Below are 72,089 nucleotides of genomic sequence, written 5' to 3' on the forward strand. Positions count from 1 at the left end.
AGCACAATACGATTATGTGTCTCAAATTTAGTATTGCTAAATGTATCAGGGGAAGCTATGGCGAAGGCTTTGTGGGACAAGTTAGGGACTTTGTACCAATCTACGTCTTTGGTGAATAAATTGTTCCTGCAGAAAAAGTTGTATAACCTGAGGATGAAAGATGGAGACTCGATGACAGAGCATCTGAACGCATTTAATACTGTGGTAAGTCAGTTAGCGTCTGTTGATATTAAAATTTTAGATGAAGATAAGTGCATCAGTTTGTTGTGTTCTCTACCAGATTCGTGGGATAGTCTGGTTATTGCAATAGGTAGCAATGCAACTGCTTTGCAGTTTGATGAAATAGTCTCAGCCTTGCTGACAGAGGAGATGAGACGGAAAAATATGGAGAGCTAGAATGGTGATGCCTTGTCTGTATGAGGACAATCCCATAATAGAAACAAAAATAAGTCATCGAGTGGGAGATCTAAATCTCCAGGAAAACCTATAAAGGTGGTGTGCTGGAAATGTGGAAAGGAAGGGCACTTCAAAAGGGACTGTAAACCTAAATCTCTTGATAAAGGAAAGGGATCTGATGATGCTCCTTCTGCAGAGGCGAAAACCACCTTAGATGAAGGTGGGGATGTGTACTTGGCTTCTTCAATTACACATGTAGATCATGAGGCATGGTTGATTGACTAGGTGCATCCTTCCACTCCACTCCCCATAGAGAGTGGTTCTGCGAGTATGAGAAATACGATGGTGGTGATGTCTTCTTAGGAGATGATAGGAAGGCTAGAATCATTGGTCGTGGAAAAGTAAAGTTGAAGTTGCAAGGTGGAAGGGTTAGAACACTTTCGGGTGTTCTGCATATTCCTCATTGGCCAGAAATCTGATTTCTATAAGCAAGTTGGATGATGCAGGTGTAAAAACAGTGTTCGAGAAGGATACCTGCAGATGGTTCGGGGAGCACTGGTATTGATGCGGGGAGCTCGGACTGGAACTTTGTACAAGCTGCAAGGTCGCACTGTTGTTGATGGGTGCAATAGTTCTATGGTTCCTGAAAGTGGAGCTGAAAATCTAGTGGTCTTAGAGAGAAGACCATGCTGTGGTATCAGAGGCTTGGACATATTGGAGAGAAGGGCCTTCAAATACTTCATGGTAAAGGTATGGTAGAAGGTATGAGTAATAGCTATCTGGATTTTGATTTCTGTGAGAATTATGTATATTGGAAGTAGAATCGGGTGAGTTTCCCCTCTCGTGCTAAGAGGGCGAAACAGATATTAGAGCTTGTGCACAGTGATGTGTTTGGACCTGTGAAGGTTCCATCACTGGGTAAGTCTGTGTACTATGTATCATTTATAGATGAATTCTCAAGGAATACATGGATATATTTCCTTAAGAAGAAATCTAAAGTCTTTGACAGGTTTAAAGAATTTAAGGCTCTCGTGGGAAATCAGACAGAGAAGAAGATAAAGGTGCAGAGGATAGATAATGATGGAGAGTTTTGCAGTAAGGAATTTGAAGAATTTTGTAAGAAGTGTGGTATAGCACGGTAGAAGACTACTCCATATACACCTCAGCAAAATGGAGTTGCAGAAAGAATGAACAAGACGTTGATGGAAAGGGCAAGAAGCATGCTCAGTGGTGCCAGGTTAGGACAGGAATTCTGGGCAGAGGCGGTGGATACTGCATGTTACTTAGTCAACATGTCACCTTCATCACCGTTGGAGGATAAGACTCCACAAGAAGTATGGACTGGTAAGAAACACTCTCTTTCACATCTGAGGGTATTTGGATGTGATGCATATGTACATGTTCCAAAGCAGAAATGAACCAAGTTGGATAGTAAATCTGAAAAGTGCATCTTTATTGGGTATAAGGATGGTTTAAAGGGTTATAAGCTTTGGAACCCAGTCACACGGAAGGTTGTGTACAACCGAGATGTGGTGTTCAAAGAGGTAAAATATGTTATTAAACATGAAATCCAACCAAAGGAACCTAAGAAGATAGAGTTTGAACTAAAGGATGAAGAACAGACTCTGCAGCAGAGGAGGAATCAGAAGATGAAGAGTCACAAACTCCAGCTATGAGAAGATCAGTTCGAGAAAGAAGGCAGCTAGAGAGGTATAGTCCATCTGCTTTCTGTTCAAATTTTTCTTTGTCTGTTACTGATGATGATCCTAGAACTGTGAAGGAAGTAGTAGATTCAAAGGATGGAAAACTCTCGAAAGAGGCCATGGTTGATGAAATGGAATCTTTGCACAAAAATGAGGCTTGGGATTTGGTGGAGTTGCTGGCTGGAAGGAAACCCATTGGCAGCAAATGGGTGTTCAAAAGGAAGACAAATGCAGAAGGGTAGGTGGAGAAATACAAAGCTCGGTTGGCAGCAAAAGTTTATTCCCAGGTGTCGGGAATTGATTTTGGTGATATTTTTTCTCTTGTTGCCAAGGTAACTTCTATTAGGTTACTTTTATCTGTTTCTGCTGCTTTTGATTTTGAGGTAGAACAGATGGATGTGAAGACAACATTTCTTCACGGGGATTTGGAAGAGGAAATCTACATGAAGCAACCTGAAGGCTTTGCGGTGAAGGGTAAGAAAGAACTGGTATGCAAGTTAAAGAAGTCTTTGTATGGGTTAAAACAGTTACCAAGGATGTGGTATCAGAAATTTGATACATTTATACGGGGACTTGGCTTCACCAAAAGCAATGCAGATCACTGTGTGTATTTTAAATTAATTGGTGACTGCGCTATTTATCTGGTCTTGTATGTGGATGATATGTTGCTGGTTGGAAATGACAAATAAATTATCCAAGATTTGAAGACCCAATTGTCCTCCAAATTCGACATGAAAGATATTGGTGTTGCAAACTATATTTTGGGCATGGAAATTAAAAGAGATCGGGCAAAAAGGAAGCTCTGGTTAAACCAGAGGAAGTATGTCGAGACAATACTGCAGAGGTTTAATATGCAGGATAGTAAACCGATGAAGGTTCCTATTCCTGTAGGTGTGAGTTATCTGTTGAATAGTGTCCCAAGACACAAGAAGAGGAAGAGGACATGTCCTGTGTTCCATATGCGAGTGCAGTCGGTAGCCTGATGTATGCAATGGTTTGTACTAGACCAGACATTGCACATGCAGTGGGAGTATTCAACAGGTTTATGTCAAAACCAGGGAAGGAGCACTAAATAGCAGTGAAGCGGGTTTTCAGGTATTTGCGTGGCACTAGTGATTATGGTTTGTGCTACGAAGGAAGAGCAGGATTGAACAGAGTGTTGGATATCCGTGGCTTTGTTGATGCAGACTGGGCTGGAGATCTGGATCAGAGAAGATCTACAAGTGGATATGTGTTTAACCTATTTGGAGGTGTAGTCAGTTGGATGAGTAAGAAACAATCTGTAGTGGCACTATCAACTACAGAGGCAGAATACATGGCAGCCACTGATGCAAGAAAGGAAGCAGTTTGGTTGCAGAGATTGTGTTCAAGTATGGGGTTAGTACATGGAGCTATAAGAATAGACTGTGACAGCCAAAGTGCAATTTTCTTGGCAAAGAACCTTGCTTATCATTCAAAGACAAAGCACATTGATGTTCAGTATCACTTTGTGAGGGATATGATAGAAGACTAAAAGGTGTTGCTGGTAGAGGTGGACACTTTGAAGAATCCTGCAGATGCATTGAAAAATATGTGAGCTCTGAGAAGTTCTCTTGGTGTAGAGAAACAATGGGCATTCTAGGGCTGGAAAAATGACTAAGCTTTCCTGTGGCCCCCTGTGGAAAGAAAACAACAAGTGGGAGATTGTTGGGTTGTGTTATATTAGGTTGGGCAAACCTACCTATGGTTTTCGGTCCATGGTTTTGGACGCGATGGTTTTCGGTCCATTGTATTGGATGCTTAGGCATGTATAAACATGTATTGTAACATTGAAAGGAATATAATGAAAAATCAAGCTTGTAGTCCCGGTTTTGGGATCCAGGGGAAATATTTGTGTATATGTGTTATTCTCTCGCATTATTTATTTTCTGTGTTTTAGAATTCGTATGCAGGTAATTTCTGTACAGGGTTAAAACCTACAATTAGATAATGGTTAAGGCCCCTTTTATTAAAACTTGGTGGAATGATTTATCAAACTACCCACAGATGAACCCTTAATAAATCCTTGCATCATCACAACTCGCTTGCAGTCAGGGTTTACCCACTATTATAATATGTTGCGATGCAACACAACTTACTCGCTTCGCTGTGACTTAATCCTGTCCCTTGATTTGTTAGATCCAACTGTTATTGTGTATCGATACTTTACTTCCTCGTTCCTCTTTTCGCTTGGATTGTATGCCATTTCTTCAGTTTGACTGTGGTTTCAGATTACTCTAAGGTTTCTCACCCTTTGTTGTTCTGCTGCGCAATTCCTCTTGAGCTTAAGTATGTGTGTTCTTTCATCACTCTCGCTCCAGAGCTTTCACTTTGATCCTTCGAATGGTTTCAAAGGTTGATTACAATCCTATGTATTATTATTCTCCTTTATGTATTTGCATGGACTCTTCCTTCACACATATGTTATACAGAATACTCTGATTCATACATAATTCATCATTCGATACTCAAACCACACACTTATACGATTTCGGAATTAATATCTGTATATATAAATAAACATTTACGTAGTCTCACTATCTTTGGCATAATCTTCTAATGTTAGTGGCCTCTGTTTACAATCTTCCCATAGGCTTATAGACACCCTCTAACTGGCTAACCTATCCAACTTGTCTCTGTATATGCCTTTTTGGCTTGCATTTATACAAAAGGATTCTAAAACCAATTCTTGGTTTAGATCCATAAGCTTCTCAACAAAATCCTAAAATCTCTTCCTGATCCCTAAGGATCCTCTCCAATCCACAAAATCATGAACTAACTCCTAATCTGAGTTTTACAATCAATTCTCAAATCCCTCAGTTCTCTCAATTATCCTAAATCTCTCATATTCTCCTATATTTGAGAACATTTACAAATATGTCTCACAATATTAAGTTAAATCCTATTCTAGCTTCTCTCAATAAAATCACTCAAAACTCTTAATACGTACATTAATTCAATACATAGGAAACCAACTTCCTTGAAATACAAGAACCCCTATGTTTACTAAAATACAATGATATTTCTTGAGCTAAATGCTCCTGCATCAAACTCCCATCTAAGAAAATTTATGACCACCTAGTCATAAGTCTGGATAATTGATTCCTCCTCGATCCCAGACTTTATTTTGTAGTCTATCTTTGCTTGTCAACTGTTCTATTGCTGCTATTGTCTACTGATGTTCTCAAGGTCTCCATACCTTATGCTATAATTCTCCACTTTCCATGATTTCATAGTATACTAGTTTCTTCCTTTTGTTGTCACTCCTTTCCTTTCTTGTTGTTATCTTCTTCTAAGACACTTTCATCATTAACCTTTTTATCAACTCAATTTCCCTATCCAGTATATCCTTTGTCTACTAATTGTCTTCAACTCTTGATTTATGAAATATCATTCTTGATGCCACCCTTACATCATTACCCTCTTCTTCATTATTGTCTTGCACCTTTTCAGTTTTTGCCATATTGTCCTTTAGCACAAATTTCTACTTCTGTTCTCTATACGTGTCAACTTCTTCTTTTTTTTCATTTATGACAACTTCTTTGTCATCCTTAATCAACAATTTATCTTGAACATTTATCCTCTGTTCTTCCAATTTCCTCCTTTGAATGTCTAACTCTCTATATAATTCAATGATTTTATTTAGAGTAAACTTTGGAAATTTTACACTATCTACCATTTCTTCATTTTCTATTGACCCATCATCACATGGTCCTTCTTCCTCTGCGAAATATTTCTTAACATACTTCAGTAGATGTTCTTCCTCTTCTTCTTTCATTTGGTTGTCCACCTATGCCAAATACATTCTAGTTTCTGCAACAAAATCTACACTCATAAGAGAATCGTCAAAAATAAAAAATATAAGGCCTCTGTACCTCTTCTTCTTCTTTTGACAACTTTTCAGTATGTTGCTCTATTATCTCCTTTAACTCCTCTGTCAGCACATCAGTATGCTGATTCAAACTCAAACAACTCTTGAGACTGTCAACAAGTCTCGTTCCAACACCATCTGTTTTAATGATGCCTCTATGTGCTTATCCACTATAGCAAATTATTTCTTTCCCAATCTCCTGGTGATATTCTGCTTCAAAATTTTCATTTTTTGGAAGGTATTCCTTCATTTTTTTGACAACTTTAAAAGATTGCCTATTTTCTTCCAAACCTACAACCATACACAAATTATCAGTTTAAAATCACAAGACCTTATGGTCTCATTTTATGCTTCAATCATCAAGTCTTCTATCTGCTCTGAATCATTCATATGATCCAACTCGTCTGGCTCTTCATCACTTTCAAAAAGTAATGGTCCACGTTCTAGTTCACATATCAAAACTTCAACGTCTTCTTCAACATCTCCCTTTTGTTGTAGCCCAACTCCTTAGAATTTATCTGTTTCCAATTTTCCATCTAAAATATATTCAAGTTCCCTCAACTCCTTTATTAACTGTGTATTCACCTACTGATTCCTCCTCTTGTAGACTCTGGCACTTCACTTTGTTTCTCGTGACATAACCACATTTCTGTCCCGTTTCATTTCCCTACAACATTTCCATTAATACTTGAAGCTAATCTGCTATCTCGACCATTTCTTTATCATATTATTCATCACTCATTCTCATGTCATTTGCCTTGGAATCATTCTCCTTTTGTCCTCTGCTATGATTCTTTCAGAACCTTTGTTGTGACTGTCACTAGTCATCATCCTCTCCATCTCTATGAGTTCCTCACTCACTTCATTATGAGTTGCACTAAAGCCTCTACAATAGCAAGTCCTTCCTGTTGTCACTTACCTCATCAAGCTCTCCTCTGTACTCAGCCTTTAGGCAAGCACTTGGTTCTCTCTCTTTGGAACCTCCTTTGAGAAATTCTTTTTGCTCCTCCTAGCCTTCAACTCATCTATAGTTTATAAGAACACAACTGTCCTCTTTATCCAATCTCTACTGGAATTCCTCAAGGTTCTACCACATTCTACTTTCACTTTGAAATTTTACCAGCTTCTTTTATCTCTTAGCAATTCTACCCACATCCAATGTGGAATTTCCTTTGGGAGTAGCAACAATACTCTTGCATCAATACAAAGAACACAACTTTCCAATCTTTAGATCAAATTAAAATAAAACCATTTCATCTCACCTTCAAGATCTTTGTCTGATATTGTCTCCCCATTCACATGCACTTTGAATGGACTATCCTTTTCATTAGCCTTTAGTTGTATCTTCAAACTATGTTACTTCAAGAACTTGCAAACATCCCTCTTATGGTATAACTACTGTAATCTTGCTCTAGAATTTCACTTATTCAATATCTGCTAATCATTAGATAGATTTGCATACCTTTTCTTGTCTTCAGGATCCCACCATTCCTGTAAAGCTGTTTCAGTAGATCTTCATGCTTCCACTATGAAAACTTCAACATTCAACTACTGTTAATCAGATTTAGAATCTGGTTCTTTCTTTCAATCTTTCAGCTTTATCTTGGAAAATATTAACTATCGACAACAATTTCTCCTTCGTTGAGTATTCTTCCACTTAGAAATCCTTACCAATTTCCTTCATTACAGCTTCTTAAGGCTTGATCTTCTTTCGCTGAGATACTTCATTAACTGCAACTATCAATCTTCAATCTATTTCTTTATCCAACAAAACTCAAATCACAGATAAATGAAACAATACCTGCATCATTTCACAAGTAGTCTCCATCCACTCTTCACATTCGAGTAAATCTCCAGTCTTCAAAACATCGTTGTGGATTCTTTATGTTTCTACAATCTCTTCTTAATTCTTACTCATCTGCCTCTAAGAACTTAATTGTTCTCCAATTTCAATTCCGAACTTTTCACAATTCCAACTATACGAATTCATTGGCTATAAATCACTTGCTCTACTTTTCTCAAAATCTGAACATTCTATCAAAATGCAGAAATTACAAGATTAGTATTCCTCTTACCAATCTCGGAGCATTACCCTGGTCGAAATCACCAACTATCAGCAATACTTTGTCCCTTCATTTGCACGCAGAACCTTCTTCTGCTCTAATACCACTTGGACACAGGAAACCCTTCTATTACCCACTTTATGCATATTGATGTGCATAAACCATTTTTCCCCACAAATTAATATGACCTACATGTTCAAATCCTCATTAGATAATGGTTAAGGCCCCTTTTATTAAAACTTGGTAATGATTTATCAAACTAACCGCAAATCAACCCTTAATCAATCCTTTCATCACAGGAGTTAATGACTCTTATAATCCGTTTATTAAGCTTTAATATTCGCACTCTTTATACATCCGCAATCATTAAGCTTTCATTAAACCTTCATTAATCTTAATGCCCGCACATATAACTAAACCCCATAAACCTTTATTAACTTTGGGTCATACATAGGCTTCACCCCCAAATCAACTATCGATGATTTAATACTATTATAAACCTTTTATAATAGAATTCTCAGAAATCATGCATAGACTTACCTTTTTCTGCTTCTTCCTCAGACTCTGCACATTACCCGATGCTTCTTTATCGCAATCACAATCACAATTCTATGCAGGTCACATTAACACGTGACTTCCTCCATCGCATCTGATATTTGATTACACATCAGATTCCAAAATACAATAAATTGTGTCCATTACCTTCTCAGGTCTTCTCTCATCACATGTTGCAAAGCATCTCAGTCCACTTACATCACACTTCACAATGTCACACATCGCAATTGCTTAGGGCTCAGTACATTACCATGGAATATTTTTGATGCGATCAAATCTCTGATTGCATCTGAAATCACAATCACCCATTGCATTTTTCATATTACAAGACTTGTCGTCCAAGGTTAAATCCTCCCTTTGGAATATTGCGATGCGAGATTCAACAGTCATCCTCCACCATTGATTTGAATGCCTGATCCAACAGTTAACAATAAGATCACATTTCTTAATCACAACTCACTTGCGGCCAAGGTTTACCCAGTGCTATAATATGTTGTGATGCGACACAACTTACTCCCTTCACTGCGACTTAATCCTGTTCATTGATCTGTTAGATCCAACGGTTACTGTGTATCAATAATTTACTTCCTCATTCCTCTTTTCACTTGGATTGTATGCTTTATTCAATTCGAGTGTGGTTTTAGATTAATCTAAGGTTTCTCGCCCTTTGTTGTTCTATTGTGCAATTCCTCCTGAGCTTAAGTATGCATGTTATTTCATCACTGTCCCTCTAGAGCTTTCAATTTGACCCTTTGAATGGTTTCAAAGGTCCATTACGATCCTTTGTATTATTCTTATCCTCTATGTATTCTCCTGTACTTTTCCTGCACACATATGTTATACAAAATACTCTAATTCATACATAATTCACCATTCGATACTAAAACCACACACTTATACAATTTCAGAATTAATCACTGTATATATAAACAAACATTTGCACAGTCTCACTATCTTTGGCTTGATCTTCTAATGTCAGTGGCCTCTATTTACATTTTTCCCGTAGGCTTACAGTCACCCTCTAACTAGCTAACCTATCCAACCTCTCTCTGTCTATGCTTTTTTGGCTTGCAATTATACAAAAGGATTCTAAAACCAATTCCTGGTTTAGATCCATAAGCTTCTCAACAAAATCCTAAAATATCTTCCTCATCGCTAAGGATCCTCTCCAATCCAGAAAATCATGAACTAACTCCTAATCTATGTTTTACAATCAATTCTCAAATCCCTCAGTTCTATCAACTATCCTAAATCTCTCATATTCTCCTATATTCGAGAATATTTACAAATATGTCTCATAGTATTCAATTAAATCCTATTCTATCTTCTCTCATTAAAATCACTCAAAACTCTTAATAATTACATTAATTCAATACTTAGGAAACCAACTTCCTTGAAACACAAGATCCCCTATGTTTACTAAAATACAATGATATTTCTTGAGCTGAACGCTTCTGCACCAAACTCCCCATGTAAGAAAATTTACAACCACCGGTTCATAAGTCTGGATAATTGATTCCTCCTGGATCCCAAACTTTATTTTTTAGTGTACCTTTGCTTCTCAATTGTTCTATTGCTGCTGTTGTCTTCTGTTGTTCTCGAGGTCTCTATACCTTATGTTGTAATGCTTCACTTGCCATGCTTTCATAGTCTACTATTGTCTTCCTTTTGTTGTCACTCCTTTCCTTTCTTAATGTTATCTTCTTCCGAGACACTTTCATCATTAACCTTTTTATCAACTAAATTTCCTTGTCTAGTATATCTTTTCTTTGTTGATTATCTTCAACTCTTTACTTTGAACTCTCATTCTTGATGCCGCCCTTACATCCTTACCCTCTTTTTCACTATTTTCTTGCACCTTTTCAGTTGCTGCCGTATTGTCTTTTAGCACAATTTTCTTCTTCTATTTTCTGTACCTATCAACTTCTTCTTGTCTTTCATTTATGACAACTTCTTTGTCATCCTTCATCAACAATTTATCCTTTGTTCTTCCAACTTCCTCCTTTGAAAGTCTAACTCTCTATATAATTCAATGATTTTATTTGGTGTAAACTTTGGAAATTTTACACAATCTCCCATTTCTTCATTTGTTATTGGCCCATCATCACATGGTCCTTCTTCCTCTGCTAAATCTTTCTTAACATCCTTCAGTAGATGTTCTTCCTCTTCTACTTTCATTTGGTTGTCCACCTGTGCCAAATATGTTCTAGTTTCTGCAACAAAATCTACACTCATAAGAGAACCGTCAAAATAAAAAATATAAGACCTCTGTACCTCTTCTTCTTCTTCTAGCAACCTTTCAGTATGTTGCTCTATTCTCTCCTTTAACTCCTCTGTCAGAACATCAGTAGGTGGATTCAAACTCAAAGAACTCTTGAGAGTGTCAAAAAGTCTTGTTCCAACAACATCTACTTTAATGATGCCTCAATGCACTTGTTCACTATAGCGAATTGTTTCTTTTCCAATCTCCTTTTCATATTCTGCTTCAAAACTTTCATTTTCTGAAAGGTATTCCTTCAGGTTTTTGATAACTTTAAAAGACTGCCTATTTTCTTCCAAACCTGTAACCATACACAAATTATCAGTTTAAAATCACAAGACCTTACGGTCTCATTTTATGCTTTAGTCATCAAGTCTTCTATTTGCTCTAAATAATTCATATGATCCAAATCCTTTGGCTCTTCATCACTTTCAAAAATTAATGGTCCACATTCTGGTTCACATATAAAAACTTCAACATCTTCTTGAGCATCTTCCTTTTCCTGTAGCTCAACTCCTTCAAATTTCTCTGTTTCCAATTTGGCATCTAAAATATGTTCAAGTTCCCTCAACTCCTTTATTAACTGCATATTCACCTGTTGATTCCTCTTCTCTTGTAGCCTCTACCACTTCACCTTCTTTCTCATGACATAACCATATTTCTGGTCCGTTTCATTTCCCTGCAACATTTCCATTAATACTTCAATCTGAACTGCTATCTCAGCCATTTCTTTATCATATTCTTCATCACTCATTCTCATGCCATTTACCTTGGCATCCTTCTCCTTTTGTCCTCTGCTATGATCTCCTTTAGAACCTCTGTTATGATTGTCACTAGTCATCATCCTCTCCATCTCTATGAGTTCCTCACTCACTCATTATGAGTTGCGCTAAAGCCTCTACAATAGCAAGTCCTGCATGTTGCCACTTACCTCACCAAGCTCTCCTCTATACTTGGTCCTTTGGCAAGCGCTTGGTTCTCTTTCTCTGGAACCTCCTTTGAGCACTTCTCTTTGCTCCTTCTAGGCTTCAACTCATATGCACTTTCTAAGAACACAATTGTCCTTTTTATCCAATATCTATTGGAATTCCTCATGGTTCTGCCACATTCTGATTTCACTTAGAACTCTTACCAGCTTCTTTTATATCTTACCAATTCTACCCACATCCTCTGTGGAATTGCCTTCGGGAGTTGTAACAATACTTTTTCATCAATACAAAGATCACAACCTTCCAATCTTTAAATAAAATTAAAATAAAACCATTTCATGTCACCTTCAAGATCTCTGTCTGATATTGTCTCCCCATTCACCTGCACTTCGAATGTACTATTCATTTCATTAGCCTTCAGTTGTATCTTCAAACTATGTTACTTCAAAACCTTGAAAACATCCCTCTTATAGTTTAACTACAATAATCCTGCTCTAAAATTTCACCATTCTTGCAAATATGTTTTAGCAGATCTTCATGCTTCCACTGCGCAAACTTTCAACATTCAAGTACTCTCAATCAGATTTAGAATTTGGTTCTTTCTTTCAATCTTTCGGCTTTATCTTTGCAAAGTTTAACTATCGACAACAATTTCTCCTTTACTGAGTTTTCTTCCACTCAGAAATCCTTACCAATTTCCTTCATTACTACTTCTTAAGGCTTGATCTTCTTTTTCTGAGATACTTCATTAGCTGCAACTATTAATCTTCAATCTATTTCTTTGTCTAGCAAAACTCAAATCAGTGTTAAATAAAACAATACCTGTATCATTTCACAAGCAGTCTCCATCCACTCTTCACATTCGAGCGAATCTCCATTTTTCAAAACATCATTGTGGATACTTTATGTTTCTGCAATCTCTTATTAATTCTTACTCACCTGCCTCTAAGAACTTAATTGTTCTTCTCCAATTTCAATTTCAAACATTTCACAGTTCCAACTATACGGATTCATTGGTTATAAATCACTTGCTCTACTTTTATGAAAATATTAACATTCTTTCAAAATGCAGAAATTACAAGATTAGTATTCCTCTTACCAATATCCCAGCATTACCCTGGTCGAAATCATCAACTGTCAACAATACTCTATCCCTTCGTTTGCATGCAAAATCTTTTTCTGCTCTGGTACCACTTTGACATAGGAAACCTTTCTATTACCCACAATATGCATATTGAAATGAAGTGATTTATTAAAACTTGGTTGAATGATTTATTAAACTAACCACAGATTAACCCTTAATCAATCCTTTCATCATCGGGACTTAATGACTCTTATAATCCCTTTATTAATATTTAATATCGTCACTCTTTATACATCCACTATCATTAAGCTTTCATTAATCTTAATGCCCAGACATATAACTAAACCCCATAAACCTTTATTAGCTTTGGGTCATACATAGGCTTAACCCCCAAATCAGCTATCGGTGCTTTAATACTATTATAAACCTTTTATAATAGAATCCTCAGAAATCATGTGTAGACTTACCTTTTTCTGCTTATTCCTCAGACTCTACACATTACCCGATGCTCCCTTATCACAATCGCAATCGCAATTCTCTGCCGGTCACACTAACACATGACTTCCTCCATCACATCTGATATGTAATAACACATATGATTCCAAACTACAATGAACTGTGTCCATTACCTTCTTGAGTCCACTCTCATTGCATGTCGCAAAGATTCTTAGTCCGCTTACATCGCATTTTGCAATGTCAGACATCGCAATTGCTTAGGGCTCGGTACATTACCATGGAATATTTGTGATACGATCAAATTTCTGATCACATTGGAAGTCACAATCGCCCATTGCATTTTGCATGTTGTAAGACTTGTGGTCCAAGGTTAAATCCTTCCTTCGGAATATTGCAATGCGAGATTCAATAGTTTTCCTCCACTGTTGATCTGAACGCCCGATCCAACGGTAAACAATAAGCACGCATTTCACAATCACAACTTGCTTGCGGCCGGGGTTCGCCCATTGCTATAACATGTTGCAATGCGACACAAATTACTCCCTTCGCTGCGAATTAATCCTGTCCATTGATCTGTTAGATCCAATAGTTACTGTGTATCAATACTTTACTTCCTCATTCCTCTTTTCACTTGGATTGTATGCCATTTCTTCAGTTCGACTGTGGTTTCAAATTACTCTAAGGTCTCTCGCCCTTTGTTGTTCTGCTATGGAATTCCTCCTGATCTTAAGTATGCATGTTCTTTCATCGTTGTCGCTCCAGAGCTTTCAATTTGATCCTTCAAATGGTTTCAAAGGTCCATTATGATCCTCCCTATTATTTTTCCCCTCTTTGTATTCGCCTGGACTCTACGTGCACACATTTTTTATACAAAATACTCTAATTCATACATAATTCATCATTCGATACACAAACCACACACTTATACAATTTCAGAATTAATCTCTATATATATAAACAAACATTTACACAGTCTCACTATCTTTGGCCTCATCTTCTAATGTCTATGGCCTATGTTTACAATCTGCTCATAGGCTTATGGTCACCCTTTAACTGGCTAACCTATCCAACCTCTCTCTATTTATGTCTTTTTGGCTTGCACTTATACAAAAGGATTCTAAAACGCGTTCCTGGTTTAGATCCATAAGCTTCTCAACGAAATCCTAAAATCTCTTCCTCATCCCTAAGAATCCTCTCCAATCCACAAAATCATGAACTAACTCCTAATATGAGTTTTACAATCAATTCTCAAATCCCTCAGTTCTCTCAACTATCCTAAATCTCTCATATTCTCCTATATTCGAGAATATTTACAAATATGTCTCACAATATTCAATTAAACCCTATTCTAGCCTCTCTCATTAAAATCACTCAAAACTCTTAATAATTACATTAATTCAATACTTAGGAAACCAACTTCCTTGAAACACAAGATCCCTTATGTTTATTAAAATACAATGATATTTCTTGAGCTGAATGCTCCTGCATCATTTTCTTTGTTAAAAAAATGTCTTTCTCATATTATGTAGAATAAGGATTTGTAAACAACCCATCCCTTATTTCCTTTCTTCGTAGGGTTTTTCCATTGGGCACAGTCATTCTAGCATTCATGGATATGTTTGGTGGTTAACTTTCTATTGGGTAGTTTTTGTTTGGTTTTATTCTTTAATTTACCCTTGTCATTTATGGGTGTTCAGTTTTTCTCACAAACAACCAAAAAAATATCTTCATGTTGTGCAGGTATAGGTGGGAGCATGCCTCGATTATGTAAACTAGGTAAAATCTTGTTTTGTTTCTATAACACATTTACCATGTTTGTCTAATTTTCATCTTACAGGAGTCTTACTCGATCTCCTCTGTAATGAAGGTATTTTAAATATTCCTATGCTATCTCATTCGCATCCAAATCAAAAGGCACGGTCATCACTGGTGCTCCTTTATTGTGAATTCTGGGTCGGTTACATCTTCCTTCATGGGGTTTGAGTCAATTCACTACTCCATTGAGACTTTTTGATAATCGGGTTAAATGTGACTTGCTCGCACCACATGCCTCTTAGGTCAATTTAACTGTTACTTTCCCTACTTTGAAGGGGTTTTACTTTTTGCACACCTTCTTTCATTGGTTGCTAATTCGAGTCCAATGGGACAAAACTGTTGTGTTTTAGTTTCATGTTGAAGGCGTTGCTTACCTAGGTGCAGACCCTTGCGATATATTTATTGTATTGAGTTACATACCTCACACAATGTGATTATTTCTACATGCTTTTCACATCATATAGAGCATGGTTTTACTCCTTCTCTCTTTCATTATTATATCTTAATTATTATAAATATGAATAAATGTCATATTCTCCATCGTTGAAGTCCAACTGCCAATTTTTGTATTTGTCTGTATAAGTTTGAAAAGTATTTTAAGAAATACACAATTGGACAATTATTTTATCGTTACTGTATCGTGTGATCAAGGTCATTGCCATGCGGTAATATTTATTATTAGTCCCTGCCATCCGGCATCCGGCAGGGACTATTGTAATCGTTCAATGCCGACTTAACATTACTTGGGTGCTTTTCCGTCAGTTTATTAATCGGTTATACTAAAGTCGTGTGAGGCATCCCCAAAGTCTGGATTCGACCTTAGCGTTTGTGATCTTATTTGGCCTCTTCCCGAGGCGGAAGAGGCCCGAACATAGGTTAAATTGGTAATTGTGGCCATTTTCGTTATTCCTGACCGTCAACTGTTAGTGTTAATGCTAGCATTAATTCACTATTTGGTAAACGGCTTTGGTTATTTCCTAAAGTATTTCGTTATTTCCTAAAGTATATGCTATAGTTATTAACAGGTGTTGTCGTGTTGTTGCAGGGTATTGATAGCTGCATCGCTGTCTCTCGGCTGGCATTGACGGGTGGGTAATGAGGTTCTATAAGGGTTTTCTCTCAGAGCCTCGACTGAGTTTGTTTGAGCTGCCGACACTGATTTGAAACCGCCTGAAGCTTAATCCTTTCGGTTACAAACCCTACGAGATCTGGAGCGCTTGGGCTCAGTTTGGCGAGGAAGTTTCTCCTTCCAAATGGTTCCGCTACGATTCCCCGTGACTCAGGTGTTATTGATTGCGCTGGTCTGCTTTTGCTGGCCCGGCATGTTCAACGCTCTCTCTGGAATGGGGGGGGGGGGGGGGGGCGACCAGGAAAACGACCAGGCCGCGAACGACGCCAACACTGCCCTGTACACGACGTTCGCAGTGTTCGGCATTTTGGGTGGTGGGATTTACAACCTCCTCGGCCCTCACGCGACCCTCTTCGTTGGCTGCTGCACTTATGTCCTCTATGTCGGTTCCTTTCTCTACGACAATCATCATCAGACCGAGACGTTTGCTGTTATTGCAGGTGGCGTTCTGGGCGTGGGAGGCGGATTGCTATGGCCTGAAAGCTAGAATGCAAGCCTGTAAAAGGCCACTAGCCAGCAATCCAAAGCCATCGATCCCAGCTAGCTATTATAGCAAGAGCGGTACCAGCAAGCCAGCCCGCCGAAAGAGCTTTGCCCGGCCCTATACCCACCCAGGGATATAAGTCAAGCCATCAGTAAGCGCCTTAATAGATTCTCTGGGGTCCTAGAGGACAAGAAGGGCAGATACATTTCTCTGTTCTGGAGTATATTCAATCTGGGAGGAGTCATAGGCGGTTTCGTTCCCTTTATATTGAATTATCACAGCACGGCCGAGTCCGTGAGCGACGGGACCTATATAGCCTTCATGTGCTTCATGGCCACTGGGGCTTTTCTGAGTTTGGCCTTGCTTCCACCCAAAAAAGTGGTCAGGAGCGATGGAAGCAGGGCTACTCTGATTAAGTATTCCAATGTAAGCACCGAGGCCATGGAAATTCTCAAGCTATTCTTCAACTGGAAAATGCTACTGCTCGTCCCTGCTTCATGGGCCTGCAACTTCTTTTACACTTATCAATTCAATAACGTCAATGGAAAACTCTTTACGGTGAGGACCAGAGGGTTCAACAATGTGTTTTACTGGGGCGCACAGACGTTCGGATCTGTGGCAATTGGGTATGTTCTTGATTCCAGCTTCCAGAGTAGGAAGAAAAAAGGGTTTCTGGGCTTGGCCATCGTTGTAGTGCTCAGGACTGCAGTATGGGGACTTCTTCTCACAAAACCATTCGCAGGTTTCGACAGACCACAGGAGGACGTGGGGATTCATTCGCTGTTCAAAGAATAGTAGAGAAAGCTCAGTTCCGCAGGGATGAGTTCGTGAAGGACCTGGCTGACACGCGGGCACCGGCGGGCGCACAGTGAAATCCCGCGGCCACAATACCACACACAGCCACCATAGTATTCCACGTGACTCGATCAGGGTTATAGCCACTAGACTTCATTTTATCAAACACTAACATCATCTTTTGGAATTTTGCCTTTTTTCCGTACATTGCAATGATAGCATTGAAAGTGCACAGATTAGGGATGACAACCTGCATTCTTCATCTGTGTGAAGAACTCCAAGGCTTTCTCCTCTCTTCCTTCTTTCCCAAATGCAGATATCAGGATTGTGTATGTAAAAACATCAGGCTCCACTCCTTTATTTACCATTGTATCCATCAAAGCAGCAGCTTCATTACAGAATCCAGCAGTACAGTAAGCTGAAATCAATTCGTTATAGGTGACAGTATCAGGTTGGCACTCTTTGCTGCTCTCCATTTCTGTCAAAATTTTGAGAGCTTCTCCATGCAACCCTGCTTTTCCATAGACATTAAGAAGAGCATTGTATGTGATTCTACCCGGGGGACATCCCTCTGCCTTCATCTCTTTGAAAATATTGGATGCTTCTTCACACAGCTCTCCTCTGCCACAGGCAGCTATAATGGTATTGTAGGTGCATTCATCAGGCTTAATTCCCCGAGTTTTCATCTGCTCAAAAAGTGATACAACTTTGTTCCAAGAATTACCCATCTTGCCGTATACATCAAGCATTACATTGTAGGTGACAACATTTGGTTCACATCCACCTTCCTCCATTCTCTTGAACAGAGAGATCGCTTCTCTGTACATAAGATTCCGGGAATAAGTAGAAATTAAAGAGGTATAGGTATAGGCATTCATCGGATAACCTTCTAGGGGAAGATTATGAAACAAGTCAGTTGCTTTAGAGCATTGAGCCTCTATGCCTAAAATCCTGATCATGACTGCAATTGTTTGTGCATTTGGCTTGTGATCCTCGTGGTTTCTTATCCATTCAAATACATCTAGGGCCTTCTTCCATTCTCTAAATTCACATAGTCCCTTTAAGATTGCCAGAAGATCCCCTTCTTGTATTAGGGCCGAATCTAGAATTTCACCCAAACTCCCATCTTGTTGAAGAATTGAGTGTAAAAGAAACTCACCAGTTTCTGAGAGCTCTTTCCTCCATGACTCGCTTCCGAATGTGCCATTTCTGGAGTCGACAACGGCCTTACCTGAAGAAGCGATTCAAGGATCAGATTTGCAAGGTCTTCTCTTCAACTGCTGGTGTCATCTCAGCAGCTTTCACATTACTTTGTTCTAAAGCCGTAACTTCAGCTGAATTTCATTTAACATAGCATGCAAAGATGAGAGCTCATTTTCCTTATCAGAAATCTTACAATGAGCATCAGCTGACTCGAATGCATGCTAATTGTTTTTGTGCAATATAGAGTTCTTGTTCCTTTTCTGAACAAGTTGACAATGCCTGATCTGCTACAGCCATAAGTTGCTGCTTTTCTGATTCTACCCTGGCCTTGGTAACCTCAATTGCTTGCTAGGATACGATCATTTCATGGACCTTTTGATCTTTCTCTTTCAGCTCAAGATCTGCTTTCTGTAATTTGTCCCACTGATGCTTTCTGGAAACGGACCACTGCTCTTTTCTCTGCCGCTGATGCAGTAGCTTAGCAAAATAAGTCATTTTCTTTTGTCTTAAATGCCAGGATAAGAAAGAGAAACAATATACTTGTAACAATTTGATGGAGTAACCCCCCCTTTGATTACCAGTGTTTTATAACAATTTGATGGAGTAACCCCCCCTTTGATTACCAGTAGACAAAACATTCAAAGTTTCATTTATTGGCAGTTCTTCAAGCAGTGTGTTCTAATTTGGTGCCCAAACTGCAAGACATATCAACTTCTCCTCTTAAGATCATGTTATTCTCCTCCAACTGAAATATGTTTCTGTTGGATTCATGTAGTTTTACATTAAGAGAATCAATCTCTGTGTGTAGTGCTTTCAGCTTTCCTAATAGTGCCTCTACTTGGCAAGTATGCAAAACCAATGCAGCACTACCTTTTTCAGTCATAATGGACATAATTTCTTCAAGCCATGAATTTGGTGCTTTTAGGCATGTGGGTTCGAACCCAGTTCGTAGATATGTGATCAGTGCAACTGGCTGTTACTGGTTATGGCCTGTTGGTTTCTTGCAAATTCATGTGCATCTGCTCTTGCATTGACACAAATTGCTCTTCCTTTTTCTGAAAAGCTTTTTTGGTTCTTTGAACTACCCTATATCGGATTAATGAAGCACTTAGGCAAGGAACTCCAACTGCAGTAGTTTAAGTTCTTTTTCTCTATGATTTACCTGATCTTGCAAATGCTTAATCTCAGTAATAAGGGATTCAATTTTATGCCTTCCCTGCTTCTCAGCCTTCCTCAGTTCCTCTTTTTCATCTATTGTTCTTTCCATCTCCATCTCAGCTTCCTTTAAGCTTGCTAGAGCAGCTTCCATTTCTTTTCTTACAGATAAAATAGTTTCATCTTTCTCAAAGAGATTTTCTTTGAGATTTTGAGACTCCAATTTCATTCTCTCCAGTTCTGACTTGATATCTCCATTTTGATCTTCCTTCAAAGTAGACCGTGGAACAGCTTCTGAAACTTGTGTAACTTGCTGATTTTGAAGAATTTCCACCTCTTTCTCCTTTTCAACAAGGGCAGTATGCAGAAGCTCAACCTTAGAAGAGAGACTCTCCCTTTCACTTCTCCAGTGTTCTTCAGAACATTCAAAATCATTAAGTAACAAAGACAGAGCATCCACTTTGTCCTCTGTTGATTGTAGCTTCAGCTGAATTTCATTTAACATAGCATGCAAAGATGAGAGCTCATTTTCCTTATCAGAAATCTTACAATGAGCATCAGCTGACTCGAATGCATGCTAATTGTTTTTGTGCAATATAGAGTTCTTGTTCCTTTTCTGAACAAGTTGACAATGCCTGATCTGCTACAGCCATAAGTCGCTGCTTTTCTGATTCTACCCTGGCCTTGGTAACCTCAATTGCTTGCTAGGATACGATCATTTCATGGACCTTTTGATCTTTTTCTTTCATGGACCTTTTGATCTTTTTCTTTCAGTTCAAGATCTGCTTTCTGTAATTTGTCCCAAGCACATTTCAATAATGTCTCACTCTCTTTAGAGGCTTGCCGAGTACACGAAGAACTATGTGCAGGGACTAGCTGCTTCGCAGCCCACCTTGTTTTCTATATAGTTTGTTTTATTTCATATATAGGCATCCAAGAATAATAAAAAAACATCTTGCTATACTCTATAGGAGGAGAAAAAGGAATTTTTTTTCTTTATCCGCAATAGTTGTATTAAGATTTTGTTCTCCGTATTGTATATGTTTGACATGGATGGAATGTTTTCCCAATCTGATATTCTATCTATTTATATATGTTTGGATGAGAATTAAATATATAGTCAGAAGATTTATCTACATCATACATTACAATTACTGTATAAATGTTTATTGTTTTTTTATATCGTTCATGCTAGAATCTCATTACGGAAAGGTAATTACTATCATTGTATGCCAAATTATGATTTTAACTACTAGTATACCTTGTTAGATTAAATAAATATTTTAGTAAGTTATTTTTATTTGTATAACTTACCCCTGCATCTCCTCTCTTCTGTAATTTTTAACTCTTAACCCTCAGTGCGAGCAGTTATATTCTTGCAGTGAGAAAGTTTCCGCAATCTGGACATTCACTCCATAAAATTTAAAAAATATATTGATTTCTATATCGTCTTCCCCAAATTGATTCTTGTGGTATTACTACTATTTAATATTTTGTCTCTTCACAATCTAACTCTCTTTGGCTATCACACTTAGTCAACTGTCTTATAATTTTATTTATTTTTTACAATAAATAAAAGTACTAATAACAGATCCATGCATCATGTGACTAAACCAGGTTCCATCCCCACATTATTCCCAATACAAAATACATACATATTAAAAATATATACCATTCCCAAACCGATCTAACTTTAGAATTAAAGTCATAGAATACAGTAAAATTCTCAGAACTTAACATCACAGAATATAATAGAATTCTTAGAATTAGAACTATAGATTACAGTAAAATTCAAATTTGAGATACACATATATTTATAACCAAAATTATTTTAGAGTATAACATATTCTTACAATTTTTCACACTGAGGAAATAAATCAACAGATAATATGACGGTATCATTAATGAGACCGCACTTGGAAACTTCACATCTTGCAACCCAAACTAGAACTGTAATCCTCCAGTTCACCCTTGAGCTGAGATTCCCTTGCCAGGGAATCAACAACCTCTATTGATCCCTTCAATAGGTATTTCCTTCTTTCATGATTAATTTCCTTCATCAACGTCGTACTTTTGTGGTCCTTTTTATCCAATTTCCTAGGCTTTTCCATAAAAGCCTGCCTTTCTCTCCCATGACGCTTTATGCTTATCCAAGATTAGCATATTTCCCCAGCTAAGTGATTTAATGGATTTTTCTCTCCTATCCATTAAAACTTATCTAGAATCTTATCTAGAATCCTTATCATGAAATAATTATCCTAATCTCATTTACCAATGAGATTTTTTATTTTTTTCTTTGGAAAGAATCTCATATTCAAGTGTTTCATTCCCAAGTACTTCAATTCCCTTTATTTATTTATTAATAAAATTATTTATTTATTTACATAAACCTTTCAATATACTTCATGGATTTACTGCCATTCCTACTAACATCATTCAGTTTGAACAAAGAAAACAAATTACAAAAATGAAGGAGTATTACATTCTTCCCCCCTTTTAATTCACATTGTCCTCAATTTTTATTCCCTAGTTACTTCCCTCAGGAACAATGTTGGATAATTATTCTCCATTTCATATTCCCACTCCCATGTAGCCTCTTTGGGAGTAAAAATCTTCCATTGTACTTCAACCCGAACAATGATTCGATTTTGGAGCCAAATCTCTTTTCAATCTAGGATAATAGAGAGGTTATGCCATAAAGTCTCCTTTGGGTTCCACCTGTAACATTTTCCAATCAAGTATGTGAGAGTTATCATGTACATATTTCTTAAGTAACAATACATGAAAACATTATGAGCTATAAAATTACTCGGTAATGCTAATTGATAAACTATTGGTCCAATTCTATCTAGAATTTTGAATGGCCCATAAAATATTGGTGCTAACTTTGGACATGTTCCCATTCTTAAGGTATGTTTCCTTGGTTTTCCCCTCAAATAAACATGATCCCCAATTTTGAATTTCCTGAGTGTTCCCTTTTTTTCCGCATATATTCTATGTCGTTCCTGTGAATTTTTAATATTTTGTTGAATTCTCTGTACTATCAGAGAAATTCCATCTTTTCTAAATATAACAATGGGATGCCTCCTATATTTCATTCCTACACCCGTCACTTCAGTACCAAGTGTGTCCACTTCACTTTATTTTTTCCAATGGATCAACTCTAAAGTCCGCATACCCTTACATTTATTTCATGCTCCTTTTCTAGCACGTTTCCATACATGCTAGACATGTGCTTCCTACATTTCACCTGCACCCAAAAAGCTATCCATATGCATCCAAACAGGGCCATTAAACTTCATATAGCATCACATCAATAGCATAGATCATTTTCGTACATTAATTCATGGTTATACTAGTGACATGGCCATTATTGAATGCAACATTTCAAATATGGAATTTCCACTTTTCCTTTCATATTGCTTTCAAAGAGAAAATAATAATTAATGGACTACTTCCATCATTTTATCTTATGCTTTTATTTTGATACCATTGTATCAAATATACATCTGTCATGCATACCTAAGTGTAGGATAACCTACTATCTTAGCCACTTCCATGGTTATATCTTTCTAGTTTCAGTTTAAGGTGGACCTAGTCAAGTCCATTCTTATGGTTCTGCCATTATTTCCATATCCTTTAATAAACTGAAAAAAGTATGAGGACATAAATAAGGAATTCACAATACCAACATACATGAATAAGGGATATTTTGATACATTTAAACTTCAGAGTTTAAGCATTGAGTGTACTTTCACATATCTTTAATACTCATTTTTACTTTACCTCCCTCCCTTGACTTGTATAATTTGGATTGCACCATTTAGCAATTTTCATTTTAAGTTCTATTAGGCTTCTCCAATAATTCTTATTAGGATTTCTAGTTTTCATGGTGATATCATTAAAATCCACCAATTTATAGTCATTTTAGTTCAATAGGCATCTAATTTATGAAGTTTCTGACGAAACCAAAATACTAATCTCTAATCCTACAAGGTTTTTATATTGAATATTAATTACCACTCAAAGATTTCTTCACTCTTTTCATGGTCTATTCAATTTCACTGGAGAAACATCATTTTTTCAGTCTTGGTTTCATCTTTGGTTTGTTTTACCTTATTTATTCATATGTAAGGCTAATGGTTTATTCATCATTTCAACACTCTCTTTCAATGCCATTGTGTTTTTATAGCTTCCTTGGGCTCTTCAAATATCAGTATGACAACTGTTCTCAACTTGATAGTCTATAATTGGTTTATATACTTTCTTATTTTTGTGATTACTTTATCCATTTACCACAATTTTCAGTAATATTCTATCTTGTCTTGCTTATATACCACTTATATAGTAGATACTTGACATTTGTCTTTTCTCATGTTGAATCTTTCTTCATCTGATGTTAAATATGTTTAAACAGAGGAAGAACTTTTATAGGTTACCAATCCATGTCAAAGTCTTCTTACAATTTTGTGTGTACCCTATCCTATAGGATTGAATTTGAAACTTAATGTTTTATGTAGAGAAGTAGGTTACTATATATTTTCCTCTTCATTTCTTTTCCTAACTCATAAGACTAGAGTATCTTATATTGTAGGCAGGGAATAACATTTGAGTAGCATCAATGATGTGGAATTTTGTTGATTTCCACTATTATTTTCCCAACTCCTATTCACACACAACTTAAGTAGTTTGTTTGTGTAGTTCACCATTCCACAATTATTACAATCCGCCCATATAGACCAAATTATGTTTACTACAACTTTTTTCGTATGGGTTACTCCTACCATTTATTTCAGAGTGGCAATAAGGATGATTCTTAGAGACAACATTCCATTAACTTTGATTAGTAGGCTTATAATAAATCATCGTCAAACCTGAAGTTATGCACAAAAAAAAGTGCCACTCATTCTTTCCATTAGCTTTATAGAGTACTAAGTGTCTCATTCCTAAGGAAGCAAGGATCACTTTGTGAACAATCAGTTGAAGCATAAATGTGGTTGCATTGGTAATTGAAAATCTAGACTTTGCCATTGAGTTAAAGCATAAACCTAGAGAAAAATGGAGTAGAACCTTTCATGGTGTTGCACAATAAGGGAACATGATCTTTACCTCTTCATGCATATCCTTCCACACAACATTCTACCAAGTTGAATGATAAAGAGTCAATCAGAACAAATTGAGATCAACCAAAGGAACTTGGTCAGACATAACTAGACTGGATACACAACAAGTGCAGGATTTGCACTCCTTCAACTTTGTTGTTGTCGATCTTTCATAAACTAGTAGAATCATGGATTGTTGAATAATAACTATGGGTTGTTCCTATGCTCTTTGATGCATCTTTTCCAACCAATAGAAGATTTTCCCTGACATCTATAGGTTGGTCCTAGAATACTTCTCTAGCTCCGGAAGAATGACCTAATACATAGAGCAACTGAGAAACTTATTCTTCAACAACGATAACTTTTGAATGTCCAAAAAAATCTAGAAACAATTATATATCTTTGGCTACTACTATAATATACGTAGATCCAACAATTTATTCGTCGTCTTAAGCACTATGATATTCTCATACAAAATCTTGTAGATGAGGCTACAATAGCATAAAATAAATCATATGAAATCATACTTAGTTTTACAATAGATCCCATTAGGTAAAATGGTTGAACCTAGGGTTTTGATATCATCTTTAATATACCTAGATTTCATACAATAAACTTTTTTATTTTTTTATTTTTTTTGTGATAATGTAGATTGCAGTCCATATATTTAAACATTAGCGACTTGAATGTCTTCATAAATCCTTATACCTTGTCTTATCTAAGTCTTTGTTGTAACCCTGGAACATACTCATATTGGTCCAAGACATGGTGTGATTTGGTTTTTTTCCAAAACTAATAAAATTGTTGCTCTTATTCATAATAAATGATTATGTCTCCCTCATCTTTAATTGAGAGCATTTGAACTTCCTTAATTAACCTAAAATGTTAAATTTCTTTTCTCAAGTTATGGTTGACATGTCTTTAGGCAATAAATACACCTTTTTGTATATATAATAGGTATATATATACCAGACCAGGCGGTTAATTTCCAATTCGTGGTATTAAATACATCCATCCTCATGTTTGTATTTCTCTCACTATATATGAATGGATTTCAGGTCTATATCGTCACATTTTATTATTCCCTTACTCTCTTATAATGAACAGTATGTTAGTCATAACTCCTCGAGCTAGTTTAAGGATACATGCCTTTTGTCGGTTTTATTCCATGATAATGTCATAACGTATGTGCCTTTATATTTGTCCCTAGAAAGTTATCATTGTTACATGGTCTTAGCCAAGTATTCCCTTTCACTCTGTATTTAAGAGATCTACCTTATTTTCCAAGTTTAGTATAAACATTGAATGTATATGAGGGGGATACCCTCTTATCCATATAAGACTAATAATATTATCTCATTTGGTATAGCTATAAGGAGTGCACCTACTAGACGTTATACCATACCTTATGATTTGCTTCTTCATATATTTAACTATCAAATTTCTATGTATTGAGGTTAAGCAACATTCATAATTTCGTCGTTAACTCCCATACTGACTGTACCACTTATCTTTGGGAGGTTAACCAACTAATAGACTTTCACCACACCTGCCTCTGTCACATGGACACCATGTGACCGTTGTAGTAGCATCTGGACGATTGAGGTGAAGTGGTGAAAATAAAAGGTCACAATTCACCTACGAACCCTAAACCCTTTTGAAACCCTAACTGCTTAGTTTATGAGCCATTTTCATTGTTGTTCTCTCTGTCTGATGGCATCGCTCCACCCCTCTCTGTCCCTACTCAGAATTTGGCCTTTTGTGAATGCACTAAGATCATGAACCATAGCAAAACTCCACATTCCTCCATCATGGGTCATTCTCAGCGTTCTTATAGGTGGTTTGTTTGTCTTTCCGATGGGTTTCATCCTTTTTATTCTATAGTATTTATGTGGCTGGTTCCCACCTCTTAGCTCAAATTTTTAATATTTTCTCCTTGGTTGACGCCAATACGCTTGGCGACTTCATCTGGTGTGAAGCCCAACTTTGGGAGACTGTTCCATCACGGTTATTTTTCATTTATTCAGAGGTGGTATTTCATGGTTTCTTTCTGGTTAATTTTTTTTTTCCCAATCTCAATTTATTCTTGCTCAATCAACTGGGTTTTTTCTACGTTCGTGTTCTCTTCTTCCTTTTACAGAAAACATAGGAGAATAATCCCCCCAACTTCGTGGCACTCAGACACTGGAAGAATGTGTAAGTATAGCTCCTATAATCCTCTAGTTTGTTTGCTTATATTTTTCCTTAGGGTATGGTAAAGAATTACATTGTAATGGTGGTTGGGTTACAATTTAGAAATTAGGAATTTCTAATAGAAGTGTTTTTCTAAGTGATTACGTTTGCCTTTACTATGATGGATCCTCATGATTGTCTCTATTCTGGTGCACGAACGATAATAGGACTGAGGCTGGCCTCATTTAACAATTCTAAGTCTAGGAAAGGAAAGTAATTATTTTGGGTGTGCTCTGGTGGTTTTCTTTGTTAAAACAAATGCCTTTCTGGTATTATGTAGAATAAAGGTTTGTAACCAACCCCTCCCCTGTTAAATTTGTTTCTTTGTAGGGTTTTTCCATTGCGTGCAATTGTTCTGGAATTCATGGATACCTCTGGTGGTTAGCCCTTCCCCACGATAGTTTTCACTTGGTTATTATTCTTTAATTTACCATTGTCATTTATGGGTGTTAAGGTTTTCTCACCAGCAACTAACATATTTCTTCCTATTATGCAGGTATGGGTGGGAGCATACCTTGACTCCGTAAACTAGGTGAAATCTTGTTTTATTTATATAATGCATTTATCATGTTAGTCTAATTTTCATCCTATAGGAGTCTTACTCGGTCTCCTCTGTAATGCAGGTATTTTAACTCCTCTGTAATGCAGGTATTTTAAATATTCCTATGCTAGCTCATTCACGTCCAAACCAAAAAGCGCAGTCGTCACTGACCCTCGGCTATTCTGAATTCCAAGTCAGTTACCTATTCCTTCCTAGAGTTTGAGTCAGTTCACTGCTCCACTGAGACTTATCGATAATCAGTATTAATGTGACTTGCTCACACTGCACACCTCATAGGTCGATTTAACTATTACTTTGCCTACTTTGAAGGGTTTTGTTTTCTTTTTCTGTATGCCTCCTTTCATTTAAGGTTGCTAATTCAAGTCCAATGGGATGAAACTATTGTGTTTTAATTTCATTTTGAGGGCCCTGGTTACCTGGGCAAAAACCATTGCTATATATTTGTGATATTGAATTACAAACCTCACATAATGTAATTATTTCTGCATGCTTTTCACATCATATAGTGCATGGTTTTACTCATCTATTTTATTATTATATCTTTATTATGTTAAATATGAATAAATGTCATATTCTCCATCACTCAAGTCCAACTGCCAATTTCTTTATATGTCCATATAAGTTTCAAAAGTATTTTAAGAAATACAAAATTGGACAATTATTTTAGCGTTATTTTATGGTGTGATTAAGGTCAATGCCATGTGGTAATCTTTATTATTTTTTATATAGCTTGTTTTATTTCATTTATAGGCATCCAAGCATAATAAACAACAAAATGTCTCACTATACTCCATAGGAGGAGAAAAATACATTGTTGTCCTTTATCTGCAATAGTTGGATTAAGATTTCCTTCTCCATATCATGGATGTTTGACATGGATGTAGTGTTTTCCCAATCTGATTTTCTATCTATTTATATATCTTGGGATCAGACTTAAAGATATAGTCAAAATATTTATCTATATCATAAAGTTCAATTGCTATATTCATGTTTATTTTTTTGTTTATATTGTTAATGCTAGAATCTCATTGTAGAAAGGTGTTTTGAATTTAAATCCCCTCTACAGACAAAGGTGATCTCTCTATCCCAATGAGTGGGTCTAGCAAAAAACTAACATACAATTTGTTAGCTTATGGTTAACAAATGCAGAGATAGAGTGACCTACGTCGCTCTGATTCTAATTTATGAATCCTTTGGAGTTGAATTTGAATCCTTTGCTTCTTACTTGTTCTTCATGTTCGAGTACCTACAAGAAAGATCAAAGAGAAATACAAGGTTGAATAGCATATATGGAATACATAAAACATACACTACTTAATAGATCAAGGAGTATTAAGATAAAATCATAAACATTTACACAATTGTGGAAAGTGAACATGAGATGTATATATTAATAAGATAAAAAGGGAATCATACAACATATGCCTTGATGTTGGAGACCTCCTTCTGGTGGATGTCCAAGTCCAAGCAAAGACTCTTCAAGAACTCCTTCTCCAAGTTAGAATGGGTAGCATGTAAGCATAATCTCAACATAGGGATGAAGTAATCAATGACCAACCATTTGGGGATGGAAGGGAGTGAATTTTTAGGAAAGGATAGGGATTTAGGGATCGACAAAGGAGGGAGGGAGGTCCATATCTCAAGGGGAAATGATATGATGATAATATCAAAAGGTCCAAATGGGATAGCTCGACCATATCAGCAACAACCAATATCCATATCATTGTTCTTGAAGTTTCTACTGTACGAAGCTTCTCCTCCAGTTTGGGAAAACTTGCTAGAAGACATTCAGTGCGGGTTTTCATATCAAACCTGTGCTAGCACCGCTAGGGTATAATTGTGCAACCTTCCATCAGTATGGGTAGACAGTGCAGCAAAATGCACTGATGCTAAAATTTAGATTTTTAGTTAACCTTCTTCAAAATGGATTCGGGGTAGTTTTGCTTTGATTCTTGAGGGAGGTTTTGGTTTGTAAATCATGATGGATATGTTGCATAGTTGTCAATGTTTTTGGACTTCGGGATATGGAATAGGAAATGAAAAATATGTGTGACAAAGTACTGTGTAAGAGATGCACCCTAAAGCATGAATGTAGAACAGGGAGTGATGGTTGAGATGCTTTACAAGTCAGTGTAAGGATGAGAACAACATCATCGGGAGACCTGCAAATTAGGAATATATATATATACATATATACGTATATATATATATATATATATATATATATATATATATATATATATATATATATATATATATATATATATGTACATATCTGACTTCTCTAATGATCATGCCTAATAATACATGAATAGGCATCTAATAATACATGAATCTGTGGTATGGACACAACCATCCAAATAGACGAGATCATGTGTAAGGATCCTCAGTATGGTCACAACCATTTGAATAGAAAGGATCATGAATATGGATGCATTGTATGGTCAGAGCCATTCGTCTAGAGGAAACATGTGTACAATCATGAATAACTCATAACTCCATGCAACCTTGCTCTTTTCAGACAAAATCCAGGGTCTTGCGCTCCATATCAACTCGATCAATGTACGAATTCTAACATGTGAATAGATGTGTCGAAGTTGAACATGATAGAAAGCCACCTGACCGGTCAATGATGTAAATCGTTAATAGGAACAAGAGAAACCACCAATAATGGGAATGGATCTCAAGGTACAATCAGCACAATCCACAAATTTCAATAATGAATATGAAGTCAAACACCCATGGAATCATGCGATTGAAGTTCGATGATGTGAACCTGTCATCGAATGCGATGAACTTGCCATTGGGCCATGCAAGCTCTAAGGTATTGGAAGGGAGTTTCGAGATCATCTTCTGGGATAATGGGCTGAAGTCGACAGGAAGTGATCCATCAAAGGAGGGCCACAATGAATCCCATATCATCGACACAAAACAAAAGAATTTAGTAGAGTAGACAGGTGTGATCCAGGACTGTGGAAGAAAATCAGAAAATGTATAATTCGTAAAGAACTGTAGATAGGACTTCTCTTGAACATATTGACAACACGACTCTAGAGTATGGAAACATTTTACTAAACATAAGATTAGAGTTCATGATGATCAAATGGTATAATCAGATGAGAGGAAAAATGGATTCTCCAAACCCAGGAAGGCAAGTGACTAAGTGAGGATGTCCCAGACCTGATACGAGAAACATATGAGTGTCATGTTCAAGAGCGACATGTTGTCTTTACGAAATACAAGAGATGATCACGTTCACTTTTTCCCGCACCATTTTTGGCGATTACCCCATATATCATTTATCACAAGCTTGAAGGGAATAACATATGCTTTCCATATAAGTTGATCCTTCCAATGAATCCATCCTAGTAATTTTTACAAGTCATGGGAAGGAGAAACTTTCTCTCATCATGTTGACAAATCCTACGTCGTTTAAGTTTTACGGGTCTGATGAAGGTGAAAATCGACATCTTTTTCATGTTTATAGAGTTTGAAAAAGAAGCGAAAGAAGAGGACTCCAAAGGTCCCCTTTCATAAATAGTATCTTGAACCCAAAAAGGTAGAAAAAAATATCCAAGAGAACCTCTTAGCCATGTTCAACTAAGGTATTCCTTTTTCGTACAATAGTTTATCTCAATCCAAAAAAGGGTTAAACTTATACTAAGTAGATGTCATTTAATTTACTTTAATGAGTTTGAAGTGACAAGTAATTGACAATCTTTTCATTTTTCGAGTGTCAGAAAAAATCTTAAAGATGACTCCATGGGGTTTATTTTTCGTTTATTTTTGACGAGTCTGAAAAGTGATAAAATAAAACTCATTGACCTAGTCAAGATAAATCACTGTCACCAAGAATATATGAACTGTCGCTACATAAGGAAACACACATTACTGATTTCGAGGAAAAATACTAAAAAAATGAGTGAAATATGCCTTAATTTGGTAAAAATATTATTTAAAAATTATAAATAGGGGAAAGAGTAAATAATTTTTACCATTTTACCAATTTGCAATTTTGCGAGCATTTTTACCTCATTTTACCTCGATTTTTAGGCAAGGAGCGTGATCAATCCTTGACACCATTTGTCAAGCCACTTGTTTCAAGTAAGAGATATCTCCCTTCCATTCATTTTGATACTCATTTCATGAATTTCATCCATATATTAGGCTGAAAGGAAGACTTGCAAAACATTTATATCGTGTGTGACCAGTGCAGGTTTTACCTATCGAACTCGCACTGCGCACCTTGTGGTCAATGATACCTTCACGCTTATAGCGCGAGAAAATTCATAAAAAGTCATGCGAGTGCCGAGGTAATTTTTTTGTGTGAAATCCTCCATGTTAAATAGTTTATCTTGGATTTTGTCTCCATGGAAACTCATCAAATGTTGTTTTGTTGATTTTCAACACAATAATCAGTCCAAAATGATTGTTCAATGGAAAGAAAGGGGACATGAAGTTGAATACCATCAAGCTTCTCAGGATCATGATTATGTTGATGCCCTACAAGCATGTGGCTACTCAAGTTATTCAGGATTCCTGGGATCATATTACAACCTGAGTTATTGCAACATCTGATTAGCTGGTGGGATGTGGATCACCAACTATTCATGATTGGGGATCAAGAAATTGAAATAGAGGTTGTCGACATTTATTTGATTATCAGATTGTCTACAAAGGGACACTGGGTTAAGTTGTCTAGTTCACACACTAGAAGAAAGAGCACGAATATGCTCATTATGAGTAATTGTCCAGGGACCAAAAAGACCCAAAGTGGGAAAATCAACATAAAGACCATTACAAATTTCTCACTACGAACAATCCTGCATACTATGGCCTGAGTAGCTGGGGCTCAAGTGTTGCATGAGTCAACAAAGTCTCATTTCCAGTATGCAATCGAGTGTCTGAATCCCACAATATTCAATTAGAGTGAGGGTTTTTTGGTTTGCACGAAGCACCAACCTACCAAGTGCAAGTTAGGGAATCTGAAAAAATTGGTTTCAAATCCATTTTGGTGTCATTCATCTTAGAACATGTGCCATTGTTTTTCTATCAGCGGTTAGAAGTGGATGCATTAATGCCCAAAGATCCAAAATTACTCGGATGGGATGAGATGATGCCTCAACATGGAGGCGACTAATAGATGTCATTCCCTTCTACATTTTTTTTATGGTTGTGTCAAAAACTAATCATGGTTGACGGTTGGGCATATGCAGGCATGAATTTATGAGGAGATATAGATCTCCCACTTCCTCCATAGGCCACATGATCTGAATTGGATCCATAGAAAGACTGTAAAGAACCATGACTGAATCAGGTCAAAAAAATCTCCAAGGAAATCGAAAACAGTATCAGAAACACCCTGAACCAGTGACCATGATAACTGACGTGGAACAATGAGGACCTCAGTCAAAGCACGCTGACCGAGACCCATGGGGACCGTGGAGGAGGCAAAAGTAGCCCTGGATCGGGAAATGGAGATGGATTTTGATGCGTTGGGCGAATAGGGAAAAAATGGAGGAAACTCGAGCACTTGGTTGTGTTGGGAACCGGAGGACCACGGGTGGAAAAGGTAAAAGCGCTAAATTACAGAGGCCGGACCCGCGCTCTAGAATCCGGCGGTATTGATCGGGGCACCTTTGAATGGTAAGAGGTTTTGGATGAGAGCGGAGCGATTCCATACACCGATCGACGTGTGGTAGGCGGAGGTGAGAGAAAATCATTGTTGATCGCATGCTATTGGTTGAGCAAGTCAACTGCGCGAAACATGCTTATGGCATCGGATTTGGAGGGCCTAGATCAGACAGCTGAGACTGCACCCGATGGAAGGAAGCGGAATCGACAGTGAATTAAGCCGCATCCTAAAGGGATTTGGAATCTGTTTGACTGCCATGGTGGAGGAAGAACACATCGACAATGTAACTGAAGAAACGAACCAATGAAGCATGCTCGCACCACTTAGAGGAGGACAAGTGGCCACTCCCTGAGCGTTCATGATGACGCTAAATGCAGGGAACTCCAAGCGCAGCTGCAGAAGGTGAATCGACACAGGCAGAAGAGGAACCAAATAGGCATAGGGATCGAATGGCTAAAGACATGAAAATATACAGTTGAATCAGTCAGAGTTGGATTTGGAATTAGAATTGAGAAGAGTCCAAGTGACCAAGAGAGACAGTGAACAATGAACCCTGAGAGGAGGACTGAACATAGAAAACAGTAAAGCCAAGAAAAAATATCAGAGGGCCAAGCTAATCACAGGCAGCGTCAAGCACTAGAGAGCTTGAAGATTCAAGCCTTCCCATAGAGGAATATGTCCAGACTAAACATCACATTTGTCTCTTTTCACTGTATACCAAGGGTCACAGAGCTGGTTGGAAGAAGAAGAGTTTGTGTACTCCAAGTGGCTTGGGGAACCCAAGAACCACCCTTCCAAGCAAAATCTGCTTCAGGAGAACTCATATTGAGTCCTTGTATGTAATTTCTTTGCTAAAAGACACAATAAAACAAGGCCACCACTGAGGCTAGACCAGAGGCATAGCCCTGGAGAATAGGGTGAACTCCTTATTAAAATTGTTTGTGTCTTTCTGTTGCTTATTGTATTTCTCTGTTGTCTCTCCATTTTATTGTCCGTGTATTGGTAATCTGATCGATCCATTTTTTCAATAACACAAAACACACACTAGCATGAGTCTGTAATACCTTAGCTTAATAAATCTTTAACTGATGGCACACATAGGGTGTGTCAGACCAGGAGTAACTCTAGACTTGGTAGAAAAACTGATTCGTTTATTTCATTCGGTAGCTATTGTTATATATATGAATGTGACTGATCAGTTCATCTTCTTGATGACTGTTCACATTCCACATTCACCCAATCGCAGAGCATTAGGTGTCAACATTCCCCCCCTTAATCTGAAGGGATGTTGGTGAGTCCAAGCATCGTTCTGAATCTTTCAAGCTTTTCTCTTCCAAGTGCTTTGGTGAAGATGTCTGCAATTTTCTCATTTGTGGAACAATGGCGAAGATGGATTGTTTTGGCCTCAACATGATGTCAGATCAGATGATATTTAGTATTGATGTGCTTTGTACGATCATGGAACTTTGGGTTCTTGGCCAACTTTATTGCAGAGGTGTTGTCAATCATGAGTGGAGTTGATTGTACTTGTTTTACCTGCAAATATTCAAGAATTTTCCTGAGCCACACAATTTCTTTCGTTGCTTTAGTTGCTGCCACGTATTCTGCTTCTGTTGTGGAATCTGCTGGAACTGATTGTTTGTGTGATCTCCAAGAGACAGCTCCTGATCCAAGACTCATAGCATATCCTGAAGTAGATAATCCAGTTTCTTAGTCTCCATCAAAGTCTAAATCAGAGTATCCAATCAAGCTGAAGTCGTCCACCTGTGTATACTTGATTCCAAGGTCTTGAGTTCCCTTCAAGTACCTTAGAAATCTTTTTGCAGCAGACCAATGTCCCTCACAAGGCTTTTGCATGAACCTGGAGAGGATTCCAACAGTAAATGAAATGTCTGGTATGGTAGTAGTGGGGTAGATGAGACTTCCTACAAGTTGTCTATACTTTGTTGCGTCATCAAATTCCTTTCCTTCAATAGATGTGAGCTTTAAGTTTTGTTCCATTGGAGTAGAAAGAGGATTGCACTCTGTCATGCCAAATCTGTTTAACAAATCTCCAATGTATTTCTCTTGAGAAAGAAATATGGATTTTGGATGTTGGGTTACTTCAATGCCAAGATAGTAATGAACATAGCCCAAATCAGTCATTTCAAAACTTTTTCCTAATTCTTTCTTTATGGATGCAATATAGCTTTCATTGTTCCCTGTCATTAAAAGATCATCTACATATACCACAAGATATACAACTGTTTTTCCAACTTTCTTGACAAATAAAGTTGCATCATCAATATCAAAATGATTGAAGTTGAGTTTCAGAAGATGCTCAGTTAGTTTTTCATACCATGCTCCTTGTGCTTGTTTGAGGCCATACAAGGACTTCACAAGTTTGCATACTTTATGTTCATGTCCTTTCATAGCAAATCCTTCAGGCTGGGACATAAAAACATTCTCTTTTAGATCTCCATTCAGGAATGTAGTTTTTACATCCATTTGATGGACTTTCCAACCTTTCTGAGCAGCTAGTGCAAAGAGTGTCCGAAAGGTGGCCCATTTTGCTGTGGGGGCAAAAGTTTCCTCATAATCGACCCTTTCCCTCTGTGCAAAGCCTTTTACCACAAGCCTAGCTTTGTGCTTGTCAAGGGAGCCATCAACTTTGTATTTGTTCTTGTAGACCCACTTGCAGCCAATTGGTTTGCTTCCAAATGGAGGATCAACCAGCTTGAAAGTGCCATTCTTTATGAGGGCATCATACTCCTTTTTCATCGCTTCTTTCCATTCATCATGAGAAGCAGCTTCTTTGAAGGAAGTTGGTTCAAAATCTGTAGACAAGTTCAACTCACAATCATAAGTAACATCCATATCAACAGGTGAATTAGAGTCATCTACATCACCTCCATTTTGTTGGTTTGAATTTCTGGTTCCTGTTTTTCCAATTTCATCAGGATGAACACTTTCAAGTGTCTTTGTCAGCCACTTTGAGGGACCTTTCTAAGATGGTCCAGGCTGCTCTGTTGATTGAGTTGGGACTGAATCAATATTGAGTCTCCCATTTCTATCAATTACATCACTTACAACATCATCCGTTGTTGGAGTTTCATGCAGGGGAGATTGTTCTTCAGAAGAAGATTCCAAATGTTGATCTAGTATAGGAATCCCCCCTTCAAGATGTGGAATCTGATTATCAAATTCTTGAAATGATTTTGTTTTTGCGAATCTATCCAAGCAATCAAGTTGCTGCTCAACAACATTGTCAGATTTGGATGATTCCAGAAAAATGACATCTCTAGATACAACAAACTTTTTATTTAGTTCATCATAGAGGCGGTATGCTTTAGAGGTGTTTGAATACCCCAGGAAGATACACTTACGACTTCTAGCACCAAGTTTGTTTCTATGTACCTTTGGTATCAAAGCATAACAAGTGGAACCAAAGATCCTGAGATGTTTTACCGAAGGAACATGTCCATATCACAATTCATAAGGAGTCTTGTTTCTTATAGCATTAGATGGACATCTATTCTTTATATATGCAGCACATAGAACAGCATCAGCCCAAAACATTATCTTTACATTTTTGAAGAAAAGCATGGATCGTACCATATTCAAATTTGTTCTATTCATTCTTTTTGCTACACCATTTTGTTGGGGATTATAAGGTATAGTTGTTTTATGTTTTATCCCATGTTGGCGAAGATAGTTTTCAAATTCATTTGATGTATATTCTTTTCCATTATCAGTGCGAATAGACCCAATATGAGATTGTGCATCGTTTTCAATCCATTTATGAAAATTCTTGAATGTTTGAAAAGCATCAGATTTGTTCTTCAATAAATAAACCCAACACATTCTGGTGTAATCATCAATAAATGTCATGATATATTTATTTCCATTTGCAGAAGGAACAAGCATTCGACCACATAAATCTGAATGAATGAGTTCAAGCTTCCTATGTGCTCTTGAATGTGAATCATGAAAAGACTGTTTGCTATGCTTTCCTAGAATGCAAGCATCACATTTCTTATGTTTCCTAGGAATTGTAGGCAAACCAACAACACCATTTTTCTTCAATAAGCGGAGACTGTCATAGTTTAAATTTCCAAATATAGCATGCCATAATAAACTTGATGGAAGTGTACCTTCTTCATGATGAGAAATATATGAGAAATGTTGTGCATGAGCAGAGGTTCCTTGTATTTTGAGAAGTCTTTCTTCTTCTATTCCCCTCATGACAAGTGAGTGGTCAGATGATTTTCTTACCTCAAGCTTGCCATCAAACATATGAATGGAGTGACCTTGCTGGCGGATGTGGATCAAGGACAACAAGTTTCTCTTGAGCTGTGGGAGATATAGAACATGATCCAGAAGAAAGTCTGGAAGACCAGGCAGTTTAAGCCTGATTGTGCCAAGCCCCGATGGCTTGATTTTTGATTGATCTGCAAAGTATACTGCTCCATCAACATTGTGAGTGAAATCTTCAAAAAAATCTTTCCTATGAGTCATATGACAGGTTGCTCCTGAATCAAGCAACCAATCATTTTTCGAAGAAGCAAGTGAAGCATTAAACAAATCTTCATTTACTCCAATGTTACATTGTGCCTCAATATAGTGAGTGGATTCAGGTGCTTTACCTTTGTTTGTATCATCAGTTTTACCTTTCTGCTGGTTTCTTTTCTGCTCAATTTTGTCCCATGGTAGCTTGCATGTAGAAGCATCATGTGATCCATTTCGTTTGCAGCGAATGCAATGCAGATCTACTTTTTCTGCTTGAGAATGTCTGCCCCCCTGCCTTTGAAGTATCTTCCTCTTCCTCTTCGTCCACCTCTTCCTCTTGTAGAATCTTGAGAAGGATGCTTTTCTTTATGAGCAAGGCAAACAGTCTCTTTAGAAGATTCAGGGACTGTCTTCTTTCCAAAGGCTTTCTCTCTTTCAGCAAACTTTTTCACAAGAGAGTCAAAGGTTATATATTTAAGATTTTCATTTGCTTGTAAAGACTCAAGATAATTTGAGTAGGTAGGATAGAGTGCCTTGAGAAAAGCAATAAGAGGGATATCCAACTCAACCTTAGTGGATTTGATATCATGCATTATGGATTTTACTTCAGATGCAAGAGCAAGAGGATCATTATTTTTTAGTTCAAGAGTGAAGAGTTTAATCATGAGCTGAACAACTTCAAGTGAAGAATGTGAGTCATAGAGTTCTTTGAGTTTTTGTAAAGCTTCAAAGGCAGTTGAATATGATGAAATATGGCGACTTACTTCTTCATTTACAGATGCTGCGATTAATGCATATGCTTTGTTGTTATTGTTATCCCAAATGACGAGCTCTTTGTCTGATGTAGGCTGTACTGGGTCATTGTCTCCTTCTCCGACACACACTCCTTTCCACAACTCATTGAAGATTAGGGTGTGTTTTATCATCCGGGACCATTCAGGATAGTTCTCCTTGCCAGTGAGAACTATTCCTACCATAGAGATGATTGAATGCATTCTGTAAAAAAAATACTTCTGCTGATAAAAAAAACTTTTGTTGATAAAAAGAACTTCTGCTGATAAAAAGAACTTCTGCTGACAAAAAGAACTTCTGCTGATAAAAAGAACTTCTGCTCACAAAAACTAGAAGTTTTGTTGCAAGCTTTCCTAGCCTATTCCTTCTGCCACAGATTCCAAAAAAATTATCAATCTTTAGATGTTTAAGACACTCGTTCCTTTATAGCCAAAAACTGTCTCCAGGGAAACAACACATGCTACAGAGTAATTCTATACATTTTGACTTGTTCTCGGCACATTGCAGTGGTACATTGGTACATTATTCTATGTATCTATCCTGGTAGCACACCTTTCTCTATGATTAGCATTTCGGTTTTGGCTCTGCGTGTTTTGTTACCAACAAATTGGTTTATTACATTACTTTGGCTTCATCAACAATTGAAAAACATGTCGTTGGGACCTTTGCTTGGAAGTCGGAGGGCGAATTCTCCGTCCCACAGCACGAATGTGTTGGATCTCTCTGAATTCATGGACTTGTGGCTTCTAACAGGCTGTCCAATGTCCTCGAGCATTTACACCTTCCGGTGGACTGGAAAGAGACCGCAACGACACATATCATTAAGGCCAATATTCCTGGTTTGAGGACGTTAAAGTTGAAGTTGAAGAGGGCAAATGAGTGGTGGAAATAAGCGGTGAAGTATCGAAGAAAGAAGTGCAGAAAAACGAAACGTATCTGTATTTAGAAAGAATGCAGGGAAGTTTCTCGTCGTAGACACGTATTGATTACACTACACAAGCTTGCAAAATTCCGCACTCACGGCAGGAAGAAAAAAGGTAACGAACAGGTTAGATTGCTCACCGATTTGATCGATAAACCCCGTCAACATAAATTGTTTTCCACAGATGAGAGGGTCGGATACCATTCTCAACGGAGCAGACTAAAACAAATTGTTTCCATCTCTACTGACCGGGAAAAAAAACTCGATGAATTATACCACCATGCGTTTGTTGATGCTGAATATACGATTTCTGTGTGTCAATGTCAGGCAGCGTTCACAATCAGGCAGCGTTCAACGATCTTGTCGATGGCGTTTTGGCTGCGCATGGAATCCCTCAGAATGGTGAGAGCGTTAGGTGAGAGAACGGTGAGAGCGTTAACAACCATGAGCGTTGGGTGAGAGAAAAATGAGGCACCAACGCATCTCTTGGTATGTCAGGCCAGCGACAGAGGTAGATCAGTGCTCAGCACTGAGGCAGTGGCAGACTATTTCAGGACAGAGGCAGAGATGAAGGGAGTTACGACTATTTTTAGGACTGGCTCTGATACCATGTCAGACCAGGAGTAACTCCAGACTTGGTAGAAAAACAGATTCGTTTATTTCATTAAGTAGTTATTATTATATACATGAATGTGACTGATCAGTTCATCTTCTTGATGACTGTTCACATTCCACATTCACCCAATCGCAAAGGATTAGGTGTCAACAGGGTGAATATCAGATCAAGTGGTATCAGAGCTTAAGGATGTAAGGTTATAAAATCTTGTGGTTGTATAGCTGTGAATGCCAACAAGATCAAAGCTCAAATTAGGAGAAGGAGAGTTGGTGGAAACTAATCCTAAAATTGGGAGAGTCTATCCTCAAAAGACCATTCCAGAGGAAGGTCCTATGGGGCCAGACCCTCAATTCATAGAGAGTTTCCTAGCTATAAAGTCTGTGGTTGAAGAAATGTATAGAGACTTTAGAAAGCAAAAGGGGGAAGATGCATCAGGCTCTAAGCAAGAGAAAGAAGACAATGAGTCTCACTTCCATGACAACTGCAAAGGAAAGGGGAAAGAGGAAAACTTTCTCACACCTCCTAATAGCCCTGTACATAATAAGAAAACATCTTTGATTAAGTTAGATGTAAAATTTTATTTGCCTATCTATGATGGAGAGTTAAATGTTGAAAAATTGGACAATTGGATTAGAAAAATTGATGTGTATTGCAGGGTACAAAACATAAACTCAGACAAGAGTAAGATTTAGTTGGCAAGCCTACGCCTAGGAGGCATTGCCTTGATTTGGTGGGAAGGTAGGACCTAAGATGATATGAAAATCCATGGTAAGACCATCTCTATCTGGAGTGACTTCATTTCTGCAATCAAAAAACAATTCTATCCATTGGCCTACATGCAACAGGCCATGATGAGTTGGAAAACTCTTCGGCAGTTGAAGGGGAAAAGTGTACAAGGGTATACTCAAGAGTTTATAAAGAGAGCATTGACATTGGGTATCTCACTAGACTCACCAGAGACTCTTTTTAAGTACATTGGTGGTCTACACAGCTGCATGAGGCATACCATACTCATGTTTAATCCCACTAGTATAGATGAGGTATCTATACAAGCTACTCATCTAGAGGCTAGAGGAAAGAATGGCAATCTAGAAGGTTCGGGACCATCCCAACCCACTGTGAGCAAGAGCAAGGAGAAAAGAAAACAAAAATGGAAGGCAAGGAAGGCTAACACTACACAGAGAGCCAAAGCTTCATGCACTCACTGTAAAAAGGAGGGGCATGATGATGAGCATTGTTGGATTTTGCATCCAGATCTGAGACCTAAGAAGTCCAAGGGCAAGAAGAAGAATACAACTGCAGCTATTCAGAGAGATTTGGGGTCATAATTGGGAGATGAAACAACTATAGTAGCCATAGGTATAAGAGGTAAGAATTCTAAAGCATCTACTAGTAATTATACTCAATCTGTTATTGATGAAGAAAATGAGAGGAAAATACATGAGCTTTTCCATATTCGAGTTATTTCCAAAAATCAAAAGATTGATACTTTGTTTGATAGTGGCTCTCAAGTAAATTTGATTTCTAAAGCAATTGTAAAGAAATTTGGATTAGCAACTACACCTCACAAGAAACCATAGCCATTAGGATGGTTGAATGATAAAGCACAACTACAAGTGACTAGATAGTGCAAACTCAAGTTTTCTTTTGGGTCAACATTTGTAGATGAGGTTGAGTTAGACATAATTCCTTTGGATATATGTGGAATTGTTTTAGGAAGTCCTTACTTGTATCATAGAAAGGCTATTTTCTATAGAGCTGAGATCAAGTATCTACTGGTTAAAGATGGAATCGAATAGTTTGTAGGAGCTCATAAGCTCAAGAATAATTATACTCTCATAAACTCAGGACAGATGAAAAGAATGATTAATTCATGCAAACAATTCTTAATGATGGTTGTAAAGGAAAAGAAACCTGATAAAACCAATGAATTTGAGGGCTATAATGTTGAACAACAGGTTGATATAGAAAAGGTTGTTTCAGAGTATGATGTCTTGTTTCAAGAACCTAAAGGTCTGCCACCCAAAAAGGGAATAGTACATAATATTATTTTGCAGCAAGATGTTCCATTGCCTAACATTGAGATGTACGGGTTGTTTGCTTTAGAAAATGCTAAAATCAAGAAGCAGATGTAGGAGTTTCTCGAGAAGGGTTTCATCAGGCCTAACACATCACCATGTGGGTCACCAATCATTTTGGTGAGAAAGAAAGATGGCTCATGGAGAATGTGCATTGATTACCGAGTACTGAGTAAGATAACAATAAAAAATCATTATCCCCTTCCTCGCATAGATGATCTTTTAGATCAATTAAAAGAAGTTGTTTATTTCACCAAGCTGAATTTGCACAGTGGATACCATTAGGTCAGAGTTGCAAAGCAAGATGCATCGAAGATTACTTTCAAAACAAAGCAGGGATTGTATGAATGGCTTTTTATGCCTTTTGTATTAACTAATGCTCCTGCTACTTTCATGAGATTAATGAATGATGTGCTCAGACCTTTTCTTGATGATTTTTTTATTGTGTATCTAGATGACATTCTGATTTTTAGTAAAACATGGGAATAACATTTAAATCATGTTAAGCAGACATTAGATGTTTTGAAAAGGGAAAACTTTATGTTAAACTCTCAAAATGTGAATTTGGAAAAACATCTCTAAAATACTTGGGTCATATAGTAGGGGGAGTTGAATTGAAAATAGATGGCTCTAAAGTGGCAGTCATTGTGAACTGGCCTAAACCTAGGTCTGCTATAGAAGTGAGAAGCTTCCTAGGAGCAACACAATATTGGAGGAATTTTATCTCTAACTTCTCTTTGATTGCATCTCCCTTACATGCTTTAATAGGATTGAATAAGGTGTTTTAGTGGGGAGGCAAACATCATAAATCCTTCGACACCTTGAAAGAGAAAATAAGTATAGCAACTGTACTAGCACTGCCAGATTTAAAAAGACCATTTGAGATCCAAACTAATGTCAATGACTATGCCATGGGAGCAGTGTTGACACAGCACGACAAACCCATATGTTATCATTCTGAGACTTTGTTGTGGGGGAAAGTATCCAACTCGGAATGACCCTAACCCACTCTAAGGGTGACAGTTCCTTAGCAACAGCTGAAAGCAAAGCTATCTAAAGTTTCTTCTTTATGACATGCAAGAGATAAAAGGGATAGATCCACTTACCGATGTCTTGCGCAAATGGTCGATCCTATCTCCTTTGTTGGCCGCTTGCTCCCAGCTCCAAGTCTTTTCACGGGCCCAGCTACACAAGATCTTGCAAATAAGACAAGAAAAGGAAACTACAAGAAGCATGCATGCATAAATGATTCAAAGATTAGCATAAATAAAAAACGCAAGTAAGACAATACATCATCGAAACACATGCGAATAGAAGAACCTCAAATGCTTTATTAATATATGGAAGTAAGGTTCAGGCGGTGATACAACCATGCGAGGTCCAATCCAGCATCACCTTCCCGACGGAGAGAAATCTCTTCTTCACCTCCCTCAAGCAATCCCCCAATGCTCTCAACTGCAAACCAACAGCGATTCTTTGCCCTGAATTCCCCCCCAGATCCCATGGGGTGAGATCCTTATATAGAGTTTTGGAGTGAAGATAAGCCAGCTTGATGTGTGACTTGTTGTCCTCTTCAACTCCAGTTGTTCTTCAGTCCTTCACTCAGAGTTTCTACCTTCCACTTGGAGTTTTAGAAGCTCTTAACTCATCATTAGGCGAATCTTATGATCAAGTGTCTTTTTGGAAGCTTCCTGGACACTGGCACTTTGAGAAAAAGATTCCTCCACATGTCCAAGTACGCCCAACGCAGGTAGCCTTTGTTCTACCTGCTATGCAACGCAGGTAGCCTTTGTTGTACCTGCTATGCAGTGCAGATGCCTAGTGGAGCAGCTGCAATGATCCAAAACTGACCTGTTTTTGAGTGTTTTTCAGTGGAGAACTGAATTGTAGTGCTGTGGTTTGCTGACCTTGTTCCTCTAAGGGTAAGAACAACTTGTTTAGGGACTTTGGATCCCTTAGATTATTGACATTTCATGCTCTATGTTGTAAGGCACAAAAATGTCTATAACAGTTGCCCCCTAAAGTATGAGGTCGTTTATCGGGTGAAATGCTTTATTAGGAGGATCCGAAGTTCATTCAATCGTCGGGAGGTGACCTGTAAAAAAATACGATACAATACATTATCTTTTCATACTTTCTTTTCATGATCTAGCTAATGCGGGCATTTCCCATGATCAGCTTTATAAATACATTTGCTGTACATAAACAGATGATCGTCTGATAATAGACGGATAATTCTCTGCTTTTAATTATCATCCTTTTAGTAGGATAATCATCTGCTGCACATGTCTATGTTTTTATCTCCTGAATATATATCGCAGCCCAGATGGATGAAACTAGATCCGGGGTCTTCAAACTTGTCCGATCTTCACTTTAGTACAAGTCGATCCATGTGAGAATTTCTTGAAGTCGAACATGGAAAGACATCGCTTGATTACCAGTCAATAATGTAAACTGTTAACAAGCGCGAGAGGAATCACCGATAATGATGATGACCCTCAAGGTACTGCAGCACAATTCACGTGGTGTGAATATAGGATCTGACGTCGAACACCACGCAAAGTCTCCTGGTCGAAGGTCATTAATGTATACCTATCGCCGGGAGTGAGAAACTTGCCATTGAGGCATGCAAGCTTCAAAGTACTGAGGGGGTGTTCCTAGATCAACTTCTTGGATAATGAGCTGATGTCGACAAGAAGTGATCCATCAAAGGAGGGCCTTAATGAATCCCACATCAGTGACACGGAACGGAGCTAGTGATGATTGGTGAAAACGATCTGTGAAATATGATTCAGGGTGGCGGTCATGGAAGGATGAAAGATGATGTACGGTAGTGGATGGGACCCGGTTGACACTTTCTGAATGACATCTCTTGAACATATAACGACACTGATGAGATGGATCGGTAGCATTACCCCATGTATGGATGGTATGGCGAGACCATGGTGAAGGGACCGGTGAATGATAATAACCCAACCCGATATTTACGGAGGCAAAAGTGTCATGTTCAAGAGCGACTTGCTACCATTAAGCTTTGAGGTTCTTCCCAATTTTTCCCCAGTCATTTCTGACCAGTACCTCTTTATTTTTTGACAAGCTTGAGGAGGATAACATATGCTTGATCTATAACCTGCCCTTCGGGCAAGCCCATCGCTATGTTTTTAGTGAGCCTAGCGATAGGGAAACTCATTCTTGTCTAAAGACAACTTTGTCGCTATCTAATATTTTTAACGAGTCCAGCGACAAAGACAACTCGGTCCTTTTCATTTTTAGAGAGTCTGAAAAGTGTACATAAAGTAGACTCCAGGGGTCCTTTTTCGTCATCTAATCCCTTAAGTCCGAAAAAGTATAAAACAATACAGAAGGGATGAATGTTCGATATCTTTATCGAGCCGAACCAGACAAGCGCTCGATCATTTTGTGCAATAATCCCTCAGGTCCAAAAAGATTAAAATCTAGAGGAGGGATAGCTCTTCCGGTCCTTTTAACGAGCTGGAAGGCCAAAACTCGACAAACTTTTCATATTTTACGAGTCAATGAAAAGAGCTCAAAGAAGACTCGTCTTTTGAGGAACGAGTGATAAACAGGGATAGCAGCAGATTCCAGGTACATGTTGGAATTTTCCAATCACAACAGTATTACAAGGATGGCTAGGTGAAATCACTCTTAGCAGCTGTTCGTCAAAATGGGTAAACAATCAAGTGGATGTGAATGATCGGCCAAATGACAAGTGGAGGTGATGGTGCACAAACACGACCAAGGCTTTTATGGATGATGAATTTACGGTCTCAAATGGTTATTTACCGGTTCATTTTTTCTGAATGAGCTCGAACACTAGGGGAAGCATGCTCACAAGCTTACATTTATTTTTTAACGAGCATGAATTTCCGCATTAAAACTGCTCGGATCTTGCGTTTATTTTTTAACGAGCATGAACTTTGCCAAAACTGCTCGTTTTTACCAGTCATAAAGTAGTAAGGTCTCATGGAAGATTCCTATTTTTTAAGGAGCTTCATCTCCCTACGCTTTGCTCCATATCCTCTCTTTATGCAAGTTGGGTATCGGCCCATCCTACGGGTTAGCGGGGTTAGTCCTACCTAAAACTAAAAAGCCGCCTGAGCTTGCATTCCAAGAGGTTTGCATGCCCCCAGGTGTAAGTCTAATTTCAAGGCTGCCCCTACTTTTCCGTCAAAAACCTTTGTTTTCAACAGGTGAGGCTTACCTCTTTCAGGTTACCCAAAGATTGTCCTGCTAATTCTTTCAAACAGAGACTTTCTTCGGCGATGTCTATCATTAGGGTACATAAAGATGGTTACAATTTGTTGCAACAATAGAATCTCTTTCTTTGGAGGCTGCCCCTAATTATCCTCTAAAACATTTGTTTTAATGGGTGAGGCTTTCCTTTTATCCAAAGATGGTTACTACTTGCTGCCGCAAACGGATCCCCTCCTTTGGTAGAGCCTACCTATTTAGACAAAGGTGAGTAACGGGCCCCCGTCCTCCCACATAACTTTAACAAAAGAATCTTTTTCCAGAACAACCCCATTCCTAACAGCCCCTTCTTCCGCATGAGAGCTCTTCCCGGCTCTTCTGTTTTACGAAGAAGAAGGAGGGGACGGGGTACGGACTAGTCATATTCTCTCGCGGAAATTCTACTTTACACCCAAGGTTTTTTCTGCCTCCAGAGCAGACCAGGATGCATGCCCCCTGGGTTCCGGCCCTACTTTCCCGAATCACTCGCGCTCATCAGGAAGAAGAACTGGAGGTAGAGACCTTTCTTGATCAAATAGACCATTGAGGATAGGTATGTGACTACTTGCGATGCGTGATCCTGGAAGTGAAAGTTGGTCTACGAGCTTGACCATCCTTCCTTCCTATGGAAAACACATTATTCGAAAGAGCGAGGAGACTATTGCTTCCATGCAATATATGTAGTCTCGTCCAAGGAGTAGGTTATAATCCAAGGGTCCTTGGACGACCATCAAATTCATCTTGACAGCCTTCCCTTTCAGTGCAATAGGCACATTAGGTAGAATCCCTAATGGTCGACTGGTTCCTCTGTCAAAACCCGAGAGATTTCTTGTCTCAGGCAAAAGCGCCGGGCAACCCAGTGCTTTCCAAGCAATAGAGGACAGGATACTCACAGATGCCCCTTCATCAATGATAGTTCCAGCCATCACCATTTTGTATATTTGGACTATAATTCTAAATGGTATACTGGCTGGTAACCGGGGTCTGCCTAGTTGGTTCTAATCAAAGGACACAACTAGGTTGCTTGGTGGTGGGACCGAATATACGGCCGGATATGATCCTGACGACGCTCCTTCCTGCGATAAAGGAGTGGGCACATTGCCCTGATGTTCGTCAGAATCGGTGTTGATGAAGAGAACCTGGACGGTGTCATCCTTACTCTCTTCGGTGAGTGTGTCAACTGAAGATGAATCCTCAGTGACTGTGGTATGTGAATATGAAACTTCTGAAGGGAGAACTGGGTCAACTGCCGTTTCGACCTTTGGACTTTCGTCCGGTCCGGATTCAGTAGGTTCACTTTCAGTAACTGACACTTCAGCTGGCCCTATGAGCGGGGCAGCTGTATTTTCGACCAACGAAGGACTTGGCGCGAGTTTTTGATATCCAGGAGGAAGTAGCACCGGTGTCACCGGTTGATCTTCCAAAACTCTCTTTGCTTCGTCTAAAAAGGGACAACGGCGAAGGGTGTGATCGCCTTCACATAGTTCGAAGGGGAATCTCATCCCCTTTCGTCGTCTGCGACCTTCACTTTCGCTGGTCGACGGTAAGCATTCAACCTGGTTGTCAGAGGTTGACGCTTCCGAATCGTGCAAACGAGGGGACCAGTCCCTTAGTATCCGGGGAATACTGGGACAATCACTGTGGAAGTGGTTCCCTCTACATATGACACATGGCGATTTGGGCCCGGTCCGTGCTGTGTGAGGGTTTTCGTTAGATACCTTCTGCTTGCCCCCAGGTGCCTTTGGCTCCTTCTGCTTCTTTTCTTTCTTCTTCTTTTCCTTCTTCTTTTCTATGGGAGCTCCACTTTTGGCGGATTGACCTTTCGAAGAAGAAGGATCGGAGGAAGGTGCATAAGAAGTGGAAGGCTGGAGGGTAGCTCTAGACGGGTCTAACTGTTGACTCGACTGTTCAGGAACCGTGGTGGTCTGAACTACAGCGGTTGAGAATAGCCAAACTGGCAGGCCAATTGTCAGTCCTGGAAGCGACAATGTGGCCATGTGGGGCGCACCAACTTCTCCCCAAGAGGAGAAAGGGCTAGGGGTCCCATCATGTGGAATCCCTTTGTTGGTGTGTTCCATGTCCTCAACTTTAAGATCAATCGTAGGAATCAGGGGTAATTATGTTCCGTTTAAGATGAATTTTATATGACGACGCTTTAGACACAACTTGCTTTTTCACTTTTTAAGAGTCGAGAAAAAGCTAAAGATGACTCTAGTCTCCTTCGATGTATTAACGAGCCCGAAGTGACAAATGCTCGGATGGACTTTTTCAGTTATAGAGTTTGAAAAAGGCCAAAAGAAACTACTCTGGAGTTCTAGGCAAGGGTGTGCCAAACCTTTCGCGAAACCACAGAATACGTTTTACGGTACGAGTGGTCGATCTTCGTGAATGCTGTGTTCACTGCATCGTGATCAGTAGGGCGGCCGACACAGCTTCCTATGGATAAAGGCTTTGTTCCTATAGGGGTCCCCCAATATACGCGATGGTACGCCGGGGCACAAGTCCGTATTAGTGCTATCGTCCCTCAGGAGGAATCACCCACCTTCGTAGAGATCGACAGTCACTATGTTTAACGACGCCGGTTCACGTCTCTACCTAGACCTCTATTGTGTTTCGTTATGTTTCAAAGCGTTGTTAGATAAATTCAGTTCTTTTTAGGTTGATCTTGTTTAGCAGTTTGCCTTTATGGATCACCACGTGATGTATGAGAAAACTCCTAAATGCAGTCTAAGAATGATAAGCAAGCTTTTTCAATTCTTTCAACTTATGAACACCTTAACTACTGAAGGAAAAGAAAGACATCATCTTTTCAAACAGATCATAGAGCACACACTGATGCACTTTTCTTAAATCGACATGCAAACTGTCAAAATGCACATGCACAATGCAAGTATTTCTTTTCTTCTTCCTTAATGTTGATGATTACAAAAAGAAAGCTGTTGTATAATTTCGAATTCGATTTCAAGCGTAAGAAAACAAGTTTTGTCCAATAATCAAAAGAACACCTTAAGATTCACTCGTTTCAACACAAGAAATAATGAAATTCGAACCATATAACGAAAGCAAATGCTCAAGCAGCTATGAACAGCAATAAACTAGCTCTTAGAATCACAACGACACTTTCTCACAGGTCTAGATCCAAGAGGTCATAGCAAGACTAGTTTGGTTTCGCTATGGGAAACAGTGAATGACAACAAGAAATACAATAAGAACAATCACGGTTTCTTCATACAACTAAGGGGGAATGAAGGCAAAGAGAAGTGGTTTCAGCTGGGTATATAGGTTGACAATAGGCTGCAAAAACAATATTGAAAACTGGGCAACAGACAGTGGGTAACCCCAGCTGCACAAGGCAAAACTGGATCAGTGCAGGTGCTGCACTGTCAACCTGCGATGCAGCGCAGGTAGCCCCTTCGGGACCTGCGTTGTCAGTGCAGGTAGCCTTTGTTGCAGCTGCACTGATGAGACAACTCTCGTCTCTCTCAGATTCCGTCTCACAGTTTGTGTTATCACAAAACCAGTACTAGGGACTGCAACCAAGCAAGGTCTCATGTAACTGTTTCAGACCATACTTTAGATTAGGAATTAGCCTTCCTAATCAGAGAGGGCTCTCTCACAACTCTTGACAAAATCCTTCAAACACTAGATGGCTAACTCTTTATTTACTTATGAAAGCATAACTGGTTGGAAACACATCAAAATGGCTCTCATTGGGCTATGGAGTCTATAATATCAAGTGAACAAGGAAAACACAGTGACCTCATAGAAATCAAGGCTCTTAGCATTACATGTCAAACATATTTCACCAAAACATAGCTTGCTGTATACACAGGAAGTCAGAGCATATAATTATGAATTCTGAGTGATTGCATACAACAAAACCATAAAATAACATAAAGTATAACACATCATCACTACATTTGATCATGACAATCCTTCGAGAATCTTGAGAAGAGAATAACTCTGTTTTACTATTACTGTCAAAAAGGTCTTACAATGGCCCAAAGCAACACTGTTTTTCTATTAAGTATCCAACCCTTTTTACATCTAACCTTGGCCCATATATAGGCAAGCAAACTAAAACACCTCGAGCTTCCTCCTCCAGCATGAGGGGAGCCTCGAAGGTGGCTATTAACTATTCCTACATGCTACTAACTAATGCATTAATTACAAACATGCTGAACTATAATTACACACAATCCTAATCAAACTAAAATACTAATTTCATTCTCCTCGTATACTTGATACTTTCTTGAATGCTTTGGCAGCTGTCCTCCTTCAATTAATCTGATATGGCTGAGTTACGGATGCAATGAATGCTGACTTGGGATGCTTGAAAGCGCTGATGGCTCATTTAATGACCAGAAAGTGTGCTCCTATTATAATGGTCTATGTCTCCCATCACTCTTCATCACTTTAAAAACAAGTCTGCTGTTCTTTAATTCTTCCCAAACACCGCATATCACCACACCTTTCAAATGAGCTGGAAACTTTATGAGCTGAAAAGGTGTCTGCAGTTGTTTGTTGGCCCTTAACATAATATGTTTTCCATCGCCCTGAAATATAGGGAGCTGTTCCTGTTTGTCGGCCTTTTGTCTCCCAACATTCTCCTAAAATATAGCAGCCTGCTCCCAAATCCTTTAATGACCCCAAGTATGGAGTAATGCCAGATTTATGATGTGCTGGAGGTGGTCTTTGATAGACAGCTGTTCCTCTTCCTCAACTCCCGCTCACCGTGTTAGACTAGCTGCTCTGCACTTTAAATTATCACCTACAGCAGTTTCGTAGCGCGCTACGAAACTGCTGTAGATAACCTCTATTTGTTCCGTAGCAAATAAATCTTGAGTTGGTAAATGATTTACTTGAGAACCTCATGCAAGGAATCTACATTTCCACAAAATGACCAACGATAGGAGGAACGCCATGAATGATATGAGTATAAGAGAAACACAATCCTGGCACCCGTTGAATTCCATTGTCAGAGAGAAGAGTAGCCAGGCTGCCGGAGTTTATGTTGTGGGTCACTTCATACTGAATTTTCTACTGTCTTTCATGATTTCAACTAAACATTATAACAGCAAGTACAATATAAGCGAGCAGTAGTCATTCAATCATCCATTATGCTCTGCAACCTCCTCTTTACTCCTGAACTCGAGTTCCCTTCACAATAAGTTTATCAATGACCACAACACTGAATGAAGATGCAACAGCAATATCAAGATAACCCCTGCCATCAGCTGCTTGGAATAGAAAATCTTGTAGAGATAAGCCATAGCCTATTGTACAGGTAGCTTTGCCAGCCTCCAATTATAGGATATCAAAGTTAAATTTCCAGTTGAAATATTCCCACTTTCATCTCGGTAATAAACCAAACGCGCTCGAGGTAGCAGTATTGCCACTAAACAGCAAACTTCAAATTGGTGTGGAAAATATATAATCCTAAGGCCCAAGCTATATCTGAAAGAAAAACAAAACCAACGAAAATGTTATCAGTGCGGACAATGAAGCAGAAAAATGGGGAAGCCAAGCAGCAACAGCGGCAGTGGGAGTGATAATGGTGGTTCTGCCACCGGCACAACAGCAGATTCGTATATTGGCAATCTTATCAGCTTGACATTAAAGAGCGAAATATGTTCTGAGGGCATTCTGTACACCATCTACACCCAAAACTCAAGATGTACCGATTGCGAACTTTGCAATCTCCATGTTTTCTCTGAGAAAGAAGGATCCTCAGCTGCAACCGAATCCCAAACTGGCAGGCGCACCTCCGTGTCTGATTTGGAATAACGCCATTGTCTAAACCGCGGTGAGCTTGTAACCATCAAACGAAAAACATCGTTCAGTACATCATCATTATAAATAGCATCTGCCGTTGTGATTCTGGTGATTTTGCTAATGTATATGGCCATCTGAAGCGCCACATCTCAATCCGGGTGTCAATAATAGTGGCGACCTTGTGGCAATCAAACCCTCATAAAAGCCACTTGACATTTGGCGGTTAATCACTACATTTCGATAAAGAAAATTCTAAGACTGAAATTGTCAAACAGTTAATGCGCATTCCCCATGGCAATATAGAGCATCCAACAGCACCTCATGATCAAATGCGCAACCTTCTAAGAGACCACGAATTCTGTATTTCTGAATATCGACAATAATGCCAAACTGGATTTGATTCGGGCTCCAACTTCAATAACCGTCTTATGGTGCTCTCAAACTAAGTGGATAAGTTACATCAGATGGAACAGGCAGGATATTTACTAATTTTATCCACTTTAGAGACCGACAGTTCATGAAAGGATAAAGGCAAAGAAGAGATAGCCAACGCTGGTCCACTGCGTTCAAACATAAATACTGACACCCAATATTCATCATTGACAATGTCTGAAGTAATCGTTTTTATCCAAGAGCAGAGCTTCAGTATAAACATCTTCATAACTCTCCTTCCCTTAGTTTCATGCTAAACTTGCTGAATCATTGCAGATAGATATGTAACGCTTTGAGTTACTTGACTTGCGCCTGCGGAGTGAGGAATTGTTCATCATTTACAACTTTAGTAATACCTCTCTCGGCCCTTTCCAGAGCAGGGAAAACAATTCTCTCTTCCACTTTGAGCATGTTCCATTAAAACCTTCAATTCTCTAAGAAGTGGACAGTCCCCCGCGCAAACATTATGGCAACCATTTTTTGAGACACTGAATGCGAGCTTCCCATCTGTAAGCACTCGAGCCAATACTCCAGCTCCTATGGACAACAAACTACCTTATAGGCCCTTCGTGCTTCACATGTCTCGTGACTAATTTATATGCCTCAACAATTGAGATTGCAGGTTTTTGACTGTTCTTTGAAATACTTCATAGATTCACAACAGTTTGCATTACTTTGTTTGGTGATTGCTCATGTGTGCTTGTAAAGGTGTTCCTTGTTTCGCTAACTGCCTTTACTCCAGGGATCACAAGTAATCTTGGGTCAAGACCATCTGCAATAGGCTGGGAGAAATAGCCCAGTAAAAGAACCATATGTATCCTGCCTATAGTTAAGAACATCACCGGAATGTCTGTTTACTTCAAGCCTGCACTCATGCATAACCCAATGGATTTTAATAAACATGACAACTGGGTGAAAATGGCAATGATTTCAGACAAATTCCCAATTTGGTAGCGCAGCCAATACAAGATCAGTGTTTTCGCTACGAAATCACTAAAACAGATGACACTGCGAAACTGCTAAAAGAATTCAGGCGCTGCGAAACTGCTCGATCTTTAAGCTAATCTAGAAAAATTTTGACAACATCATTTTCAGTGATAACAGTTTGCTCAAAAATGAACGGTTTTTGGCCAAATCAGTTGCTGTCAGTCAAGTATACTCTAGAGGATGATTAAAGGAAGATGAACACTATCACAAAAAGCTAAAAAGAGTCCTTGTGGATCAGCTCTTCAAATGATAAACATGCCCAGCACTGGGCTAGAGTAGCTGCCCTCTACTTTGCATTCGAAGGACTCGCATGCAGTTCGATTCGGTACTCTTTTGTTTAAGAAATGAATAGCAAGAAACACAAGCTACCAACAAGACATGATCCCTAGTGGAGTCGCCAGTCTGTTGTGGGGGAAAGTATCCAACTCGGAATGATCCTAACCCACTCTAAGGGTGACAGTTCCTTAGCAACAGCTGAAAGCAAAGCTATCTAAAGTTTCTTCTTTATGACATGCAAGAGATAAAAGGGATAGATCCACTTAACGATGTCTTGCGCAAATGGTCGATCCTATCTCCTTTGTTGGCCGCTTACTCCCAGCTCCAAGTCTTTTCACGGGCCCAGCTACACAAGATCCTGCAAATAAGACAAGAAAAGGAAACTACAAGAAGCATGCATGCATAAATGATTCAAGGATTAGCATAAATAAAAAACGCAAGTAAGACAATACATCATCGAAACACATGCGAATATAAGAACCTCAAATGCTTTATTAATATATGTAAGTAAGGTTCAGGCGGTGATACAACCATGCGAGGTCCAATCCAGCATCACCTTCCCGACGGAGAGAAATCTCTTCTTCACCTCCCTCAAGCAATCACCCAATGCTCTCAACTGCAAACCAACAGCGATTCTTTGCCCTGAATTCCCCCCCCAGATCCCATGGGGTGAGATCCTTATATAGAGTTTTGGAGTGAAGATAAGCCAGCTTGATGTGTGACTTGTTGTCCTCTTCAACTCCAGTTGTTCTTCAGTCCTTCACTCAGAGTTTCTGCCTTCCACTTGGAGTTTTAGAAGCTCTTAACTCATCATTAGGCGAATCTTATGATCAAGTGTCTTTTTGGAAGCTTCCTGGACACTGGCACTTTGAGAAAAAGATTCCTCCACATGTCCAAGTACGCCCAACGCAGGTAGCCTTTGTTCTACCTGCTATGCAACGCAGGTAGCCTTTGTTGTACCTGCTATGCAGCGCAGATGCCTAGTGGAGCAGCTGCAATGATCCAAAACTGACCTGTTTTTGAGTGTTTTTCAGTGGAGAACTGAACTGTAGTGCTGTGGTTTGCTGACCTTGTTCCTCTAAGGGTAAGAACAACTTGTTTAGGGACTTTGGATCCCTTAGATTATTGACATTTCATGCTCTATGATGTAAGGCACAAAAATGTCTATAACAGACTTTTAATCCTACAGTAGTTAACTATCCTACATATGATAAAGAATTGTATGCATTAGTTCAGAGTGTGAAAAAGTGGAAACATTATTTAATGGGCAAAGAGACAATAATACATACTGATCATCGGCCACTTCAATATATACACTCCCAAACTAAGTTGCAACAATCAAGACATTACATATGGATGGGTTTTCTACAACAATTTCACTTAGTCATTAGATATAAAAAGGGAATACATAAAAAGGTTGCAAACATGTTATCTAGACCCATTATAAATGCATCTACCATACCTAAGCATAATTCTGTGCTACATGAAAGCTACATAGAACAATATGCTCAGGATATGGATTTTAAAGATGTATATGCAACTTTGAGTCAAGGCAAAAGAGTAGAAGAATTGTACTATCACATAAGGGATTGACTCTTATACCATTGTGGGAAACTCTACATTCCACAAACCCAGAGGATAAAGATAATTAGGGAAGCACACACTTCTCTGGTATCAGGTCACTTTGGGGTAAGAAAAACAGTTGTACAGCTGCAAAGATTCTACTATTGGCCAAAAATGAATGAGACAGTTTCTAGATATGTAAGAGGGTGTGCCATGTGTGCTAAAAGCAAGCCCAACAATAGAAAACTAGGCTTGTACACTCCACTGCCAGTTCCTTCTCACCCTTGCGAAAGTGTTTCCATGGATTTTGTTGGAGGACTGCCTAGATCTAGGAAAGGTCGTGATTATCTATATGTTGTTGTGGACAGGTTCAACAAAATGTGTATTTTGATACCTTGTAGTAAACAGATCACACCTGAGCAGACTACAAAATTGTTATTTGAACATGTATGGGTTCATTTTTGATTACCCACTTCCATTGTATCTGATCGAGACACCCGATTTGTGGGGAAGTTTTGGTCTAGTCTATGGGAACTGATGGACACCAAGTTAAAGAAAAGAACAACTTTTCATCCACAAACAGATGGCCATACAGAAGTAGTAAACAGGACTGTGATCCAGCGACTGACAGGTTATTGTAGTAAACATCCTAAGCTTTGGGATGAGCACTTGTGTTATGTGCAGCATGCTTACAATAGAGCCAAATACTCTTCTACACAGAGATCTCCTTTTGAGACCTGTTTTGGTTTCACCCCAAGGTCTCTTTTGGATTTTGTCTTTGGTAAAGACATCATGGTTGATGGACATAGTGATGTGGACAAGGTAACCAGATTCATTGAACAGATCCAGGAGATCTATCAGGTAGTATAGGAACAACTGGAAAAGAGCCAGGCCAAGTACAAGGCTAGGCATGATAAGCATCAGATGGAGCATAGTTTTCAAGTTGGAGACCAAGTCTGGCTGTATATCAACAAGGATAGGATGCAAGGTGAAGGAAAAAATCTAAAGCCTATCATGTATGGACCTTTTAGAATACTTGAGGAAATTGGTGAAAATGCTTTTCGCATTGATCTACCAACTTACATGCACATCTACTCAGTCATAAATGCAGATTGCTTAATATTCTTTGAACCTTCAATGATTGAGGACCCTAAAGAGCAAATTCAATTGCCTTCTATTGATGACCTGCTACATGAATACCTCAATGAGTTGCAGGAAGACACTGTGTTGGATAGGAAGGTGAGGACAACGTGCAGGGGAGAAGTTGAGTACCTCATGATTGGGCTCAAAGGTTCAAAGCCGAGCAGCGCAAAGTGGATTAAGATTGGACAAGTGAAGAAATAGTATCCTCACTTAGTTGATGCTTGAAAACCAAATTTTGGTGGTCCAAAAGCTTTTCAGTAGGGAGGCCTTGATCCAAATTGGATCCATAGAAATACTATCAGGAACCATGACTAAATTAGGTCAAACAAATCTCTAAGGAATTCCAAAACAGTATCAAAAACACCCTGAACCAGTGTCCATGGCAACCGACGTGGAACAACGAGGACCTCGGTCAAAGCGCACTGACCGAGGCCCATGGAGATCATGCAGGAGGCCAAAGTAGCTCCTGGGAATCCTAGATCGGGAAACAGAGGTGGATTTTGATGCACGATTAGCACATTGTTGGGCGAATAGGGCCAAAATGGAGGAAGCCCAAGCACTCAGTCATGTTGGGAACTCGAGGACCGGGGGCGAAAAAGGTAAAAGCGGTAAAGTACAAAGGCGGGACCCACACTCTGGAAATTGGTGGTATTGATCAGGGCGCCCTTGAACGGTAAGAGGTTTTGGATGAGAGCGGAGCAATTCCATACACCAATCAATGCATGACAGGCGAAGGTGAGAGAAATCCGCCGTTGATTGCTCACTATCAGTTGATCAAGTCAACCGCGTGAAATGTGCATATGGCGTCAGATCTGGAGGGCACAAATCGGACAGCTGAGATTGCACTCGATGGAAAGAAGCAGAATCGACAGGGAATTAAGTTGCATCCTAAAGGGATTTGGAATCTGTTTGACCACCACGGTAGAGGAAGAATGTATCCACGACTTAACTGAAGAAACAAACCGATGAAGCATGCTAGCACCATTTAGAGGATGACAGGTGGCCTCTCCCTGAGCGTTCATGATGATAGTGAATGTAGGGAACTCCAAGTGTAGCTGCAGAAGGTGAATCGACACAGGCGGAAGAGGAATCGAACAGGCATAGGGATCGAATGGCTAAAGCCATGAACATAGACAGTCAAATCAATCAGAGTTGGATTTGGAATCAAAATTGAGAAGAGTCCAAGCGACCAAGAGAGACAGTTAACAGTGAACCCTAAGAGGAGGAGTGAACACGAAGAACAGTAAAGCTAAGCAGAAGAGGCAGAGGGCCGAGCTGACCACAGGCAGCGTTGAGCACCAGAGAGCTTGAAGATTCAAGCCTTCCCATAGAGGAATCTGCCCAGACTGAGCATCACATTTGGCTCTTTCCATTGTAGACCAAGGGTCACATAGCTGGTAGGAAGAAGAAGAATCTGCGTACTCCAAGTGGCTTGGGGAATCCAAGAACCACCTTGCCAAGCAAAATCTACTTTAGGAGAACTCATATTGAGTTGCTATATTGTAATTTCCCTACTAAAAGACACAATAAAACAAGGCCACCACTGAAGCTGGACTAGAGTCGTAGCCCTGGAGGATAGGGTTAACTCCTTATTAAAATTGTTTGTGCCTTTGTGTTGCTTACTGTACTTCTCTACTGTCTCTCCATTTTATTGTATGTGTATTCGCAATCTGATCAATCCGTTGTTTCAATAACATAGAACACACACCAGCACATGAGTCTGTAATACCTTAGTTTAATAAATATTTAACTAATGGCACTCATAGGTTGAATATTAGATCACCACACAAAACATAGAACGAGTCCAACTTCAACCAAGTAGAAGGTTATAATTTAAATTGGCATCAACGACTTCTACTTCTAAGTTAACGGTTTTTCCTTCCAATTTTATGGGAAAGTTCGTGATAATATAATAAGGATGAGATCCTCTGCCATCAAAGGCTTTTAAGATGTTAGGAGACTGGTTGAGAGGTGGAGAGCCAATATGTTTCCAACATGAGATAGACATGATGCAGGTGGAAGCACCCTCATCAATCATAGTCCGATGAATCATCTTCCCTTTTATAATGACTTGGATTAAAAAGGCAAGTTGATGTGGAAGACGTAGAACATTGTTGGCCGGATAAATTGTACTTGCCAACAAGACCGATCTCCCTAGTATCTACAGATATCTAGCGACAAGAAAAACAAGCAAATTCTATCTTTCTCTAAATATTGCGATTTATAAATAAAAGCCAAGAGATGGTTTAGACCCTACCTCAAATCCAACGCTAGTTTGTGGCAGCCACGCTCCGACCGTTCAAATGAGTTTCCTTTTAAAGAACCTGCAAACACAAACAGGCACACATCAAATAACACCTGCATAGCCAATATAATAAATCATATTTATCATGAGGATCAAGGAATTCATGAAATAAACCACATAAGACAGCTTATTGAGAAAAATGAACTTGATTGTATTAACTTTAAACAAAGAAGAACTTTACAACCTTGGTGCCTTGATGATGTACAAGCTCCTCCTAGGGTCCAGCAAGAATCTCCTCTACTTTGACAAGCTTCACACTCTTCCTAATGAAATCAAAAGGTATGTAATCTCTCCTCTCAAGCTCAATTAGGAAGTCTAAATTCCAACAACATTTACCCTAAAAAATGTTCAGCTTTCAACCTCCCTAGCAACCAGCCAAATGCCTCATTTTATAGTGCAGAGGAAGGAAGTTACCAGGTCCACCTTCAAAGGGATAGATTTCTCCTTCAAAGGGATAAGCTCCTCACATCAAGGGGTTAGCTCCTTTAGCTATGGGATGCATGAACCACCTAGGAGTGAGCTTGCCACCTCAAGATTCCTTCTAGAAGCGTCTAGAATTAACCCAAAGTGAGTTTTTCATAATAAACTTGCACCTTTTTTACTTTTACAAGGGTCCGCACCCTTTCCTTTAGAGACAGAGTGGGCAGGTCCAGAGGGGACATGACCTAGGGGTGCGGGACCACAGGTAATGCTAAGAGAGAGTGCGGAACCAAAGTTTTGGAGATTTTCAAGGACTTTCGCTCATTTTTAAGGCTTGACATGAAGAGCTGAGGTTTAGGACTTGCATAGGAGGACAGTATGAGTGGTGATAGACTCACACTGACTGCAGAAATTCATGGTGACAGTATTTTGTGCAACAGATTACCCCTAAACTACGAAGTCTGTAATAGATAGTATTTGTCATCTAAGAAGAGTGAAGTAATTTATCATTTCGAGGATCGTCTTATGGAGAGCCTAGTTGGAACCTGTAAAAACATTTAATACATATATATATATATATATATATATATATATATATATATATATATATATGAGATCATATCATCGCTAAGGTATGCATTCCCATACTCAAATCAAAACTGACTAGAAAACTAACTAAACTGCCTTGATATAGGAATGATCTTGTAATACATCACATATATAGACATATGTAGACAAAGTATGGGCGCAACCATCTATTTATGAATAGTCCACTGTATAATGAATAACAAAATTCCTCGCAGCCTAGATGGTGGAAACTAGATCCAGGGTCTTGATTTCTACTTCCTGAGATAGTACGATTCTATCCATGTGAATGAATGTATCGAAGTCGAACATGGTAGGAACCACTTGATTACCAGTCAATGATGTAAATTGTTAACAAGTGTGAGAGAAACCACCAGTAATGTCAATGGCTCTCAAAGTACCAAATACAATCCATGAAATGTGAATAGATGAGTTGATGTCAAACATGTCATCGAATCCTTTGATCGAAGGTCAATGATGCAACCTGTCATCGAAGGTGAAAACTTACCATTGAGGCATGCAAATTCCATGGTACTGATGATTTCTAGATCATCTTTCTAGATAATGAGCTGAAGTCGATAGAAAGTGATCCATCATAGGCAAGCCCACAACACGAAATCATAGATCAAGTTTGAAAAAATATAGTTGCAAGGACTGACTTAGAGATCATCAAGATGGATGACAGATATTTTGCAGATGAATGGTTTATTTGCACTGACCTCTTGAACACATAACGACACTGCAGATGGTTTGATGACAATTGACCCAAAGCTAATACGCAGAAACTGGTTGAAGACTTTCAATATGGTTTGATTAACTGTTAGGGAAAGGATTTCCCAACCCAGGTGAACAAAAAATGTCGTGTTCAAGAGTGGTTAAATTTTTTTCTGAGACACAAGTATAACAAACAGGTTCATTTTCCTCTCTTTTCCCCCACCATTTCTGGCAAGTACGTCTTTATTTTTTAACAAGCTTGAGGAGGATAACATTTGCTTGGTTATAAGCTCATCCTTCGGATGAGTCCAACTTAGTTTAAAATTGGAACCCTAAGAAGGAGTGGTTCGTTCTTGTTTCTAATTGAAGAGGTCCTTTACTGTTAAATTTTAGCGAGTCCAGTATAGGGGAAACTCGGCGTTTTTCAATTTTAGGGAGTCAGAAGAAAAACTTAAGAAAACTCCATGGTTGTCCTTTTTCGTAAATTTGTGTCTCCCAAGCCCGACAAACTATAAATTAATACTTGAGAGATCCGCTTGACCATTACGATTAAGGAGTACCTTTCATCATTACTGTCTCTAATTTGAAAAAGTAAAAAAGCGATCAATGACACGTCATTTTACAACCAATATCGAATTTGAAACGACAAAAATCTGGTAATCTTTTCATGTTTATACGGTCAGAAAAGAGCTATAAGTGGACCATCCTTTTAATTTCGTTTTAACGACCTTAAAAAGAAAAACTAAACAATATTTTCATATTTTAGGAGTCAGACAAGAGCTTAAAGATGACTCTAATGTTTTTTATTGAAAATGATCAATTTTGCCTGAAAAATCCAATATTCTGCACAAAATCTGAAACATTACTCATACCTGTTTAAAAATAAATAAAAATGCATCAAAAATTTAGCTCTTTAAAGTGAAAAATAAAAAAATAAAAAATTCATTTATTCAAAAAAGCTTATAAAAAGGGCTTTTGTAAATTCATTTTTACCGTTTGACTTCAGAGTGAGAAAAGAGAGCTTTTGGGTAAGAAACTTCCCGTGAAGATTGCGGAGAATACATCCGTTGGAATAAAAAAATGTCACCTCCAGGTAATCCACATCACTTTAATCTTGCATTTCAACCTGGTGGACAGATGGAATATACAAGACCATTGTTTCATTATTGGTGGCCACCAACTCAAACTGGAGCCAGAGGACATTTATTTTTTGACTGGTTTTCCCAAGAGAGGTGAACAATTGACTCTATTTGAGACTAGGCCAGGTGGCCAGTTTTTCGATAGCCTCCAGCCAGAGTTTTGTAATGACCAAACCAAGGAAAAAAGGATTGACATCAAAACCATCTCCTGTCCTGAACTCAAAGTGATTGAATTTATTGTCACCAGACTCTGCGGAAGCACAACACTGCATATGGCCACCGAATCCCAAATGTGGATGGCATTAGACTGTTATCGAGGCAACGTCTTCAACTGGCGTGAAGCTGTGTTGGCTAATGTAAAAGGCCAACTGACTAGAGCAAAGAATGGATAACTGAAAAATTTTGGATATGGTTTCTTAGTTGTGAGCTTTGGTCTAGAGAGGGTCCCAATGTTTGTCCCACAACATCTTTCCGTTGAAGCTGGACTTCCCCGAGAGCCCAAGCTAATGCGTTGGGTTGCAGTTATGACCCATCATCCTGAGGAGGGTTCAGAGGTTGTTCAATTTCCTCCTGAGTATTTTCATTTGTTAGACAACCAAGTTTTCGTGATTTAGGATTTTCATTATGCTGGGATGGATTATCGTGGTGACCCAGACATGGCTCTTCGACCAGGAGAGTAATGGGATGACTCAAGTAAAATCATTTTCAAAATTTTCTAATTTAATTTTTTTGTTTTTTTTTTAAATCGTCCCAAAACTGATAGTAAAAGGTTTCAAATGTAGATATAGGTCCATGGCGACCAACCACTCTCCGGCCCTATGAGAGGAAACGCCCAGCTGCAGCAGTACCAGCCCCACAGGATAAATCTATAGAGACCCTAGCTGAATTGGAAAACCATCTAGAGCGTTTGACAATAGACATTCCAGAGACTAGCATAGATGACATTCCTCTTAGGCTACAATGCTATGTGATTGGGATCCCAAGACCTTTCAGGAGGTTCCTTTGTAAGGTGGCCCGTGGAGTGGTTTCTTATTGTGACCATCACCAGTGATAGGATGATCACCTATTGTAGACTCATATGACATTTTTTCTTTTTGTACTATCATTTTTTTCAATCATAAGGTGTTTTTCAACCTATGATCGAAGACGATGTATATTTGACACACTTCTATGCTATGCTATATCACTATTACTGTCTATCTTGTAAAACATGTTATGAAATGTTTTTAAATTTATTGTTTAGTTATTTCAAATGTCTACTTAACATTCGAGAAGCAATTGCATCTGCTAATGTATTTAAATATCTTGGAATATGCTGATATTCAATATAATCAAATTCACGTTCCAAGAGACAAACTCTTAAAAATAATATTAATAACATTGGATTTCTAATGGCATAAACTCTATTAAGCTGCAATACAATGAGTTCAGAATCTAACCTCACAATCAAACTCTGAATCCCAAATGAGATGGATTTAGATAATAACTCAATCACTGCACTATAATCTGCAATGTTGTTCGTTCTTTGACCGAGGCTTACCACATGCATAGATACCAACTCATCAGAGGGTGGATAGATAACCCAAGCTGCGAAAGAGATGTTCTGTGTATTACGACAAGCACCATCAGCAAAACCAATGTATGCTTGAAGAGACGTCGACATCTGCAATATCAAGAGTAAAATCAAGATAAGAAGGAATAATGACAAAAACACTCTCTAAACTAAGCACACTTTTCTAATCTAAAACACACCAGCTAGAAGGAAAACTAATCCAACTAAAATCTCCACACCCAGATTTAAGCATAATATATTTTCAGGTAAAGACCATTTCTGGGTTTATCTAAAGAGACAGCGTCAAAATCTACCAATTCATAGGCCCCTTTTGCCAGCTTTCGCTTAACAACATAAGGACCATGTCACATGGGTATTAATTTTCTAGTGCCTAGCTTATCATTTGCTTGATCGTATAGTAAGACTAGGTCTCCTTCCAAAAAATTACAAGGTGTAACATTTCGATCGTACTTAGCTTTAATTCGTTTGGCATGAGTTTCAATTTCTAGTGCAGCATCATGTTGATTCTCATCTAGCTGAGCCAAGTACAACAAAAATTTCTTCTCTTCAGAAGTGGCTGGAAGTAACTCTATGGCTATTTGCAATGACGGGATTTTGCATTCAATGGGTAACACAGCTTCCAAACCGTAAACTAGTTGGAAAGGAGTGAAACTAGCTGATCTTTTTACTGAGGTTCGATACGCCCAAAGCGCTGCAAATAACATGTTATGCCAATTTGACCTATGAATCCCAATGATTCGTCGGATCATAACGACTAGAAATTTGTTGATGGCTTCAACCAGACCATTATCCTTTGGGTAATATGGACTAGAACTATTGTGACGCAGGTCAAGCTGATATTTTAGTTCAGTCATCATGATGTTTCGAAAATGATGCCCATGATCAGTGATAATCGCTTGTGGAACACCAAACCTAGCAATTATATGATTGAAAACAAAAATCGCAGTAGTTTTTCTGTCCACCGAAAATGTAGGCATCGCCTCGGCCCACTTGGTAAAATAATCTACTGCAAGGATGATATACACACATGCCACCCGGTCGACTGAGGGTTACATGTAATAAATTCGATACCCCACTTTGCAAAAGCACCAACGACAATTATAGGGTTGAGAGGAGCAGGTGGAGCATGCATCTTTCGATCAAAATTTTGATAATTGTGGCATTTTAGGACCGCGTCAATACAATCTTTAAACAAAGACGGCCAGAAATAGCCAGCGCACAATATCTTTTGGGTTGTGGCATACCCAGACATATGGCCGCCACACGCTCCAGAGTGACAGTCATTTAGAACCCTTTCAGCTTCCTCATGAGTTAAACAACGTCGGAAAACAGTGTCCGCCCCACGACGATAGAGTGTATCTCCAATAATTTTATATTGTTGGGATTAGAAACATATTTTCCAATGCTGAGATCGTGAAATCTCAGGCCGAAAAGATTGGGTTCGGAGATAAACTATGATATCCCCATACCATGGATCAAGAGTGCTGATAGGAAACAAGGATTCGTTCGGAATGGGCTCTTCTACCATAGTTTCAGCATCAGCACACGGGAAGTCACACATCAAATCCGCAAAAACTAAAGTTTTCTTTGACTTAGATTTTTCAAATTCCAAGTCAAATTCCTGCAAGATAACAATCCATTTGGAATACTTTCCCCCTAGAAATTGTTTGGTCAAAATATAGATCATAGGGTTACAGTCAGAAATTACAGTGGTTTTGTGTAGTAAGATGTAATGACGAAAAAGTTGGACAGCTTGAACAGCTGCCAAGGCCAATTTCTCCACATGCGAATATTTTAGTTCAGTCAGATTTAAAGTTCGACTAAGGTAATAAATCACATGTTCATTACCGAATTCATCTTCCTGAACTAACACCATTCTGATGGTGGAATGAGATGCGGCGAGATACAAGAAGTAATCCTAGTTGTAGTTGGGAGGATGCAATAACGGTGCATGGGTCAACGCGTGTTTAAGTGAATCAAAAGATTTGTCAGCTATCTCATCCCAAAAGAATGGAGTATTCTATTTTAACAACCTGGTAAAACCCTTTGTTATCTCAGAATAGTTAGGAATGAATCGACGTAAAAAGTTTGCTTTCACTTGCAAACTTCAGAGTTGGCGAAGAGTCGAAGGAGGAGGCAATTTGACAATAGCTTCAACCTTCGAGGGATCGACACAAATGCCGGCTTTCGAAACAACAAATCCTAGTAAACGACCCATTTCTATACAGAAACACATTTGTGTGGATTCAACCTAATTCGATAATGCCTACATTTCAGAAAGTTTGCTCGTAAATGAATGAGATGATCGGCTCTACGTAATGAATGAGTAGGTAAATCATTGAGATAAGGTTGCACAATGTGCTCGATGTCATGAAATGCGTAAGACATAGCTCTTTGAAAAGTTTCTCCAGCATTTTCAACCCAAAAGTTAATTTTCAATAAGAAAATGTCCCCCATGGACAAATAAAAGTCGTTTTTGGTTGATCAACAGGTCGAATGTTCATTTGATTGTAACCAGAGAAACCATCCATGAAGGAGAATATTTCACTGCCGGCAGAATCATCAATGATTTGAACGATATAGGGAGTTGGGTAGTTGTCTTTGGGACAGGTTCGATTAATGTCCCTATAATCGATACATATTCTTATCGTTCCTTGATTTTTGTTAACATGAACAATATTCGATACCCAATCCATTAAGGGAATTGGATAAATGAAACCTGCTTTAAGTAATTTTTCAACTTCTTCTCTAATAGTAGAAGCCTTTCATAGGTGGATCTGACGCAAATGTTACCAGATGGGTTTAGCATCAGGGTAAGTTTTAATTTCATGAACAACAATTGTTGGATCAATTCCTAGCATTTCTTCATATGAAAAAGCAAACACGTCGCAAAATTCTTGAAATAGGGCCTTATATGTTTGAATTTCATCATTCGTACAAGAGGCACCTATATGAATGTTTTCAAAAATTCCAGGTTTAACTGAAATGTCAATAGGAACTGTTCAAGAAATATTTCCCAAATTTAACTCAGAATCAAGATTTTTAAATGGATTCTGAGGTTCTTTGACAAAATCAGTACTAAAAATAGATGAAAAAACATTTACAAAATGATCAATCTCAGGTAAGAACGGAGATCTATGATGAAGATCTTCCCATGGTAAATAATCAACAGACAAAATTTCTCGAATCTTCTCATCAGTATGAACAAGTCCGGAAAAAGTTGTTGAATCTCAGTTTGATGTTGAAAGTGATTCTTCATGGACCACATTCATTAGGTCAATTTCGGTTGAAGAAGTGTCGAAAAATGACTGTATAGCCTGATATGCAATTTCATAAGGACTCAAAGGCATAGCATCACCAAATGAATCCATCTCAGATTCGGAAGGTAAGATCCAAGGATCATCATAAACAATAGTATCTGATGAAATCGTATGAATAGTTGCAGTAGAAGACAATACGTTAGGAGGAGGAAAGGAAAATGTTCCTAGTAAACCAGAATCTTTAACCAATCCTACCCCAACATCCTTATAAGGAGTAGTTGTTTTGTCGACAAGTTGGATACTTTCAGAAGAGGCTGAGTCAGATGAAAAGTAAGTTAGCTGGTCTATAGTTACAATATTTCCATTATGAGGAAACTTTATAAGCCATAAGACCAATGAAACAACAACAGTCATAGTGTAAGACCAACTACGACCCAAGAGAAGGTTGTAATCTAGAGGGGCATCAACCACTTCCACATCTAGATTAACAGTTTTGCCTTCAACCCCTATAGGTAAATCCTGTAGAATGCCAAAATGATGAAACCCACGGCCATCGAAAGCCTTTAGAATCATCAGGGATTGATTGATTGTAGGAGAACCAAGTGATCTCCAACACTGGATCGACATAATACACGTTGAAGCTCCCTCATCAATTACAGTCCTATAGCAAGGTCTGCTTTTGACTAACACTGAAATCTGGAAAGCCATTTGATGAGGTAAGCGAGGTGTACTACTTTCTAAATCGAAGATTATAAGGTTCGAGTCCTGAATATCAACAGCTCCTATAGCCAACAATAGAACGTTGTGTTGTACATGATTGCAGCACCTCGAAAGCTGACATTGTTGAAGGTGAAATAACTATATACTCAACAATGTTATAGTTCTGAGCAGCTCTCGTATGCGGATTGAAAGCTAACTTTCAAAGTATACCTTTTGCAGGCGGTTTGATCATTAACGGATCTGAACCAGGAGTTGAAGTTGATGGGTTCGAATTAGGAGATTCTACTTCCTTACCATCAATAAGACCTTTACTTCCATAACATTGCAATCGTGTCGTAATCCTAACATGGGACATCATCATTACGGGTTCTTCCGAGGCATTTGAGGAAGAACCTATCATCTTACTATCTTGACTAGGAAAAGGATCCTTCAAGACAGCAGGAGTTTGAGAACCTTTGACGATTTTCACAACCTCAGCGCGATGAGCGCAGTCTCTTGTAAAATGTTCTTCGTCACAAATGAGACAAGGATAACGAGGTTTACGTTTCTCATCAATAGATTCCGTTTTATCTTATTTCTCTTTCGAATTTTGCTTATTTTTCTTCTTCCCCTTCTTTTTACCGCCGGATTTTGATTTAGCCATAGATGACTCTATGACATGAATATCGGCAGCAATTTCTGTGGAAGAGTCTCCTGTTGGGGAATCTGGTAAAGTTATGATAGGAGAATGATTCTTTGAAGATTTCTTGTTACTTTTGGTGTTAACTGAACCAATCATACCTTCAGTGGCATGAGACCCTGAAGGAGCTGTAGTTATTTGATTTTGTTTAGGAAGGTCAGGGATTTTCTCGTGTAAAGTACCTAACTGCGTATAAACAAGGTCAAAGTACTGAGCTTGAGCAATTACTTTCTCTTCGATAATAACTCCTGCCTTAGCTACATCCTCAGTGATTTTAGGTAATAATTATTTAACAAACCATTCTGCTAAGATTTGATCCGGAATAAAAACTTTCACTAAACGCCATAGACGTCTCCATTCATGAATGTGATCTGAAATGTAAGTGAATGTTGACTGTTTTAATGAAGCTACTAATTTCGTGCCATTGTCATATCTAACTAGCAACTGGAAATGAGTTAAGAATGAAGTAGCTGGCTGACTAAAGTTATAAAAAGAGGCTCACGGTAACTCAATGTACCACTTGGCCGCAAGACCAATCAGAGTGCGTTGAAAAAGACATAAATGAATTAAATAATATGAAATGGAGTTAGATGCACACCAGAGGTGATAAGTCATCACATGGTTTGACAGATCCTCTCCTAATTTACCTTCAAACTTAGGAATATCACTAGGCAACTTATTCGGCATTGGCAGTCAAAACGGAAGATAATGAACCGAATCGTTCGTAAGGTGCAACAAATCAGGAAAGTCCAAAGTTGCAATGAACGGTAACTGACAATTAGGGTCTCAAAAACCCTGGGTCATAAGACCAGCCCCAGGAGGAGGATATCCAGGATAACTTGGAATTGGAATTGCATTTGGGATATTATATCCTCCTGAAAAACCAGGATTAACAGGACCGTACTAGGGTTGTTGAGGTTGCTGATAAGTATATCTAGCATGCGGTTGATACTGATAGACTAGGTTCTGCACAACGGGACTGAATTGGTACTGTCCCTAGTACGGTTGATAAGTAAACTGAGGTTGACTTGTGACAACCGTACTTGGACCAGGTTGTCCTGCAGGCATCTAAACCGAAGTTTGAATTGTAGGTCTAAACTGAGGTAAATATTCTTGAGGAGTTGATGTAGGAACAGTAGAAACTGGAGCTGCCGATGCTCTAGAAGTAGGTGGGGTAGATTGAACTGATGTTGTAGCAGTTGCAGCAGTCATTTGAGGCAGAGTTTGAGGCAAACTAGGCCCAGGCTGAGAAACTACACCATGTGCAGAAGTTTGAATAGTAGGCTGGATAGGTTGCTGGGTTGAACCAGAAACCAAGGGTTGTCCAAATTGAGATGACAACTACACATTCGGTTGCAAGATCTGTTGAGATTGAGATGGATCCCACACTACATTCATTCCGGAGTATGGACCCATAGAAGGTTGAGCATATTGAGGACCATAACTGGGTTGAGGGTAGGGTTGATAATTCAAAGGTACATTTCCAGCTCCTTGGACAAATGATTGACCTGAAGGTGGTTGGAAACCTTGGGTTCGATATTGACCTTGAGGTTTATAACCTTGAGGCGGGTACTGAAACTGGGGTTGAACTTGAGGCATATATTGATACTGGGGTTGACCTTGAGGAATGTACTGTCCCAAAGATAAGCATTGTCCTTGAGGTTTCCCCCCAGGTGGTAATTGAGTACCTTGAGGTTGCCCCCAGGTGATAATTGAGGACCTTGAGGTTTCCCCCCAGGCGGTAACTGACTACCTTGAGGCTGCGGATTTGGAATGGTACCTGACATCATAAGAATATCTTCTACACTCAATGGTTTAGTTATGTTATTACCGGTTAATAACCCTTGTTCAACAGGTTGAGGAGATGCTCCCGAAAAAGTACCAATAAGTGACTGATACCCTGAAGGAACAGAAGGACGGCCATATAAAAATGTTTCTAGAGATTGAGAAAACATGGATGACTCTCTCGACATATTCAAAGGAGGATAATAACCTCTATCTGTTGGATGAAAAGGAATGTGAGGTGGTGAAAAACTTAGTCCTAGGTTTTCTAGAAAATTGGTCAATGAAAGATACCAAGTGTCCCTCCTAGGTGAACCGTAAAAGATCGATTCACGCTCCCTAATTTCTATAGTTGGTTGATTTTCAGGGATAGATATACCTTCTTCCGGAGTGACAAGTTCTTCAAAAGCAATAATTCCAGAAGGAAGATTTTGGGTAATGATTCTTCCTAGCTTGGGTGAACCAGGGCCACTGGAAGTTGGAGAAGCAAATCCTGATGATGGAGTAGTAGCAGGTTTAGTTTTAGGTTCAGAAATTTCAGGTTCCTCGGCTAATTCACTAGTAGAAGAAAAATTACCAGTAACTTCGGAAAATGAAATAGGTTCAGTAATATACTCTGGTGCTTGAACTTGATAATCAAGATGCAAAACTAAAGAAGATTCTCCTTCTAGTGACCCAAGTCTATTGTCACTAGGAGTTACAAGAGCTCGTAGCCCTTCAAGCTGGCTTGGTGAATACTTGGGAGGTTGCCCCCGAAGTCTACGGGAATGTCTCGTTAATTCAACCACGATTAAATATTTTAATTACTTCACACGCAAACAAAGAAAAATCTCAATGAAAACCACCTAAAGTCTCTAAAGAACCAAACGATTTGAATCACACGCCTAAAGAATCTAGGAGTTCAAACCACACAAAAACAGTAACTTTCCGTACCGAAAACACTAGTTGGTGATGAAATCCAACTTTGCAGAATTCAATACAGAAATGGTGGTTGGAACAGTTACCCAGACAACTTGCTTAATGAAACAGACTGACACAATTTTCTCCACTAAACTGTCTCGAGTGAAGAGAACCCACCAGAGAGTCCAAGTGAGTCTAGTCGACGTCTACTCCAAGTACAGTGGGATCTTCCCTCCACCGTCACCTTAGGAAAGAATCCTATATATTATGCTCACTATGGTTACCAACAGAGACAAATATACCTGGGGGAACAATCTGTGTTCTGATACACATGCAAGGGCAGAGTAGCAAAGTTCAATCCCATTGAAGGGTCCTTGACATAATCCAAGGTTTACCAACAAGTGACCCCAGGCTCCTTGACAATGTTTAATCCAAGGTTTACCATTTTTAATATGTGTATATATTCTATCATTCCCAATGAGGAAGGATTGATTACCCCAATGGTTCAGATATGATCTCGTGCTTGACTCCTTTAAGAGGAGCTTCCCAGAGCATAGATGTAATAATTGGAATTCATCTCCTACCGCAAGATATAGCTACTTGTTTGTTTTTACTATCTTGGAGAGTTAATTACTCCCTACTCCAAGATACTAGCCTAAGCTATGTTGGTGATAAAGAGCCCTAGAAATAAAAAGATTGCTAGATAGATTTTACTTTAAGCATTATTTTTATGTTGTTTCTTAAGTCAAAAGGTGTGGAGATGAAACTTTGTGGTGTGAAGACTCGACTCCAAAACACTATAAATGCACCTAAGATGATAAACAATCCTTTTTCTTCAATGAATTTCTAGCTAAAGAAAGAGTTGAGAATGCAAATGCTTGAAAACAAATCTTTCCTTAACAAACAAATGAAAAGAAAAACTTTTTTTCCTTTTTAAATAAACTAAAAAACGAGACTACTAATTATGCTCATGAAAAAATATCCCTTTATTTTTCCACTCAAAAACTACAAAAACAAATTTTTCAAAAGACATTTATTTTTTTTAAATTTCTAGAAAACACTCAAAATTATGAAAAATCTAATCTTGAGATCTACCAATTCTAAAAACCTAATTGAAGTAAAAGCTTACAAAATTTCTTTTCGTGGATGTTTTACTTAGTTATCAGCAAACTAAGGACTAATTCGTTTGGAATAAAAAATTAATAAAAAAACAGCAAGCTTATGTTTTCTTTTTTAAAAATG

General features: G+C 38.6%; 1 pseudogene across 1 annotated transcript; it reads left to right on the top strand.

Moving 5' to 3' along the window:
* Positions 1-16,493: 16,493 nt before the first annotated feature.
* On the top strand, positions 16,494-28,248 carry LOC149250975 (UNC93-like protein 1 pseudogene; annotated as a pseudogene). The gene is made up of 3 exons (XR_016265440.1): positions 16,494-16,733; positions 16,848-27,782; positions 27,874-28,248. The product of XR_016265440.1 is annotated as an UNC93-like protein 1 pseudogene (transcript).
* The last annotated feature ends 43,841 nt before the right edge of the window (positions 28,249-72,089 follow it).

The sequence above is a fragment of the Pinus tabuliformis genome, chromosome 7 (genome assembly GCF_031772625.1).
Source record: "Pinus tabuliformis cultivar Carrire ecotype Pingquan chromosome 7, CPIR1, whole genome shotgun sequence".
Classification (NCBI taxonomy): Eukaryota; Viridiplantae; Streptophyta; class Pinopsida; order Pinales; family Pinaceae; genus Pinus; species Pinus tabuliformis.